General features: G+C 50.5%; 2 protein-coding genes across 2 annotated transcripts in view; both read left to right on the top strand.

The window, feature by feature from the left end:
* Window positions 1-12,710, top strand: part of LOC311203269 (cyclin-dependent kinase-like 2) — a gene marked incomplete at both ends in the record, with an annotated part of 15,397 nt that extends 2,687 nt beyond the window's left edge. The window contains 3 exon segments of the mRNA XM_084277923.1: window positions 11,656-12,100; window positions 12,104-12,322; window positions 12,438-12,710. Of these exon segments, the coding sequence (XP_084134049.1) occupies window positions 11,656-12,100; window positions 12,104-12,322; window positions 12,438-12,710 (937 nt within the window).
* Window positions 12,711-18,790: 6,080 nt separating this feature from the next.
* Window positions 18,791-58,894, top strand: RHOBTB3 (Rho related BTB domain containing 3; the record flags this gene model as incomplete). Its single annotated transcript, XM_084277922.1, has 14 exons — window positions 18,791-18,835; window positions 26,014-26,340; window positions 26,519-26,667; window positions 26,943-27,159; window positions 37,783-37,975; window positions 40,531-40,682; window positions 42,941-43,052; window positions 44,108-44,476; window positions 47,330-47,442; window positions 50,594-50,705; window positions 52,060-52,233; window positions 53,358-53,524; window positions 54,637-54,733; window positions 58,507-58,894. The coding sequence occupies 14 exons, from the start codon at window positions 18,791-18,793 to the stop codon at window positions 58,620-58,622; spliced, it is 2,343 nt and encodes a 780-aa protein (XP_084134048.1). The 3' UTR covers window positions 58,623-58,894.
* Window positions 58,895-70,739: the final 11,845 nt, after the last annotated feature.

The raw sequence follows: 70,739 nt of genomic DNA, 5'->3' as shown, positions 1-70,739 counted from the left end.
ATCTCCTGTTGTCCTGTTGCAAGTCATCTATCTGGATTTCTGCAGGGATTCTGACACAACATCCCCCTCTCTGCGCTGGAGAGAGATGGGTTTGGTGGGTGGGCTGTTCAGTCAATAAGGAAGTGGGTGGGTGGTGGTGGTCAATGAACTGTTTAGGGTCAGCTGCCCACCCTCTCATCAGAAATGGTGCAGCTATGCCTAAGTGAGCCTTTAATAGATGTTACAGGAGACTGTGATAGCCTCCAGTGATGCCCAGTGCTTTTTAAATCGGTGCTTTACAGCCTTCCCTTCTGCTCTGACTGCCTCAGGCAAGACAGAGAGACTGTGACAGCATGAAAGCACCCTCAAAGTTCCACACCCAGCGTGGTCTAACCACTCATTTCTAATCACAAACTCCTACCTAGCATTCTTTGCCAGTGAATAACAAAACACTTTACAGAAAGTGGCCATCAGGGTCAGCGCCTCTGTCTGGTGGGGAAACTGAGGAACGTTTCCTCTGGTAGGGCTGGAGATAAAGATGGTATCAGAAGTGCACACATGGAAAAGGCTGGATGACTCCATAGCCTAGGAGATGGCCCCTAGAAGGGGCTGGAACTCGACTGAGCTCCTCGGTATCAACTTCCATCCCAAGTGTCTCTGGCTCCCAAAGATGAGCTCAGTCTTAAGAGGCTGCAAAGGTCTCTCAGAGCCATTCTGAAAAACACAGTTGAGAATCCCAAGGGTGTCATCTAAGCTTTGTCACGTCCTAAAAACAGGCTGTGGCAGCACTGTATCTCCTGTTGCGTGCCAAGGGGGGTACTCAGCACAAACAGTCTGCCCATAGATTCCTTCATCAGCCCTTACTTTCCCTTTGCTCCTCTGTTTCTACAGCACATCTGTCATGTAACCTGTAGTTCCTCCTCCAGTAACCAGAGGCCAGTGTTTGACTAAGCACTAGGAAGATCTGTAACAGGTAACTCAGTAGCTTCTAAATCTTTGAACGAAACCCTGAACTACATCTGAACAAATGAACTATTACATCATCCTAAGCAAGAAGTGCTGTTAATTGCAGTAATTGCATTCTCCACACACAAACAGTGCTCCAGGCTGGCACCTTCAGTGGCTCCTACATTTCCAACAGAGATCTGAAGGCACTTCATGCAGACCAACGAAGCCAGAGCTGCCTGGAGAAAAGGGTTATGCTAAAGAATCTCATAGTCATAGGGGTTGGAAGGGACCTCAGGAGATCATGGTGTCCAAAACTGAAGATGCTGTTCCACTCCTGTCTGAACTATTCATATGACAGGTTATGCTGGGATGAAAGCATCCCTACCACACTGGTAGAGGTTGCACCTCATCTCAAAGTCAGTAAAGGAGGAAGCACTGAGTAAAGGATGTGGACAGTGTCTTAGAGAGAGATTATTGCCCTGGGACAATGCAAAGCAAAGGGATCACATTCATCACAGAAAAAAAAGGACTTGAAACTTGTTTCCTCACTAGTCAGCAGTAGAAAGAGATGATTCTTCATGTTTTCACATTCATCTTGATGCATGTGCCTTTTCTGACATCCAGATTGCAGAAAAGGGAAGAGGAGAAAGGAAAGGACTTGGAAACTCAAAGTTCTGGGAAGAAGAAGAAAACAGAGGAAGAGAACAAGAAGGAAGGATGCTGAACTACCCAACCATGGAGGTATTTGGGGAAAAGGCATAAAGGGAAAAAAAAAAAAGAGATCTTTAAGTGTGTACATATATAACAACTTACACAAAGACAACTTCTAACACAGATAACTACAGAATCACAGAATCACAGGGTTGGAAATGACCTCTGTATTTCAGCAAGTCCAACCATTCTCATCCTAAGATAAACCAGATCCCTAAGTACCTCATCTACCCTTTTCTTGAACACCCCCAGGGCTGGGGACTCAGCCCCTCCCTGGGCAGCCTGGGCCAGGCCCTGACAGCTCTGCCAGGGAAGAACTTTTCCCTCCCAGCTGAGCTGACCCTGCCCTGGGGCAGCTTGAGCCCATTGCCCTTGTCCCATCTCCTGTCCCCTGGCTGCAGAGACCATCGCCCACCTCTCTGCACCCTCCTGGCAGGGCAGGGCAGGTGGGGAGAAGGTCTCCCCTCAGCCTCCTCTTCTCCAGGCTCAACACCCCCAGCTCCCTCAGCCGCTCCTCAGAGGATTTGCCCTCCAGCCCCTTCCCCAGCCTGGTTGCCCTTCTCTGCACTCGCTCCAGGCCCTCCATGTCCTTCTGGCAGTGAGGGGCCCAGCACTGGGCCCAGCACTCCAGCTGCGGCCTCCCCAGTGCCCAGCCCAGGGGCACAATCCCCTCCCCAGACCTGCTGGCCACGCTGGGCCTGGCACAAGCCAGGATGCCCTTGGCCTTCCTGCCCCCCCGCCGGGCACACTGCTGGCTCGTGGTCAGTCACAGTCACCCAACACCCCCAGGCCCTTCTCTGCCTGACAGCTCTCCAGACAGTCTCCCCCAGCCTGGAGCGCTGCCTGGGCTTGTTCTGTCCCATGGGCAGGACTCTGCCCTTGGCCTTGTTAAACCTCATCCCCTGGCTCTCAGCCCATGGGCCCAGGCTGTTCAGGTCCCTTTGAAGAGCCTCCCCATCCTCAGGCAGATCAACGCTTCCTCCCAGCTCAGTGGCATCTGCAAACCCACTGAGGGAACATCCCATCCCTTCCACAAGGTCAGTGATAAAGATGTTGAACAGAACTGGAGCCAGGACTGAGCCCTGGGGGTGCCGCTCGTGACCGGCCTCCAGCTGCCTTTGGCTCCATTCAGCCTTTGGGCCCGGCCATCCAGCCAGTTGCCAACCCAGCTGAGGGTCCCCCTGTCCAGCCCAGTGGCAGCCAGTTTCTCAGTCAGAATGCTGGAGGACGCAGGGGTTGTGGAATGGAAACAGCACTGCTGGAGAGGTTCTGTGTATGAGGAGATTGCCCTTCATGGGGGTGGGAGAGCCAGTCCCACAGCGGATCCGATTGCTGGAGCTTCATCCCCAGCAGCTGCATGTTTGCTCTCTGGGGTTGGTGGTTTTGTGCTGGGGCAGATGTCCAGGCAGCTCCGCCGGGGCCTAAACCTGCACTGTGCAGAGGGCAGGGGAATGCAGGAGGAGTAGGTGAGGCCTCAGGCATGTGATGGGCCGGGTCAGCCACTCCTTGAACACCATCCCCAAAGTGTGGCTTTTCATGGGGTGTTTGCTCACAAAGACTGACTGATTTAAGTGGAAATTCCTTACTTGAATGGAGAGTCACGCAGAGTTTTCAACGCCTGACATCTATAAACCACTGCACTGAGCCCAAAGTGAGAGTGCCAGTTCTGCTTGTAGGTGCACAGACTGGGAAATGGGTGCAGACATCCCCATCAGCCTGTCAACGACTCTGCCTCCATGAGATGAAGGGAATACCCTGACAAGCATTGGTTGTGATGCTCAGACAGTGAGCTTCCTCTGCTGGCAGAGGTGTTTGAGAAGCACGGTTTGCTGCTGCAGGCCACAGTGGTAAGGAATCCAAGGCCTGTGAAGGAAAAGACTACTCCAGAAATAGTTATCTTATGTGAAAGCTGTGGCAAAATGTGTGCTATCTGGTTAAAAAAAAAATCCAATGAATCCCAAACCATTGTTTTGCTCACTGTAATCTGAGAAGTTAATTTGAAGTACAAATTACTTCCTTTGTGGCTTTCCATGTGCCTCTGGTATGTTGCTGGGGCTGAGACTGACTAAGGACCCAGACAACACTGAGATTACAGATGGATGTAGTAGAATCATAGAATCACAGAATCCCAGGCTGGGCTGGGTTGGAAGGGACCCCAAGGGTCCCAGAGCTCCAACCCCCTGCCACAGGCAGGGACACCAACCTCCAGGCCTGGAGCTACACAAGGTTGCCCAGGGCCCCAGCCAACCTGGCCTTGAACACCCCCAGGGACGGGGCACCCACCCCCTCTCTGGGCAGCCCCTTCCAGCCCCTCACCACTCTCTCTGCAAAGAACTTCACCCCAGTCTCTCCTCTCCCCCTTCCCTCCTCCAGCTTCACTCCAGCCCCCTTGTCCTGCCAGTCTCTGCCCTTTAACAAGCCCATTCCCCTCCTGTTCCTGGGGTCCCTTCAGGGACGGGGAGGCTGCAGTGAGGTCCCCCCACAGCCTTCTCTTCTCCAGGCTGACCCAGCCCAGCTCCCTCAGCCTCTCTGCGTAGGGGAGCTGCTCCAGCCCTCTGAGCATCTCCGTGGCCCCTCATAGTAAGTTTTTACTGAGCTAGCTGCTGTAGTTGGAAAATGTACTACAGGCATGCTAAGTAGGGCTGTAGTGCCCAAATGCTTTTCTGATTTATTTGTGTTTATATATGAGTGGTTTCATAGGAGATGCTAACTCTGATGGCAAAAGTCCTGCCTTTAATTTGATAAATGTCCAAGATACATCCTGTCTTCATTGCAGTGTCATATTTTTCATTGCATTCTATACTAAATATAGCTCTGGGGGAACTGACATGTTCTATAGCTGCAGTTTTGCCTGGGACAGCTTAGAAGAGCCATAGTTCCCTTCCCTGGGTAGGTGATGGGGCCTGGCAGTATTTCTGGCACTGAAATACTGAGCCATTTCTTGGCTCAGCACCCAAGAAATTAGCACCATCATATGAATCCAAAAGGTAATGGCTGCTGAGGATGAATAGCAGCTCCTGGGGCTGTGTCACCTTGCAGCACTCATGGGATTTTCCCGGAGAGTCAGCAGGGAAAAAAAATGCAGAGCTTGATATCAGTTTAGAGATGCAGCTGTTCAGGTGGATTTCCATCATCAGTTTGGGTGCTGTGGCACGTGCTAAGGAGAAAGGAGGCTTGATGGTAACTATATCCATGGGAAAGCCAAGTGAGGGTCCTGCATGGGGGTTGGGGCCACCTGGGTATCCACACAGGCTGGGGGATGGATGGATGGATGGATGGATGGATGGATGGATGGATGGATGGATGGATGGATGGATGGATGGAGAGCAGCCCTGAGGGGAAGGGTTTGGGGGTGTTGGAAGGCAAGAAGTTCCACATGAGCCATCACTGTGCACTGTCAGCTCAGCCAGCCCCCCATGTCCTGGGCTGCATCCCCAGCAGGGCTGGGAAAGGGGGATTCTGCCCCTGGGCTTGGCTCTGGGACACAGACCCCCCGGCAGCGCTGCCTCCAGCTCGGGGGTCCCCAGGACAAGGGGGACACAGAGCTGTAGGAGCCAGTCCCCAGGAGCCATGGAGATGATGGGAGGGGAGGAGAGGGGAGGGGAGGCTGCTTATGGGGAGAGCTCTGATCTCTTTCCATCAGGGGAGGGACACCCATGCCATTGGGATGGAACTAAATGGGCTTTGAGGTCCCCTCCAACCCAAACCAGTCTGGGGTTCTGTGACTCTAAGTAATATTTTCTCCAGATTCTCTCTTTGCATTGCTGTTTTAATAACTGATAACTGATTAATGTAAGGACACAGGCATCAGACATACATAGACAGTAGAGATGTAACATACACGTATTAAAAAGTGTGCTCCTTCTGTGTTGATCTCTCATCCCAGGGGGCTTTTCTTCCATAGCTGGGAGCATGCAAGCTTTAACAGCAATTATCTGCTCATTTCTGCTGTCTCCTCTGCTGTGCAGAGGGAGGAATACTTTCTGGGAACACTCACAGCAGTAGAGGGCAGTGAGTGGGTAACACTGCTCCATGCAGCCTGCACTGCAAAAGCTGTCAGTCAGCTCCTCGGTGAATAGTGACATCTTCCTGGCTGTGACACTGAGGCAGAAATTAACACCTGAAGCCTTCCCTGGTTTTGGGATAGATGAGCATAAACAACCCAAACGTGACACAAAGCACAGGTTGGGCATTCACCCACACGCCGTCCCTGCAGCTCCCCATTGCAAACCAAGGAATCCAAAAGTTCATTTAGGCCAAGCAAAATAAACTTGTTTTGTCATCTTTTTTAAGTCCAGAAGAGACACCCCCCACCGCCCCCTGAGCTGTTCTCCCTCCCCTTCCTGAGATTTCAGGCCAGTGACACAGCTTGTCATCACTGCTCCTTGCACAGGGCATCATAGAATCACAGAATCACAGGGGCTGGAAGGACCCACAGAGCCCATGGGGTCCCACCCCCTGCCCAAGCAGGGTCCCTAGGACAGGGGCTGGAATCTCTGCAGAGAAGGAGACTCCACCCCCCCTGGGCAGCCTGTCCCAGGGCTCCCTCACCGGCAAGAAGTTCTTCCCCACATTGGGGGGAACTCCCTGTGCTCCAGCTTGAGCCCATCGCCCCTTGTCCTGTCCCCACAGACACTGAGCAGAGGCTGCCCATGGCCCCTGGGTCCCACCCTTCAGCTATTGATCCCCATTGATCAGATCCCCTCTCAGGCTTCTCCTCTGCAGGCTGAACAGCCCCAGCTCCCTCAGCCTCTCCTCCCAGGGGAGATGCTCCAGGCCCTTCACCCCCTTCGCAGCCTCCTCTGGACTCTCTCCAGGAGATCCCTGGCTGTTTGATCCCAGGGAGCCCAGCACTGGACACAACACTCCAGGTGGGGCCTGAGCAGGGCAGAGCAGAGGGGGAGGATCACCTGTGCTCAGTGAAGGCAGTGACAAGCTTTTCCATTACTTAAGCAATGACAGATTTTCCCACTTCTTACTCACTCAAGGCTGCTTGCCAGACAGCCTGTGTGCCCTCCCTGCACCGGGCTCTGCAGAGCTCACCTGGAGCTGCATTCAGCTCCACACAGGACGGTGGATCCCTGTACAGGCTGCCGGCAGCATCCATATGTCATTGAGAAACACAGCTCCTGCTGTAGCTGCAGCAGGTGGGTGGCTGCTGGCAAAGGCTTGAGGTGCACAGAATCCCAGCATCACTGGGGTGAAACAGCCCTTTAAGCTCCTGGAGTCCAACCATCCCTGTCCTGTGCTAAACCAGACCCCTGAGCACCTCATCTCCCCTCTGTTAAACACACCCAGGGCTGGGGACTCAGCCCCTCCCTGGGCAGCCTGGGCCAGGCCCTGACAGCTCTGCCAGGGAAGAACTTTTCCCTCCCAGCTCAGCTGAGCCTGCCCTGGGGCAGCTTGAGGCCATTAAAGCACACGTGGGTGGGCTGTGCCCGTTCCTTGGGCAGTGTTGCTTGGGGTGTTCCACAGACAGCCACCAGCAAGGCTGGGGTCCTGTGGTGGGCTGATTCTGGACCTGCTGCAGGCTCACCAGGAATCGGTTGCTGGGTCGATTGCAGAGCTGGATGGGGTTGCCACAAGGCCCCCCAAGTCCCCCTGTGAAGGAGCTGTGGGTGGGAAGAGCGGTGGTGATGGTATCGGGCTGCTTGGCCACAGTTGCTCCGGGTGGGATACTGAGCGTAACTTCACCGTGACAAACTCCTGGTGTTGAGCACAAAACAGGTTTCTGCAACGTCATCCCTGCGCTTCAGGAGCAACAGATACACGAGCACCACCAGCAAAACTGCTGACATCAGTCACGTACCACCCTTCTCCCAGTTTCCCTGCTGCCAGGGACAGGGAACAATGGAGGGCAAGGTGCCCGGCGGCCAGTGAACTTGAGGTGCTCATTTCAAAGGCGAGGAACCAGAGTTTCCAAAACAAGCAGCCATTGCCCTTTGCAAGATCTTCTTCAACCCACGGGCACTTGACAGCACCTGTCTTGTATCTGTGTGCTGCTCTGTATGAACATGGGGCATGCCTGACGCTTGCTCTGCTGAGATGGGATCTTGGCACAAGGCTCCACAGTACCTGGGAATGGTTCCCAGGCACAGGGTCCCATGAATCTGGATTAAAAAGAGCTAAGGTACATGGCTACGTGTATATATGCCCATTATCCAAACTTTCTCCAAGGAAAGCTCTACCTGCGACGCTGTAGCACGTGGCCAATGGCAAACGAGGTGGCTGCAGGATCATTTCTTCATCCCTTTCAGACTTTGATAACCCAGGTCCCAGTATACAGACATTTCAAGGTATTGCAGGAGCTGAAAAATCAGTTCTTTGCTTTGTGAGGGCATGCCTTAGCAATGGAACAGCCCTTCATGTGGCTGTGGAGCACAGCCTGAGCTGTGTTGCACTCCCACTGTATGAACAGGCGTGGTTCATTCCATCCTGGTATTTCACACCTTGTATTTCAAACACTGAGCCACCACAGCTTTGAAGCTAGGGGCAAGGTAAGAAGGCAGGGAGGAACCTACAGCAAGTTCATACACTGAGATGATAGTGGAATCTCATGCTGATCCCTAATTAGCACTCACTGGTGCGAAGGCAAGCCGAGTGAGATTCGTTAGGTCAGTAAAGACGTGGGCACCTACACTGTTTAGCAGGATTAAGCACATCAAGTCCAGCAGTTCTCCTCTTTTACTCATGTGTTAAATATGCCCTGACCACTGAGCTGGTTTTCAGCCCCAGTTGCTCCGTGTTTGCCTCCAACTGCAGTTCTGCAATTTCCAAGTTCTCATTGAAAACCTTACAACTCTGTAGGGAGATCACAGGGCAACGACCCCCACTATTCCCAGAAAATGAGGCAAAAATTAACACAAGGGGTGCCTGTTAACTTTGGGCCCCGTCCCACCTCTCTGAACTGAGGCACTGGGTTTTTTTTACTGAGCACACAATAACAACCAGCTCTGTTATGCCAGGTAACAGCTTGCTTTGGTGGTGGTTTCAGGTAATCTCTCTGCACTTAAATCTATTGTAGCATAAAGCATCCAGGAAGTGACAACCATAGGGTTAGTCATTGCCCATTAAATTTTGTTTCAAGCCACTTCATGTATTGAAGAATTCTAGCCAGGAAAACAAAATTCTTTAGGAGTAACTAGAAGTTTTTCTTGTCTTCAATGAACTCCTTCAGTGAAGCAGTAATCCACAGCGAGGATTTGGGAATAGTCTTTCCAAGGGTCACAGTTGCTATCCCAACCCTGTGCTGTTACCTTGTTAGTAGATTTGAGACCCTACATCCTCCTTTCCTCTTAACCTGGACCTGCTGTCTCCTGGCTGGAGACCTGGCAGACCTTAATCAGGCGTATGATGAATGGTCAGCGTACAGTAAAAGACAAAGGAGCACACAGACTCTAAATAAAGAAATTAATTCCCTCAGAAAAATGCCCATAATAGGCTGAAGCTATTAAACTTTTAATTTATGAAGCTTACTTGAAAACGTGCTACTGTGGAGGTACAAGGGATGTGGGTGAAATTTAGAAGGTAGACAAGGACAATATGAGCAGACAAGTGAACATCAGTTCATTCCAGTGGAGCAGAAAGCCTGCAAAAAATCCAGGGAGACCTAAATTAGGATGGAAAAAAAGAAATGAACAAGTATTTAAGACATGGATAGCATTTTAATGTTGTTCTGCTGGTGTTTCCCTCTCTCCTAAGTAACTCCTCCACTTACACTTCCCAATCACAGTATAGTGTGATTACTGTATTCTTACCATTGTGCTTAGCAATCAGAAATTAATTGAAAATAAGAGTTTCACTACCATTTATAGTACTGTATAAGAGGCCCTCCTTCCAAAACATGAGTAACTTAAACTATATCCAAGGCATCCCAGAAAACCCCGTTGCTCCCCTACCTGCTTGTGTTGCATCCTATCCGGGTGTCTGACACGATGTCTGATTCCAAACCATCAGATACTACTGGCCCAAATCCACCAAGATTAGCAGCAGGGCTTTATAATTAAATGATAATTATGATCTATTTCTGTGGACAGTATCAAGAAAGAGATCAGGCACAGGCTCCTCCCTGGACAAAGCAAGACATTCTGGTGCTAGTAAACGGGATTCAAACCCGTTACCTAAAAACAAACAATGAGGAACCTGTTTGAATGCCTGAGAACTTTAATGTGCTGCATTAACTGTGATGCTCTATTGTTCAGAGATTTTTTTCTTTAAGCTTGTTAAAGAGGCTAAATTAGCTAGAGGTGGTACTTTAACAGCTTGTTACTTACTCAGGGTATACTGATTAATGAAGTGCCTTATTAATTTTGAGCATCTTTAGGATCTGACATGAGTCAGTTTACATTTGTGACCTTACTCCAAGCAGCGAGGCTTTTATCTGAAACCAATGGCAGGCACTTGTTTAACAACTGATATGTGTTGTTTGCTTAGCTGCCTAATTGATACATCCAGTTCCGAAAGTCCAGGTTACATCAGGACACCATAAATTTCTGGAATCCTGCCCCATGGCAGCTTTGCAGGCACGAGGTTTTTTTTGACCCCCTCCTCTGCTCCAAACACAGGTCACAAGTGAGAAAGAAGCTGATTTTTCAGGCCAGACTTCTGGACCAGTGTGCTGAGAGGTTCTCTGTGCCCAGAGACGTGCCCACAAGTATTTCACCCCTTCTGCCTGGAAGACAAGGCAGGGATATGCTTAGGGGAGCCAAATAAACTTCTCCTGTGGCCTCTCCTGCAGGGAGCTGCGGTGTTTAATAAGAACTATTTGTAAAACAACAGTGTTTTTCCCAAATAGATTGTTATCTTGGCATGATTCCACTCTAGACCATCACTTACCTGAGAGGCTGCTGAGGATCTCTGGGTACTGAACAGCCTGTGAGCACCTGCTGCAGCTGCTTTCATGATATGCTCATCAGCTCAAGGAAGATGAGAGAAGGGAAACCTCTGCTGACTGCAATCAGGAAGAAAAGCAACAAACCGGTCACTTATTTTGGCAAAATAAAGCTAGTTTTTAATTACTTTTAAAGCCACAGGATTAAAGATGGGTTGGTCTGTGCCCCCCCACCCCCCCTTAGTATTCTAATAGAAATAACTTTGTGAACTTGTTTTAACTTTCTCTTGTAACTCTGCTGGTGTCACGCATCTTAGTTCTGAAGTTTCTTACTACCTCATCATTCTTGACTCTGCCCCACTGGGTCCTTTGCCCCTGCATCACTCACTGCTGCTCTGCTGGGGCAGGCAGAGCATCATTTGGTGTGCACAAGCAGAGCTGACCTCAGTCCAAATCCTCACATCCAGCTGCGTTTGAAAAGGGTGATCCACACAGAAATGGATGCTGTTCCTCAGTTATTTTAAGTGCCTCAACTTGCTGATAAAATGGGTCTGGATTCTGCAGGGCTGGTGGGGAGAATTTCCCTTATTGACAACAAAAATCGAGTACCTTGGCAACTGAAATGAGGGAGAGGGCAAAGATTTGGAAGACTGGCAATCAGGAATGAGAGGAGTTTGCCTGGCACAGGCTGCTCAGGGAGGTGGTTGAGTCCCCATCCCTGGATGTGTTTAAAAAATGATAGATGAGGTGCTCAGGGATCTGGTTTAGCACAGGACAGGGACTCTAGGAGCTTAAAGGGCTTTTCCAACCCTGTGATTCTGTGTCTCTGTGATTCTGTGGATTCAGGGAAACTTTGAAGGTTCCCTGAATACCACGTTTTCAAAGTTTCCCTGATACCAGGTTAGAGATCAATGTAAACATCTTTGGATCTAAGTCCCTAGCTCCTTGCATTAATGTATGTGTTCTGTAGACATCCCCAGCTCCTGTTTTGGTATCTGTGAGGGATTCTGATGCTTCTCCAGTAAAACCCACCTCTGTAACAGCCTGTTTCACAACTTCCATACAGCCCATGACAGCAGCAGGGCATTGCCTGCACCCCCAGTTTTAAAACACCCCGTGCTGCAGCAAGGACCGAAGTCTGGCTATGCCCTTCCCCTTCCATTGTGCCCTTGGTGCATCAAACACAGAATCACAAGGTTGGAAAAACCCTTTAAAGATCAGTGCCTGGGTAACTTAATTCCAAGACACCAAGAGTTATTCTACAAAAATCCCCTCTTTGCTGGCATGAGGTTGCCTGAAGTGAAAGAGGCTGAATCTCTGGGCAAACACTATCCCAAGCTCCCTGCTGCAGTACTAGACGTAGCCAAGATGTGTTTGCAGATTGACCCAGACAAAAGACCGTCCTGTGCTGAACTCTTGCAGGGCCATTTCTTTAACAAGGATGGATTTGCTGAAATTTCTGCTCAGGAGCTGAAATTAAAGATTCAGAAAGATGCCAGCAAAAGGGGCAAAGATGATCTTTTAGAAGAAAGAAAAATGCTTGGTGTCCAGGATTTCAGCATTGACTCCAAGAGCAGAGATGCAAAGGCACTAAAGGCAAAGTGCTCCAAAGCTGATGCAGAGCAATCAGGCTGATCCTCCAATCTGAGCTCTTTCTACGACAGCGCGAACAGCCCATTTAAAATAAGCTCTCCAACCAGCCTAAAAGATTCCAGTAGCAGCTTGGACTATGCCAAGAACACCAGCATAGTTATCCCTCCCATCATCCAGAACTTTTCTCCCACTGCATTTGGGATGGGTCCTGTCCCCAGGAAACTTAATTACAGAGTTGATGAAAAAAGCAAAAAATACTTTTTATTTTTTGAAAAAAAGTGGCAAGAAAGTGAAAGACTTTTGAAGAGCCTGCTCTTGCTTCATCTGAGGCTTCTGTGGTTTGTATCTGGCTAGAACTAATTATTTAATTTCTTAGAACCCATTTCTACATCAACAGAAGCGTTCTCCAGCGGGCCGTTACAGTGTCAGCTGGACATCGGTTACTAATGAAAACCACATCCTTCAGGCAAATAGGAAAAAGTGGGACTTCTCCAAGGCAGATGTGCACTTGCCAGAACTCAGTCATCTCCCTGAACTGAGAGGGGTGGAAGCGTGGCACCCCAGATTTCTGAAAAAGGAAAATAAAACCATTTCGGAGTCCCGTGTCCCCTCCCTTGCTGCTATTGACCTCCGTAACCCAAGCCTGTGATCATCAAGTCCAACCATTCCCATCCTGAGCTAAACCAGATACCTAAGTACCTCATCTACCCTTTTTTTAAACACATCCAGGGAAGGTGACTCAACCACATCCCTGGGCAGCCTGTGCCAGGCCCCAAACACCAAGAAAATGAGGTGGCATTGACAAAATTTGGAAGTTTCATGGGCGAGGAGCTCACCTAAGGCACCTTCTGTCTGCAGAGGAAGAGCTGGGTGCCAGGTACTCTCTTCTGCAACCTTAATTTAAACAAGGGAGTGTTCGTAGATGACCTGTGCATGGCCATCAACCTGCAGTTACCCAGCTGGAAGGTTTGCCACCCTCAACGAGTGAAGCTCCTTTCATGGAGCTAATGACAAAGAACTCATCCTTATCCTTGCAAAAATCGCTATCCAATCGCACGTGGAATATTGCACTATCCATTTTCTTACAATTTTTCTTCAATACCTGCTTAAAAAGGGTTATTTTACACTTTCCAAGCCATTTCTGCCACCAGTAATCAAGTATGAAATTGAAAATTCATGTTGACAGTCCCCCTCTTGTGTAACATAGAGTGTGAGCCACAATTTCAGATGGATGCAGAACTCTTACCAGCAGATTTCAAAACACCAAAACCAGAAAATGCTCCATTTCTCCTGACAGGCACACATATGATCACTTGCTTGTGAAAAGTTAGCCCTTGTTTAGCTCAGAAATTCTAGATCTCCTTAAAAGATGTTTACTCCACGCTGCATCCATCTCATACACAGTCGTTTACCATGTCATAGAATCACAGAATCACCAGGTTGGAAAAGACCTTTAAGCTCATCAAGTCTAACTGTTCCCATCCTGAGCTAAAACAGATCCCTGAGCACCTCATCTCCCCTCTGTTAAACACCCCCAGGGCTGGGGACTCAGCCCCTCCCTGGGCAGCCTGGGCCAGGCCCTGACAGCTCTGCCAGGGAAGAACTTTTCCCTCCCAGCTGAGCTGACCCTGCCCTGGGGCAGCTTGAGCCCATTGCCCCTTGTCCCATCTCCTGTGCCCTGGCTGTAGAGACCATCGCCCACCTCTCTGCACCCTCCTGGCAGGGCAGGGGAGGTGGGGAGAAGGTCTCCCCTCAGCCTCCTCTTCTCCAGGCTCAACACCCCCAGCTCCCTCAGCCGCTCCTCAGAGGATTTGCCCTCCAGCCCCTTCCCCAGCCTGGTTGCCCTTCTCTGCACTCGCTCCAGGCCCTCCATGTCCTTCTGGCAGTGAGGGGCCCAGCACTGGGCCCAGAGCTCCAGCTGCGGCCTCCCCAGTGCCCAGCCCAGGGGCACAATCCCCTCCCCAGACCTGCTGGCCACGCTGGGCCTGGCACAAGCCAGGATGCCCTTGGCCTTCCTGGCCCCCCGGGCACACTGCTGGCTCGTGGTCAGTCACAGTCACCCAACACCCCCAGGGCCTTTCCTGCCTCACAATATAACCTACTTACCACAACACAGGGTTTGCAAGGAAGTGAAAGACTTTTGAAGAGCCTGCTCTCGCTTCATCTGAGGCTTCTGTGGTTTGTATCTGTCTAGAAATAATTGTTTCACTTCTCTTAAGTTCCAGAATTTGGTGGGTGATGTCATCAGTGTTGCTGTTTTTCACAAAGACTGTTTTTCGAGTTTCTCTTGGTTGGGAATCAAACTCATAGCAAGACTGGGTTTTAGAACAATGAATTCTCAAACAGAGAAGCACATATTAAGCGATGGATGTATCGAAAGAAGATTATTAATTCAATAAATGTATCCCATTAGCCATCTAGAAACGTGTCACATCAAATATTTCCGTACACTAGCTCATTGCTTCACTGATAGCTCAGTTCTAAATTAGTGGAAAATATCTCAACTCATAAAGAATATGAAACACTCTTAAAGACCAAAGCTTTTCCAATTAGTTTCATTTATGTTTTTTCTTTTAAATCACAATGTTTTCATTTAATGGACAGGAAACAAGGGGTTAATCCGGCCACTAAGTCACTCCACGCTTGGACTCTGTTTTTGTCAGGATGCTGTGCATTATTTACTTTTCAGCCTGCTTAAAATCACTTTAATTAATAAGCACAAGCTGCAAAAATCATTGCAAACAGATTTCACTGAGCATTGGCTTTCGGAGGGGGAAACTCCATAAAATCAGAATATTTTGTCCCAGCAGAAGCCCTTTTTTTCAGAAGTGAATGAAAGAAGAGAATAAAACTGTCTTGTAGGGATCACAGAATCACAGAATCCCAGCCTGGTCTGGGTTGGAAGGGACCCCAAGGGTCCCAGAGCTCCAACCCCCTGCCACAGGCAGGGACACCAACCTCCAGGCCTGGAGCTACACAAGGTTGCCCAAGGCCCCAGCCAACCTGGCCTTGAACACCCCCAGGGACGGGGCACCCACCCCCTCTCTGGGCAGCCCCTTCCAGCCCCTCACCACTCTCTCTGCAACGAACTTCCCCCTAATATCTCACCTAACCTTTCCCTCCTTCAGCTTCACTCCATCCAATTTTGCAGACATCATGTCCCTACTTTCATCAGACAAAACCCGAGCATTATCAGGCAATGCTGGCAAGACTTCTGGAGATACAAATCTGTCTGTGAAACTATAGCTTAGGCTGCTGCCAAACTCGTAACTGAAATCCACAGTGTAGCTTCTGACTCTTTGCTGTGAAAAAGTAACTCAACTGATGATTCAAATGTAAGGAAAAAAAAAAAAAAAAGAGGAAAAAAAAAAGCCAAAACCCAAACAAAAACAGCAAACTGAGAACTGCCAAGTGTTTTCTTGCAGGAAAAAAAAAACCCACAACTGATATTTCAGTAAAATTTTCCAGAGAAAAGCAAAAAGTTCAAATGTGTGCCTGAAGTGGGAGCTTTTAGCAGCTTCTACTGTTTATACTTCCACTGCAAGAATGTCAGAGCATCTTAGCTATTTGGAGACTCATCCCACGCCTCTGAAGTGACAGTAAGGCAAAAATAGGGCTTTTGCTGTAGTAAAATTGGTAACACTAATTCCTGCCTTCAGTTGTAATCTACAGAGTGAGATCTGATACCTAGCAGGCTACAAACAGGATTTCTGAAAACATTACCAACTTCATTCTCTCGTACAATTCAGTGGAGAAAAAGATAACTTTAAGAAAGGAGGAAAAACCACAAAATTCAGACCAAATTGCATTATTTTTCATCAATAAAGTCTGATGTTTTACTATGAGGCTGAGTAGATGGAAAGGTATAATGCTTATATGACTGTCAGGAAAGCAACACGTCTGCCACGAACCATAAAATACAAGGAGAGAAGAAGGGAGCTTGGGCAATTTAAATGTCTGCTGGACCTTCGTGGACACTCAGTGGAGAAGAAACCTGATGTGTGTGACTTGTTCTTTCCTGCTGGCCACCCTGGCCTTCTGGCTGCATTTTTCTTGCAACTAAAATGCTATTAATGAAGATAATTAGTGCCAAGTGTTAGAAAATGTCCAGTGCTAACCACTCTGCTTGCATCTGTGCAAACTCTACACCAGCAACAAGTAATTTGTGGTTATTTTCTTTTTAACCTGAACTTAGAGAAAGTGAAGCATAAAAGTAGAATACTGATTTATGGGTTGAATCAAGGTGGGTTTTGGGTTTGTTTGTTGTTTTTTTTTTATTTGGAGAGTTGAAATTCAGCAATGTCAGCTTTTTATTGAGAACTTTTTATGTGAAAACTTAGCAAAAATTGTCCTGGTCCTCCTCAGTGATTTCAAGGTGAGATATTTAGTGCAGATGTGCACTTCAAATGAAAAAAAAAATCAAAACCCAAAAACCCCAAAAACCAAAACAAAATAATACCCCAAACCTGAACAAAAATTCCAAGAAATTATTGTGAAAATGACAAATGATGCAATGCTGTGAATTCCCTTCTCCCTCCTCTTCTAATGGAGAGATGGCCAGCCTGATTTTGAGAGGAAGCAATTCTTACAGGGGTATGTTATCTATACCATCCATCAGGACTGAGTAGTAGACTTTGACTATAGTGGACTCGTGGTGGAAATAATAGAATTCCAGGATTGTAGGGGTTGGAAGGGACCTCGAGAGATCATCGGGTCCCACCCTGCCCAAGCAGGGTCCCTAGGACAGGTCAGGGCTGGAATCTCTCCAGAGAAGGAGACTCCACACCCCCTGGGCAGCCTGTCCCAGGGCTCCCTCACCCTCACCGCCAAGAAGTTCTTCCCCACATTGGGGGGAACTCCCTGGGCTCCAACTTGAGCCCATCGCCCCTTGTCCTGTCCCCACAGACACTGAGCAGAGGCTGCCCATGGCCCCTGGGTCCCACCCTTCAGCTCTTGATCCCCATTGATCAGATCCCCTCTCAGGCTTCTCCTCTGCAGGCTGAACAGCCCCAGGTCCCTCAGCCTTTCCTCCCAGGGGAGATGCTCCAGGCCCTTCATCCCCTTCGTAGCCTCCTCTGGACTCTCTCCAGGAGATCCCTGTCCTGTTAGTTTTGTAAAAATAGGCTGTTTGGTAGGGAGACCTCAGTGAAGAGTCTGATAGTCGTGACAGCCAAACCAGGAAGCCTTCTGTGATGAGGCACTACATACTCGGATTTTTGAGGGTATGCTTCCCCCATTGCCCCCATGTCTTCCTGTTTGTCCTGGTTACATGGATTGATTGATGACCATTGGTGCTGACTGTGATTTCTGCATCCCTCTCCCAGTTCAGGAAGACAGATAACAACACAACAGCCAAGGGTTACCTATGCTAATGTGCCCACCAGACCCCGGTCAGTGTCCACTGGCACATTCGGGTGGTACGTAGATGTGACTATGAGCCAATCATCTCACTCCATGAACACTGAGCAGCCCAGGAGCCCTTTGAGCTCCCTGAGACGACAGCGGCTGCACGTCAGGATCTCCCTGAAAGGGACGCCGCTCAAGGTTACTCCTCGAGGTGGAGAGAGCCCTTGCCACAACAGATCTGCAGCAGATCCTCGGTAAGTGAGCTGGGAGTAAGTGCACTGACATTTGGGATCCCTGCTAAGGAGTGTAAAGGGTTGATTGTGTATTTAATCCTTTAGACATAAACCACTGACCAAGTCTGGGACTGAGACTGGATCCAGCCCCACCTGGGCTCCTCTCTGAGCAGGAGTTTAGAAAGCCAGGGGGTCCTTTCTGAACCTCGTGCCTCAACGGGAGGGTGTCCCTGATAGATTCACCTGACCCTGTTCTCCATGCACTAACTAATCAAGATTACCTTACCATGGAATCTTAATCACTTGTGTTTATTACCAAACACCGTTACAGCCTTTGGTTTATATCAATAGACACATTATTGCCTCTCTCTTAGAGTGAAGTGCATCCCTCTATCCCATCTGCAACAGGGTCGGAGGTGGGACTGGTCATTCATTGGATTCTGCTTTTAAAAAGAATCCATTTATAAAGACACTTTACTCTTATGTTCTTTTATAATGTACCATTTCTCACATGACATATGTAGTTGTCCTGGCTCTGGCCAGGCCAGAGTAACCCCCACCCAGAAGCCAGCCCAGGTAAGTTGAGTTATCCCAGGTGAGCTGAGTTGACCCAGGGGAGCTGAATTAACCCAGGTAAAGTGAGTCAGCCTGGGCTGTTCCCACACCACCTGATATCACTGCCCCATGAAAGGGGCTGGCTAGGGAGGGGTAGGGCTTTTGGTGCCTCCAGAGCAGTCTGAGGGTGGCTGGAGTGTTGGGTTAGTTGGTCCATCCATCCATCCTTGTGTCAGGCAGCAGTCTGTAATCATTGGGTTGGTAAGGCACTCTGTATTATCACTGGGTCTGAGTGTAATTGGCCATTATTGTTCCCCTTTCACAGTGATTTTGTCATCAAACTGTCCTTGTCCCGCCCCATGGAGGCTCTTTCCCCTCTGGCAGGGAGCAGTTGGTGTGTGGTGCTCAGCCACTGCTCGGGGCTGAACCATCACATCAGTGTATCATCCCTCAGAGGTTCCTGAGGGAATACCTTTGGAGAGTGGGCTGTTCTGGAATATGGACTCTGGGAGTGCAAGAGAATGTGAGAGGCTGCAAGACTAAAGGTGAATGAGTTCCTGGTACAGTGAAGGCAGCCAGGACAACATTCAAATCCATGAACAACATCCAGTTCATCAAGGCCAAGGGCCAGGTCCTGCAAGTGGGTCAGGACTATCCCCAGCATGACAGGCTGGGAGGGGAATGGATGGAGAGCAGCCCTGAGGAGAAGGGTTTGGGGATCTTGGGGGACAAGACACAAGACAACCCATCACTGTCTGCATCAGCCCAGCCAGCCCCCCGTGTCCTGGGCTGCATCCCCGGCAGCGGGACCAGCAGGGCTGGGAAAGGGGGATTCTGCCCCTGGGCTCTGCTCTGGGACACAGACCCCCCAGCAGCGCTGCCTCCAGCTCGGGGGTCCCCAGGACAAGGGGGACACGGAGCTGTGGGAGCCAGTCCCCAGGAGCCATGGAGATGATGGGAGGGCTGGAGCCCCTCTGCTCTGGAGCCAGGCTGGGAGAGCTGGGCTGGCTCAGCCCAGAGAAGAGAAGGGAAGGGAAGGCTGCTTGTGGGGAGAGCTCTGAGCCCCTTCCTGTCCCTCCAGGGGCTCCAGGAGAGCTGGAGAGGGGCTGGTGCCCAGGGCAGGGAGGGCCAGGCCCAGGGGAAGGGTCTTCAGCTGCAGGAGGGGGATGGAGAGGGGCTGGGAGGCAGAAATCCTTCCTGTGGAGTGGGGAGGCCCTGGCCCAGGGTGCCCAGAGGAGCTGGGGCTGCCCCGGGATCTCTGTCAGGGTTCAAGGCCGGGTTGGATGGGGCTTGGGGCACCCTGGGCTGGGGGGTGTCCCTGACCATGGCAGGGGAGAAATAGGTGATCTCTGAGGACCCTTCCCACAGAAAGACTTTTTCTCCCTGACTTGACACAGGCTTCTGTAGTTTAATCTACACAGAGAGCCGAGGAGGCTGAGAACTAGAAGAGGCATTAAATAGCTCTGAAGTCATAACAGAGGGAAAGTAGAGAGCAGAAATAAGATAAACAAACAAATGCCCTGCCAGGAGGGTGCAGAGAGGTGGGCGATGGTCTCTGCAGCCAGGGGCCAGGAGATGGGACAAGGGGCAATGGGCTCAAGCTGCCCCAGGGCAGGGTCAGCTCAGCTGGGAGGGAAAAGTTCTTCCCTGGCAGAGCTGTCAGGGCCTGGCCCAGGCTGCCCAGGGAGGGGCTGGGTCTCCACCCATGGGTGTGTTTAACAGGAAGGGAGATGATGTGCTCAGGGATCTGGTTTATCTTAGGATGAGAATGGTTGGACTTGATGAGTTTAAAGGTCTTTTCCAACCTTGTGATTCTGTGGTTCTGTAATGAATGTGACGAATGGAGAACCTGCTCAGTGCCACTTCCTCAGCAGCATTCTGCATGTTATGTGGGCACTGCGAGGGAATGCAAAAAGGGTGGTTGAACCAAGGGAAAAGGACTACCAAAGACAACCCTAACCGCAACCCTAACCCCAACCCTAACCCTTACCCTAACCCTAATCCTGTACATCAATCCAGATGCTGAATACCCTGCCATCCGCATGCACCTCATCCAGCAGGCATCTGCCAGTGCTGCTGACACTCGACGACAATTCTGCAGAGAAGGAAGCCTTTGATGGGCCTCAGAAGATGATGAGATGTTTGGTCTTGTCCATTTTACACTGGAACAGTGTTATTTTGGTTCATTTTTTTATTTCTTTCAAGCTTCCCAGCAAGTAGCTCAGATAAGGTTACGTAAACAAGCACACAGCTCTTGCTGACATGGGGCGATGATCCTTTCCACAGCAGGGAGGTAACTACAGCCAAGTTGATGCGGAGGGTTTTTTCCTTGTGTAAGCTGTAAGCCTTACTTGCTCTGTTTCACAGATGACTAACTGTCCCATATTTTCAGGACAGTGAGGGGATTTGATGCACTGGGATTCAAAGCCCCCTCTCTGGCTGAGGTGCCCAGCTGCGCAGAGCTGCTGCCGGTGTTATGAGCAGCTTCAGGCCCACGGGGAAATCTGTTGGTCTAGGACAGGCAAATTTCCTTTTTTTTTTTTTTTTTGTGTTTTAGTTGTGGGGGTTTTGTGTTTTTTTTTTCAAATGAGGTGACTCCAGATGGCAGCTGTACAATTTGGTGAACAGAGGTGTTTCCTCCTAACACTGCAAAATGCAGCCCGTGATGGGTTTGGCTTTGGTGGAGCTTGCCTGCACTACAGAGGATGCTGATACAAGATCTGCCAGGCCAAGACCTCCTGCATGGACAAAGTGTGAGCAAACAAAAGGACTTGTTCTGTTGTTGTAGCCATCTGCTGCCTGTGAGAAGGCGAGGAGTAAATGACAGAGCAGCATTAAGGACCATGAGTATTTTTCAGTACAACAAAGCCAGGAAAATGGTGTCAAGTTGATTGGGCTGGGAACGGGAACACAGGTTTGAGTGTTTTTCACCCCCAGCTCCCTCAGCCGCTCCTCAGAGGATTTGCCCTCCAGCCCCTTCCCCAGCCTGGTTGCCCTTCTCTGCACTCGCTCCAGGCCCTCCATGTCCTTCTGGCAGTGAGGGGCCCAGCACTGGGCCCAGCACTCCAGCTGCGGCCTCCCCAGTGCCGAGTAGACAGGCAGAGCTAATAATAAATAATAAACACTTGAGCTAATTTCAGGGATGGCACCGGTGCTCCTGGGCAGAGATCACTGCCCCTCCAGCCCAATGGATTTCACTGCTGACTGCATTCCAGAGGTCACTGGGAAAAACAGAACATACCCCAAGAATTTTGTATGGAGTGGCAGAATCGCCGTACTTGGAGGCATTCAAAGTTTCATTGGAAAAGCCCTTGCACAACTGGAGCTCATTAGACTCTCTTGGAGTGGAGGCTGGTTTGGATGACCTCCAGAGGTCCCTTCCAAATGGAATTATTCCCTCATTCCACGAACACCCTCCCTCCTGAAGAGTGACTGCTAAGCCCTGTCCTTCACTTCCTCTTCTTACACCAGCTTTCAACCCCGAAAACCAACCTCTCCTCCAATCTTGTGGCAACTTAGTTTCTTTACAGAGTTTAATAAGCTTTGCAAAAAGCTCCTCAAAGGCTCTTTGAAAATGCAAGAGGATTATTATGCCCACACGACCCCCTTTATTGGCATACTTAACCACCCTTGCTCTAAATGCCAGCAATACTGGAATTTGCTGGAGCCCCTCCAACACCTTCCCAACAGATTATGTTCATCCACGTGTCCCTTGATCTCATTCTCTATCACAGGCTGTATCATGTCACCACGAATGGCAGCTGAGTCTGTTGCTTTTGCATTCCCCAGGCCCCGCCAAAGCAGCTTTTGAAGACACTGTCAGCCTCTGATGACACTTGACAGTGATACACAGAGCCCACACCCAGTTCTGTGGTTTCTAATTGAGTTCCTGAGGAGCATATTCATAAACGTTATCTACTCCTGGCTACTTACTAATACCTATTTTACTGCATCAGATCAAGTCATGAAATACCAGACCTGCGTTCAATCAAAGGTATGGAGTGAAAAATTGTTTCATGGGAGGAGGAGGAGAAAAAAGATGACACTTTTTAAATTTAAGCCACATCCAGTTTGCAGCAGAACAGATCTGTGAAAGCAGCCACTGAGTTGTGGAAAGCTGCTAATACAGTGAGGGTGAGGTGTGTATTGCCAGAAGCCAGCTCTGCTGCTGCAGAAATCCATTGGAAGGACAGCTCTCCAAGACTGCTGACTTTGGAGGTGAGGGAGTAAGTTCAAGAGTATCAAGTCCAACCATCCCTGTCCTGTGCTAAACCAGATCCCTGAGCACCTCATCTCCCCTCTGTTAAACACCCCCAGGGCTGGGGACTCAGCCCCTCCCTGGGCAGCCTGGGCCAGGCCCTGACAGCTCTGCCAGGGAAGAACTTTTCCCTCCCAGCTGAGCTGACCCTGCCCTGGGGCAGCTTGAGCCCATTGCCCCTTGTCCCATCTCCTGTCCCCTGGCTGCAGAGACCATCGCCCACCTCTCTGCACCCTCCTGGCAGGGCAGGGGAGGTGGGGAGAAGGTCTCCCCTCAGCCTCCTCTTCTCCAGGCTCAACACCCCCAGCTCCCTCAGCCGCTCCTCAGAGGATTTGCCCTCCAGCCCCTTCCCCAGCCTGGCTGCCCTTCTCTGCACTCGCTCCAGGCCCTCCATGTCCTTCTGGCAGTGAGGGGCCCAGCACTGGGCCCAGCACTCCAGCTGCGGCCTCCCCAGTGCCCAGCCCAGGGGCACAATCCCCTCCCCAGACCTGCTGGCCACGCTGGGCCTGGCACAAGCCAGGCTGCCCTTGGCCTTCCTGGCCCCCCGGGCACACTGCTGGCTCGTGGTCAGTCACAGTCACCCAACACCCTCAGGACCAGTTAGGTGAGCTAAACACACGTAGGCCAACACAGGAAGCTACTGTGGGTTCTCCAGGTGAACCTCAGCCTGTGAGGCATCACCCACCTCCTGGAGGTGTTCAAGGCCTGCTTTGCTTTGGGGCCTTTTTTCCTTAAGCTCTGAACAGATGTCAGGCGATGTCGGCCTAAAGCAGCGTTTTAGGTGTCGGGTGGTTCCAGGTTTTTCCTGGCTTGCTCTCAGGTTTTGAGTATATTTTGTGTTTCTCTGAGGAAGATATAAACCCATTTTATTCCCAGAGCTTTCCAGCGAGGCAGGCACAGGCCCTTCTCAGGACAGTGCTGTCTGTAACGGAGCTGTGTCTGTAGATCAAAGGCCGCACCTGGGCCTGTGCACCTCTCCTGGGCCGTTCTAGCACCAAACCCTGTGTCCAACGTGCCACTCGTTACTTTAATCCTCACTGGTAAAACTGCAATATGGCTTCAAAATGAGTGCGATACACGAATATTTCCTCTTTGTGCTCAGGGATGGAGTGGTGAGGGGCTGGAAGGGGCTGCCCAGAGAGGGGGTGGGTGCCCCGTCCCTGGGGGTGTTCAAGGCCAGGTTGGCTGGGGCCCTGGGCAACCTTGTGTAGCTCCAGGCCTGGAGGTTGGTGTCCCTGCCTGTGGCAGGGGGTTGGAGCTCTGGGACCCTTGGGGTCCCTTCCACCCTGGACAAGTCTGTGATTCTGTGATGATTCTATGATACACCACATCCAAATCCTCAGTAGTGTCCAAACACCAGCTATATGAAGTTCATTGGCTTCAAGCCAGAGACATCACCCTCTTCCATCCACATTTATCACTGTATTTTTAAAGGACAATGGCTATCCCTTGGAATCCTTAAATTTCAACTGGAAGTGGTCTAGATGTTGAGAACAAGGAAATCTTGGCAAGGAAGACTTTTTTACAGCCCTAGTGCACAAGACCTCAGGCAGCCGGATATGGAAGTATGTACACACATACAAATACACACACACATGTATACACGCATTTCCATATACCTACACACACACAAGAGGCATGCACATGCACACAGAGCTGTTACTCCAGGAAAACCTGTGTTGGTAAATCAGGCAGCCCTAATGAGAAGTGGCCCAATTAACCCAAACTTCAATTAGCATAACTTAGTTTTTGCTGCATACCCAGCCCTGCACAAAAGTGCAAAGTGATGGGGTACCAGCAGGGATGGAGGGTCACAGGAAACACCCCGTCATCCTCTCACTGCTTCCTGGAAACACCTGGGAAGCTAATTAGGACTGCAAGAAGAATTAATCCTGACAAACTATGCAGGTGGGGGAATGTGGGATTCATCTCACCTGGTGAACACAGAGTTGTAGGGATTGGAAGGGACCTCCGGAGCCCATGGGGTCCCACCCCCTGCCCAAGCAGGGTCCCTGGGACAGGGGCTGGAATCTCTCCAGAGAAGGAGACTCCACACCCCCTGGGCAGCCTGTCCCAGGGCTCCCTCACCCTCACCGGCAAGAAGTTCTTCCCCACATTGGGGGGAACTCCCTGGGCTCCAACTTGAGCCCATCGCCCCTTGTCCTGTCCCCACAGACACTGAGCAGAGGCTGCCCATGGCCCCTGGGTCCCACCCTTCAGCTCTTGATCCCCATTGATCAGATCCCCTCTCAGGCTTCTCCTCTGCAGGCTGAACAGCCCCAGCTCCCTCAGCCTTTCCTCCCAGGGGAGATGCTCCAGGCCCTTCATCCCCTTCGCAGCCTCCTCTGGACTCTCTCCAGGAGATCCCTGGCTGTTTGATCCCAGGGAGCCCAGGACTGGACACACCACTCCAGGTGGGGCCTGAGCAGGGCAGAGCAGATGGGGAGGATCCCCTCCTGTGCCCTGCTGCCCACAATCCTTTTAATGCCCCCCAGGATCCCACTGGCATCCTTGGCCTCTGGGGCACAATGCTGGCTCGTGGCCACCCTGCTACCCACCAGCACCCCGAAATCTTAGAGCACTAAAACACCAGACTCTTTAGTAACACTTTGGCAGGCCAGGGTCTGAAAACAATGTTTAAAAGGCAAGATGGATGGAAACACATTGTGTCCTTCCATGAAATCAGGCCCATAATCCCTTTCTTGCCCATGTCATGATACAAGATTGAGGTCCTCCAGTGACAGGGACAGTTGGACATGATGGTCTTAAAGGTCTTTTCCAACCTTGGGATTCTGGGATTCTAAGAAACAAAAGTTCAAGCCTTTTTTTTTTGGGGGGGGGGTGGGGGGGTGGGGGGGTGGGGGTGGGGTTGGGGGGGAAGGGCAGGGCAGGGGGATGTGACAACAAAACCAAACCACCAACTGTCATTTTCATTGTTTTCTAAACAAAACAAGATTAAAAATCAGAAGCAGCTTGAATGTGATACAACAAGGGGAAACCAAAACGATGGTAAGTTTTCTGTTGTGTGCTTGTTTGTTTATATTTGCTTTTGCTGAGTTTTTTTTCAGCAGGGCCTGCAGAATTTATAATGAAAATACAAAAGTAATACTCCATCAGCATGCAGCAGGCAAGAATGCTTATGAGCTTTTCTTTTTAAAGGTGGCCCAGACGATCAGTTCAAAACTGGTAGAAAACTTTGGCCGCGACATCAGCCGTCACCTCCCGCATCTGCCAGCAGCAGGGCTGTACTTTTCTGAGAGCATGGATTGTTGCAGGCAAAGGTCTGTTAATTATCCTGTGGGTAATCGTACCACGACCTGTGCTGAATGAGTCCTCACCCGCGGGATTAGCGGCAGCAATGGGTTTGCATAATAATAGAGGGTGTTTGTGTGTCACGAAACACGCCTGAAATATCTTCAATATTTTCAATATTTTCAATATTTCAACCCCAATCTGTGGGGTTTTTTTACTCTAAACGTGTGTAGGGGTATCTGGCAGGTAAGGTGTCAGTTTGATACGGGCTTGTTTCTGGGTGTTTGTGTTTGTTGTGTTGTCATCAGGGCTTGCCCCATTTTGACAGCAGTGCCTTAAACAGCGGAGGAGCGCTCAGAAACCTACGCAGGCTCTTTACAAATCACCTGCCCAACGCTGAAAAACAACAGATGCTCTTCGCCTTGAAAAGAAATCGAAAATCAAAACATTCAAGGGAGGTTTTGGTCCGTTACCTTCCTGTGGTGCCGGTGGGCTTGTGTGTCAGTGACCCGCTGCCCTGGTGCAGCGGCAGCGTGTCCTGCAGCCACCCCCACGCAGGGTCGAACCCTGCTCTTGCTCACACGCCGTCGCCGGCCTTCGCTGACCTGGCTGCACCGCGTCGGCTCGGCAGCAGCGTCAGCTGGCTCTGCCCATCGCCATCGCCCCTGCCGTGCTCCCAGCCACTGACGTCAGGATGCGATGGCTGTGGCCGACCCGCTGGACGCTGGCTCACGCCTCAAGTTCACCTCAAGACGCTGAGTAAGGCAGGGATTGCTGCTCCTTCTGCTGCCGCTGCTGCTGCTGGTGCTGCAGGTCTGCGTGCGGCTGCAGCTCCATCGCCCCAAGCAGCCGGCACCAAGGCTGCCGGTGCGGGAAGGCAGCCGGAGCCCCAGAGGTCACCGCAGCAAGGCTGAAGCCCGGACGGACACGGACGGACAGACAGCCAAGCCAGCTGGGGATCTGTAAGCGCAAGCGGCGTTCCCAGGTTTCTTTTCTGCTTTGCTCTCCTCCTGCTGTTGGATTTGAGATCATGTATGTGTTTTGCTGTTGGTTACGGGGAGGAGGGGGGGAGGAGGCGGGGAGGGGGGGAAGCGCTGGTAAAATCTAGGGAGGGGAAGAGAATTCGGTAGGATTAATACGTTGGTTTTGTGTAGGGATTTGGTTTTTTTTGTTTTGTTTTCCCCTCACCCCCCCCCCCTCCCTTTTTGTAAACACAGCTTTATTATTTTTATCCCAGGTCCGTTAACATCGTGGCCTTTGGGAACGAGAGAGATGGGTTTTCTGAGGACAGTCAGCAGCCCAGCCTGATCTGGAGCTATCTCGGGAGGAGCGCTCTCATTTCCCAGGTCGACAGCAGCCTGGCTGCCGGGCACGTCGGGAACCCGGTTTTCACTGAGTACCAAGCCTGTGTGTTTGGAAACGTCAGGCTGGTGGTGCACGACTGTCCTCTCTGGGTAAGGATATCGCTGTCAGTCTCTTCTTAACTGGGCATTAACAGCGCTGGCTATTGCAGCAGAGCGAAAAAAAAAACCACAAACAACATCCTAATTTTACATTGCAAAGTCGAAAGTGCAGCAGAAAAGTTTCTCATTAACAAGCTGCCACCCAGCTCCTCTGTGGGAAGGTGAACTTCCCAGCGGTGCTCTGGAGTGAGGACTTTATTGCAGATAATCGTGGGGTAAACAAGAGCCCCTTCTTTGGTAACGCCGCTTCGTTAAGCGTTGTCAACAGTGGAACAGAAACCGGGCGCTTTTCGGGGTAACAATGAAAAATGCAGTTTTCCAGCTTTGAGAAAAGAAAAAAATCGGAGGTGATTAAGGAGTCATTTTATTTTTGTTTCAATGATTAATCACACCTCAGCAGGTTTTGCATTATTTGAAGGTAAATAAAAGGGATTTTGGCGCTGTTCCAGGCTGTCAGCGCTTCTGTTAGTGAGAGAGATGACTGAGTTCTGAGCATGAGATCAATGGACTAAATTACACTGACCATCTAAATTAAAACATATTTAATGGCTACTTAGGGGCCTTAAAAAGATAAATATTAAAAAAAATCAAGGTTTGCAGGTTCTAGAAACTAAAGCAACAATCAGTTTCAGCTCTGTAATTCTATCCTTGCCCAGACTTTTACAGTCCCATAAGGGAAACTGTCCTGGGGACCTGCAAGAATCCCAACAGTTCCAGACACTCACAATCAGAAGTTGCAGTCTTAAGCCTGAATGGTCCAGTTTGGTGACCAATCTGTTCTCTGTTTCTCAGGCTTCTCTCTCAGGCACTTGCAGGCAGCAGTTCAGAGGGGCTTGGGGCGGGGGGGGGGGGGGGGGGGGGGGGGATGCTGTTTGTACCCGTGGAAGCCGCATGTGACCCAGGTGTGCAGTTTGCCAGGGTCACTGGAGCACAGCAAGGAGTAAGCACTCCTGCATGTAAATTAAGGCTGTAGGAATATAAAGCTCCTGAATATAAATTAAGGTGGTGTTTGAGAGGATGGAAGGTTGGGAAGGGAGGTGGGAAGGCAAGCAGGGATACCTGGAGAAGGGTGATGAGAAGGCTGGGATCAGAGATGCAGTTCATGTGTTTTTATGCTGTATAATTTGTGTTTTCTCCTCTATAAAACAAGATTCTCCAGCTATGGAGACCATATCCTTCTTTGCCCTTGAAAAATAGCTTTTTATTGCCTGGAGCATGTTCCTGAGCCTTCTTGCTTTTTCTCTTCTTAGCTTAAGGAGCAGGAGATTTATTATTGGAAATGGCAAGGAGCACTTAGTAGAAGACATCTCAAAGAAATACCTGGTCTGGACTCGGCAGGAGGTTGTTTGGCTGTCTGCTTGCTAGGATTAGGCAGAACAGGATTGTTTTCCATAGTCTGGATGCTTGAAGCTCACTACCACATGGTGGTCCTCTCAGGACTATTCCTCTGGCAGCCTGGGGAAATGGTAGAGGACAAATCAAAACATTGACGGTGCCTCAGTTCATATTCCCTGTGGAAAAGGATCCTTGTTGCATGCTACCAGAACACAGAGGCGGTAGTACAGTGGGCTGTGTGGTCTTTCCACCTCTGTTTGGCTAAAATATGAAGGGTGACTTGCATTTTACTTGAGATTTGTATCATCTCACCTAGCTCAAAGCCTTACAAGTAAGGCAACCCAGACTTAAACTTGGCAGATGATAGCTGTGAGTCTCCAAACTCGAGGGTGCCCAGCTACTGTTAGGCTGCCAGTCTGGAAGAGCAGCACATATGTAAGTTTATCAAGCAGAGCTCCAGGAGTGCATGGGGAGGGACCCTTTTGTGGGACAGTCTTCTGCATCTTCTTGCTCGATTTTTTGAGTCTGCAGGAGGGGTCAACTGCTCATCTGTCTCTGTTTGAACTCTTCTTCATGGTGATGTGGTATTTGGCATCAGACAATGGAAAAGGAGCTGCAGCAGTGTTTTTCAGCAGCTGTTGAAGTGGTGATGTGCTGATTGGTTGGAGCTACGTGAAAGGTTGGGACACTGCTTCAAACTAGGCTTGGTAGGGGGTTAGTATCAGGCTTGCCTGCAGCAAGCTGTGGGAGGCTGTGTCAGGCTTGGAGGGATGGGGTGCCAGTTAGGGCCCTCAGATGGTGCTCAGAGACATGCTGGACATCCCAAAGTGCACTTGAAGTCTTATGGAGGTGACCCAGGGGGTCCTGAGGTAACAGGAACCAACAGGGAAGCACCAGCAAAATAATCAGAGGGATTCCAGCCTCTGCAGCTGGTTTGTCATCTCTATTGGTGCCCAACTGAAACACCTCAGTGCAAACTTGAGGGGCAATGGGGAGCGAACAAGGGCAGTTGGAGATGTGCACATCCCTGCACATCCCACCACGTCTCTGTGCTGCTGATGGCTCCTGTGACAAGGGCTGGGATGGTGCAGGCTCTTTAGGAAGGATCAGCAGGGAGATGAGAAGGGGGTGTCCCCTCCCTGTCACTGACCAGCTGGAGTGGAGCTCTGTCTGGGCAGTGGTGAGGAGCCTCCAAGTGCTTGGGAACTGGCAGATGAAGTGTCTCAGCCACTTTCCATCCTGTCTGAGAAGCTGTGTCAGTCCAGTGAAGTTCCCACTGACTGTCAAAGGGGAAACATAACCCCCATTTTTAAAGAGGGAAACAAGAAGGACCCAGGGGCTGAGCTATCTACCTTGACCTTGACCCACAGGGCATCCTTGTCTGTTAAACTGCAGAGACATGCACATGAGGAATTGACCAGCTGGTGGGTAAGGAATTGGTTGGCTGTTTGCATGTGGAGAGCTCTGGTCAGTGGCTCCCTGTCCAAATCAAGAGCTGCAATGAGTGGAGTTCCTCAGGGGCTGGTGCTAGGACCAGCACTGGTTGACATCTTTGCTGGTGACATGGACAGTGAGATCAAATGCACTCAGCAAGTTTGGCCACGACACCCAGCTGTGTGGGGCAGTCAAGATGCTGGGGGGAAGGGATGGCACCCAGAGGGACCTGGACAGGCTGCAGAGGTGGGACTGTGTGAACTGCATGGAGTTCAACCAGGCCAGGAGCCAGGTCTGGAGAGGGGCTGGTGCCCAGGGCAGGGAGGGCCAGGCCCAGGGGAAGGGCCTTCAGCTGCAGGAGAGGGATGGAGAGGGGCTGGGAGGCAGAAATCCTTCCTGGATTTAAGTTCTGCTCTCCTAGAGGCTGCTGCATGTCCCACTGTTTAAAAATTTTCAGGGCTACACTTCAGTGTGGGAACTGACAGCTCTCAAGGAGTAATGTGCAAGGTGAATTTTAAGATTTGCTTGGGCAAAGGTTGCTCTGTTTACCTCTCTGTTTCATATTTGACAGTCTTGGGGGCTGAGTTGTCATCTAACTGGCTTTCAGGTAGCTTCATGCTGAATTTTGCTATGCTTCTGTGTATGTGTGAGTGAAAACTTGTAATACCTCATGGAAAGTGTATCTCCCTCACCTTCAGAATGAAGCATAATGCAGGAGCTGCAATTCATGTGATGACCCATTTAATTATGAGAACTTCACTGCTGATGTCCCTGCTGTTTTGGTCCTGGGACAGGGGTCTCACTGTCCCATTTCCTTTCCCTCCATGAGACAGCTGGGATTTTTGGTTGGTTTTTGTTTTGTTTGGTTTTCCCAGGAAACTGTGCCTCCAGAAGCTTTTTGTTTTCCCCTAGGTTATAAAAACACCCCAGTTTCTAGGTCATCACTGACATCCTCCAGCTGCTGGTAGCAGAATGCTACAAAAGGAGGAAAATGAAATGAGTTTGAAAATATTTTCTGTGGTTTTTTTTTTTTAAAAAAAAACTTTCCCTTTCACCAATCTCCTTCCATGAGTCTTTTCTCATTTTTCTGTCTGCTTTCCTGGCTGCACCACCAGCAGTAGCTCCTGCCCCTGGGAGCTTTCTTGTTTCCACAGTGCTGTTATCTGGCTTTTCCCCTGCAGCAACATCCTTGTGCCCCTCGTGCTGGCTGGGCTGGATGGCCCTTAACATGTCTGAAGGTAAAAGAATCCCATCTGCTTGCTAATTTTACTTCCTAATTTTTAAAAATCCCATCACATTGCTGCTTTAGTACAAAACCATAGCTTATAACTTCTAATTTTGTAGTATTTCATCCTTCCTCACTTCAAAGCTTGGCCATCCCGAGCTGGCAGTTTACAAGAAGGGATCACATCCTGGCAGATTGTTTTTCCTACTGTGTTCTTTGGTTTTGGTTTTTGAAAGCACCATTAAATTACTTCATGAGAGGGCAACACAGGACAATTCTAGCCTTCACCAATTTTTTTTTACTTTGGGTTTTTAAATTTTATTTTAATTGAATGTATTTTTATATATTAATTTATTTAATGTTAATTATTTTAACTTTAATTTTATTTAATTTTACTGTTATTTAATTTTACCCTTCCCTTCCCCTTATCCTCCTCTCCTCTCCTCTCCTCTCCTCTCCTCTCCTCTCCTCTCCTCTCCTCTCCTCTCCTCTCCTCTCCTCTCCTCTCCTCTCCTCTCCTCTCCTCTCCTCTCCTCTCCTCTCCTCTCCTCTCCTCTCCTCTCCTCTCCTCTCCTCTCCTCTCCTCTCCTCTCCTCTCCTCTCCTCTCCTCTCCTCTCCTCTCCTCTCCTCTCCTCTCCTCTCCTCTCCTCTCCTCTCCTCTCCTCTCCTCTCCTCTCCTCTCCCTCATCCAGTTAGAGCTGTTTTGGAAGCCTCAGCTGAAAAACAAAAGGCCATTCCTGGGGTGTGGTCTGCATTCCCTTGATTTACATTGAAGGTTCTTCCCTCTGTGCTGCATGCTGAGTAAGTTCAGGGGACTAGTAGCTTATGGGGTGTGCTCCTGCAAAATTTGCTCTGCCCTGGACCTGACTGATGAGGTGTTGCAGGCAAACCTTGAAAAAAGGGGTAAGGCCCTTGTGGAAAGAAGGGTCTGTCAATGGAGGATGGTTCCCTCTTTAGAGAGGGATGAACGGTCCAGTATTCCCAGTGCATCCCTCTTGAACCCAAAGGAAATCCCAGAGGAATGGTCTTTTGTGGGGGGTGGCCAAGGCTCCTTTGCCCCTTCAAAGAGCATTTTCTGCTCCTGCTGCTCTACATCAAGGGCTGGAGTAGGTGGACATGGGGACATGAACCAGCAGCTTTCAGAAGGAGCGTGGGCATTGCAGGGGCGCAGTGGCTCGCGCTGCCGTGCCCTCACGGCCTTCATACATTAATTTTTGACAAAGCAAGCATTGTCCTCCCCAGGGCTCATGTGACTGGTAGGAAAACTGGTTCTTCATCGCCCCTGAAGGCTTTATTTTCAACATGGATGCTTGAGAAGCATGATTTACTAATGGGGAGAATTTTATTAGGAGGAGGGTACAATGGAGGACGTGCAAGGCAAGAATGGAGCTTTCTTTCCTGATAAATCCTGAAAGGAATGGCAACAGGAGTATAATTATAATTAGTAAGGTCGTATTATAACGACCTTAGCTGTGCTGTTGCTTTTTCCTTTTGTCAAGCACTGTCTGGGGAAGTGACAAGGGCAGGCAGCACGATGAGCAGCAGCACAGATTTCACAGGTAGAGCCTGGAATTAATGTTATTCCTGAATCTGAACTGTGGTCCATCACCTGAGGAAATGCCCTCTGTCGTTTTTCCATGAAAGCTTCCCTAGAAGTGATAACCCAGGAGGCTCCGGACCCTCTGTCTCAGTGATGCCTTGGGCAAAAAAACACCCCCTTCCTTGTCATTTTTGTAGGGTTTTCCCAGCCCAGAGCAGCAGTCTGAGCTGCTGGGTCTATGCTACACTTGATGCAAAATGAAAATAATTGCAGTAAGACCTCTGGAAACATGCCTGTCTCCTCTGTGTGTTTGTAAATGGAACATCCAGGTCCAAGAATGGCCTTTCTGGGGTGTTAAATTAAATTAAACATGCGATGCTGCATGGAAAATGCATTTTTCACTTCTTGATGGACCCATGGCTGGCCCTTATCCCAGGAAAGTGAGGTCTGTCCCCACCAGAACTTCTTAAACCTTCTTGGTAGGATTGAGAGAGACACAGTGGTGGCACAGGGCAGTGGTGGAAAGCAGAGACCTCCACAAACCCGATGCAACCTGCAGCCACACACACCCAGGAAGCCTGCACTAGGTTCCCACATGAGCCAGCACTGTGCCTGAGGGGCCAAGAATGCCAATGGGATCCTGGGGGGCATCAGGAGGAGTGTGGGCAGCAGGTGACAGGAGGGGATCCTCCCCGTCTGCTCTGCCCTGCTCAGGCCCCACCTGGAGTGTTGTGTCCAGTGCTGGGCTCCCTGGGATCCAACAGCCAGGGATCTCCTGGAGAGAGTCCAGAGGAGGCTGCGAAGGGGATGAAGGGCCTGGAGCATCTCCCCTGGGAGGAAAGGCTGAGGGAGCTGGGGCTGTTCAGCCTGGAGAGGAGAAGCCTGAGAGGGGATCTGATCAATGGGGATCAATAGCTGAAGGGTGGGACCCAGGGGCCATGGGCAGCCTCTGCTCAGTGTCTGTGGGGACAGGACAAGGGGCAATGGGCTCAAGTTGGAGCCCAGGGAGTTCCCCCCCAATGTGGGGAAGAACTTCTTGCCGGGGAAGGTGAGGGAGCCCTGGGACAGGCTGCCCAGGGGGTGTGGAGTCTCCTTCTCTGGAGAGATTCCAGCCCTGACCTGTCCTAGGGACCCTGCTTGGGCAGGGGCTGGGACCCCATGGGCTCTGGGGGGCCCTTCCAGCCCCTACAGCTCTGTGAGTCTGTGATTTCTTTCTCATGAGAGTTAAACCAAGAGCTGTATTCATCCACCCATACTGCTGTTTACTGAAAGGATTTCCCCAGACCTGTGGGGATGGAGAAATGACAAGTTAGGCTAAGGACAAAAAGGGTAAGACAATTGTATGAGGCAACAGCCATATTATCTTTTCATGTTTTATTGCTTTCCAAAACACGACTACATTCCTCATTAGCATTACTCTCCTTAGAAAAAAAAAAATCTTATCTATGTTCTTGAGGTTTTTTTCTGAATTATATTGACTTCTTGAGATGCTGTTGTGTTGTATGAATGGCCACGAGCATGTAGACAGAGGCAAGTCTACTTTAACATACTCTGTTGAGAGTCCCATCTGTGAGAAGTTCTACCACTGGTTGGGGTTAGGGCATAGAGGGTATTCCAGGTCCATATGACTGGATAATGCTCTCCTTGAAGAGCCAGAATGAGGGCTGGGATCGGAGCAGAGCACGTATCTAGGCACATATCACATACCTGGTGTCCTGTCCTCTGCTGCTGGTGGGGTTGGTGTCAGGACAAGCCACAGCTCAGGTGCACAGAGTCCCAGCATCACTGGGATGGAAAAGCCCTTTAAGCTCCTGGAGTCCAACCGTCCCTGTCCTGTGCTAAACCAGATCCCTGAGCACCTCATCTCCCCTCTGTTAAACACCCCCAGGGCTGGGGACTCAGCCCCTCCCTGGGCAGCCTGGGCCAGGCCCTGACAGCTCTGCCAGGGAAGAACTTTTCCCTCCCAGCTGAGCTGACCCTGCCCTGGGGCAGCTTGAGCCCATTGCCCCTTGTCCCATCTCCTGTCCCCTGGCTGCAGAGACCATCGCCCACCTCTCTGCACCCTCCTGGCAGGGCAGGGGAGGTGGGGAGAAGGTCTCCCCTCAGCCTCCTCTTCTCCAGGCTAAACAACTACATACCCTACCTTATTTTGGGGGTTGTGTTGTATTTTCCCCTCAAACTTCTGTCATGTTAAACCTATACATTTCACATAAATATACTAGAAATTCCATGCTGAGGTCATTACCAACTAAAATGCATTAAAGCTGACTCTTGAAATCTCAATTTTTTCCTGGCTACAGGACCCAGTTCTGCTGTCCCTGGCTGTCTCAAAGCACTCTAGCTGGTAACCTTAGGCTGGAGGTGCTCAATGTGTGTTTACATATTAACTTCATGTTCTTAGCACAGTCTAAATGTTTCTATTAAAAGCTGGCAGAGATTTTCCTTAGCCTGTAACAGTCTCTAACTGAGTTGACTGAAAGAAACCAGATACCAGCAGTGGTGCTCTTAAAGCTCTTGTCAGCATGGTGAATCACAAATTACCTATTCTTGATAATTTCTTAATTGCCTGTGGTTTCCTTATTACAAAGCAAGAACTTAAATTAAATAAAGGGGAATGCCTATTATACTTTAAGGTTTTTTTTCTAGAATTCTTTCTTTGTAAGGACAAGACCTGAGTTGGATATGGTGTGTGCTGACAGCCTAGGAGGATGCTTGCTGACTGATAAGCTTCTGTCCATTTCAGACTGCCTCTTGTACCTAAAAGCATTGAGCTACCTCACCACAGATTTCAAACAATCTCTCTTTGGAAGCCATCAGGAATAACTATATTGATAATGAGAGTCACTTCACCTGTTGATATCAGTAATCTTTTTTATATTTCTCAAGTTCCCATCCATAATGCTTTTCTATCATGACCTGTTCTTCAAAATCCACACTGCTCTCCCTCAACCCAAGCTTGCAGTCCTGCCCTTTTTTCACCTCCTCTATGCACCTTCACTTCTCTTTTCCACATCTTCTTTATTTAATCATTGCTAATTTCTTTCCCTTTCCCCACCCAAATATCTCAAGCTCCTCTAGCTTCGCCTCATGCTGTACAGAACTGTTGGAGAAGCACAGAACCCCAGGCAGGTTTGGGTGGGCAGGGCCCTCAGCCTCCCACTCTGTACCCCTCTGCCATGCATCACTTCCCAGCCCAGGGTGCCCCAAGCCCCATCCAACCTGGTCTTGAGCCCTGACAGGGATCCAAGGGCAGCCCCAGCTTCTCTGGGCACCCTGTGCCAGGGCCTCCCCCCTCCCCAGGAAGGATTCCTGCCTCCCAGTCCCTCTCCATCCCCCTCCTGCAGCTGAAGGCCCTTCCCCTGGGCCTGGCCCTCCCTGCCCTGGGCACCAGCCCCTCTCCAGCTAAAGTCCATCCCCCTGGGCCTGTCATGTCTCACCCTGGTAAAAATAGTCTCTCTGTCTTTTTTACAACCTCTCTTTAAGTACTGAAAGGCCAAAATAATGTCTTTCTATTCCAAGGGGTCATAGTATTTTAGGGGTTTTTTTAGTTGACTTTCAGATTTCTGGGCCAGTCACAGGTTCCTGTCTGGAGTTTTTAATCGGTTCTATGTACAGAGCCGTGGATTTCATTGGTATTTATGAGCTACCTTTAGGTAAAGCAGTAGCTCTGAGATTATAGTTCTGATGACAAATGTGGTGGTAGCACTTGTGCATGATGTGGATACATCTCAGTTGTAAATTAATGGGATAGGAAATCATTTTAGAGTGTAAGCTACACAGAACAATGGCGATTTGGATGGGATGGTGAAAAAGAAAGTTTGGGTTTGTGATTAAAGGGCTTATTCTGAAGATTTCAGCAGTTGTTAAAGGTACATTACAACTCCACGCAGGTCTACAGGCTGGGGGAGACTGTCTGGAGAGCTGTCAGGCAGAGAAGGCCCTGGGGGTGTTGGGTGACTGTGACTGACCACGAGCCAGCAGTGTGCCCGGGGGGCCAGGAAGGCCAAGGGCATCCTGGCTTGTGCCAGGCCCAGCGTGGCCAGCAGGTCTGGGGAGGGGATTGTGCCCCTGGGCTGGGCACTGGGGAGGCCGCAGCTGGAGCGCTGGGCCCAGTGCTGGGCCCTTCACTGCCAGAAGGACATGGAGGGCCTGGAGCGAGTGCAGAGAAGGGCAGCCAGGCTGGGGAAGGGGCTGGAGGGCAAATCCTCTGAGGAGCGGCTGAGGGAGCTGGGGGTGTTGAGCCTGGAGAAGAGGAGGCTGAGGGGAGACCTTCTCCCCACCTCCCCTGCCCTGCCAGGAGGGTGCAGAGAGGTGGGCGATGGTCTCTGCAGCCAGGGGCCAGGAGATGGGACAAGGGGCAATGGGCTCAAGCTGCCCCAGGGCAGGGTCAGCTCAGCTGGGAGGGAAAAGTTCTTCCCTGGCAGAGCTGTCAGGGCCTGGCCCAGGCTGCCCAGGGAGGGGCTGAGTCCCCAGCCCTGGGGGTGTTTAACAGGCAAAGAGATGAGGTACTTAGAGATGTGGTTTAGCACGTTAGAACAGTCAGACTTGATGTTGTTGAAGGTCTTTTCCAACCTGGTGATTCTGTGATTCTGTAACACATGGGAGCTGTAGTGAAGGAGATAAAAATCACACCAACCTGATGAAACCGGGATTTAAAAGTTCTCTGTAGGCTTTTCCCTAAAATGGAGTGGTAAATAGTGGATTCACTTGAGTTACTGCAAACCTCTACCACTGAAGCTGCCTTTTATTTCCTTAATGAAAACGTTAAAAAGTTATTAAACCAGTAAAGTTTCTTCCTGCGAAGTATATTCCTGGATAAACCCTATTTGTTTGTTCTTCCTGAAGAATCACTGAACGTGGAAAAGAGATTTATTGTGTGTTATAATGAGGGACTTGTTCTCCAAACAAGGAAATTACAAAGCATGAATTCCCCTCTGTGTTGCACGCCTTCAAACAATGGATTAAGTTATCAGCTGAAAATACGTCTGTAAGGTTTTGCATTGAATGCCTTGCCTTTCCCTTCGTGGATGGGAAATTACTGACCAGTGGGGTGGTGGTTTTTTTTTTTTTTCTGTTTAGGACATATTTGATAGTGACTTGTACACCTCCCGCAGCCTCATCGGAGGAGCCGATATTATTGTGATTAAGTACTCTGTCAATGACAAGGCTTCGTTTCAAGATCTAAAGGACAGCTATGTCCCGATGATTAAGAAAGCATTGAACCACTGCTCAGTCCCAGTAATAATTTCTGCCATTGGTGCAAGGAAGAACGGTATGTAACTGGTACATCTAACTGCAATTCCAGCTTGCTTTTCCAAGTCGCTGACAGAAGCAATTAGTCTGTCAGGATGACAGTAATATGTGCATGTGTTATGGTTCTCTACACTGCTGCCTTGGCAGGAACATTATGCTTAATTAACCCCATCGATGAAAGGCACCCTATCCTCTGCTGACCTCTGCAACGACTCTTCTTGTGGAGCCATCCCACACGGGGATTAAATCTGGTGCTTTAGATTAAGCAGCATATGTTTCAGTATATGAGATGAGCCCCGTGGTTATGAGTTATCTCTGGTTTTGTCTGACCTATAGATTTATCTTTCGTCTATGAGATTAAAGCTAAACCCATCAGCTTGCAAATGTGGGAGAGGGGGTGGGGAAAGCCTCCACGTTCTCTGGGATGTGATCAGATGAACTGAGACATCAGCCCTTCAGGTACCACGAAGAGATGACTTGTCACAGCCAACTAGCTATGGTATAGCAGTGGTATAGGTGTGGTATATGGCTTATGTTTTTGCACAATGCCTTGTCCAGGCTGGTCAGTGGCCTGCTATGAGCACAATGCAGCTTGATTTTATGGTGAATATTTAAAGCCATTCCTTTGCTGCTGTTCAATCACGATGAAAATCACAGTCACACAACTGTGTCAGCCAACGAGAGCAACGATGCTGAGAACATGTTCACAGTTTGGGCAGACATCAGCAACTCCTCTCTGTGTACATCAGGGAAATAAAGTTCAGAACAGACATACAACCTTTATTCTGTATTTCCAAATATTTTGTAATGTGCTTTTCTTGATCTTCATGAGGTCTATTTCATCACAGAGCCTGATTTTTAAAACTTTTTAGAACTTTTTTTTCCCCAAAGCAATGACTGTAAAACCCAAGCCTGTCAGTGCTCTTTTACTTCACAGATTTGACTTCCACATGTGTTTCTCAGCACCGCTCCTCCTGTGAGTAAGGGACAGGATGGATGTGTGCATAGACATTTGTTCTATAGCATAGGAGGAAATGTTAAGCAACATGAAGTCTGTCTTCTGTGGGTGTAATGTTTGGTTTTGCCAGGGTCTGCTCCTGTATCTTCTTGCCTAATGATTGAGAAAGGACCGTTAAAGACCACTACAGCAATTAAATCTTTATTTTCTTGCCTTTAGTAACTCACTGATAATGATCAAATGCTTTCATGCTGGGATTTATACGGAGGCAATAAAACTGCCGTCTTAACAGCAAGGTCTCGCTAAACGAGCTCCTGGCTTCCCAGCACTGTTCCTCTCACGTGTTACTGAAGCACAGGCTGTCACTGCCTGAGTGGTGATACCCACCACTGGCATTTATCCTCCCCACTTTATTCTCTTCCCTAAGTAATGTGGCTGTGGGAGAAGTTGGGCTCTCCGGCCGCGGTTTCACTTTGGGACCTGCCAGAGCCGACTGCTGTGCGCACACAGAGCCCCTTTGTTTCTAGGAGGTATGTGTGAGCACAGCACTTTGCTCATACAAATTACTGAGATCTTAATCCTCTGTAGTAGCAAACGGTGCTGCCAAAAAGGCACAGAAACCCCCTCTCCCCCCCTCCCCCCAAACCACTACGTTATTAGCTGTTACCCATAGGTGTGAGCAGAGGAAGTTAACCTGGAGCATGCATGGCACATGTGAAAGCACATCCATGGTGGCAAGTGCCATTAAGCAAAGTTGATAACAGATTTTCATGAGTGTAACTGGCGTAATCTTCAAAAAAATACTGATTTTGGTGAAAAAAAATCGTGTAGGGCATGTATAATGTAACCACATAACAGCTGGAACTGCAGAGGAAATTTTCCCCTTCTGTTGCTGTGCTCAACTTTTTAAAAGGGCAGGGACTGGCAGGACAAGGGGGATGGATTAAAGCTAAAGGAAGGAAGGTTTAAATTAGATATTAGGAAGAAGTTCTTTGCAGAGAGAGTGGTGAGGGGCTGGAAGGGGCTGCCCAGAGAGGGGGTGGGTGCCCCGTCCCTGGGGGTGTTCCAGGCCAGGTTGGCTGGGGCCCTGGGCAGCCTTGTGTAGCTCCAGGCCTGGAGGTTGGTGTCCCTGCCTGTGGCAGGGGGTTGGAGCTCTGGGACCCTTGGAGTCCTTTCCAACCCTGACCAGGCTGGGATTCTGTGATTCCTGCATGGATGAGCTACAGTAATTAAACAAGTGCAAGGGTGATATTAACGAATGGAAGTGCCTGTAGGCTTGTACAGCATTGGGGTGTTTAGGGGTGCTGAGGCCATAAGACCAACCCAAATTCCTGGAAGCCCTGTTTGACACTTAGCAAAAAGGAGTGCAGACTAGTGCTAATGAGATGTAAGCTGAATTCTGTGTGGCAGCTCATGTTTTGAACTGATTAATAAGAAGCTGGGTTTTTTTCTTGCAGTAATAATAGATGTTTTACTACAAAAAGACTGAATTTCTATTTCCACTTTTGTTCTTTTCTAAGTAACATGTTATAATTATTTAGGAAGATAAATATTCTGGATTATCTGACAAAAATGGCTTTTGTGAGGGGTTTTTTTTGTGTCACTTTTTACCCCAGGTGTGCCTTGCACCTGCCCCCTGTGCACTTCAGACAGGAGGAGCTGTGTCACCACCTCGGAGGGAGTTCAGCTCGCCAAGGAGCTAGGAGCCACGTACCTTGAACTGCACACTCTCAATGAGTTCTACGTACAGAAGTACTTTGGAGGAGTGGTGAGTGAGAAACTGCTGGGCTGAAAACATGGGGAGGGCATGACTCATGTCAGGGCTTCGGAGAGTGAGCCCTCACACCAAGGGCAAGTTCCCATCCACACTAAATTTAGGTTAGATGCTTGGGATAAATCCTTCCTGGGGAGGGGGGAGACCCTGGCACAGGGTGCCCAGAGAAGCTGGGGCTGCCCTGGGATCCCTGGCAGAGCTCAAGGCCAGGTTGGATGGAGCTTTGGGCTTGGGGGGGGGGTATCCCTGCCCCTGTCAGGGGGTACTGAAGGAACTCTAGAGTCCCTTCCCACCCAAACCCTCCTGTAAGTCTGTGATGCTATGGTTAATTCTAGGATTCTATGATTCGAGCTGAATTGGCAGTGCTAAGGTTGCTTTACTTTTAACCACCTTCCAGGCAGGTTTAGGAAAGTCACTGTACATACTGCAGGAATTTCTGCCCATCACCCCCCTCCCCGAATTCCTCTCCTTGTCTCCTGCTGGGATGGGATAACCAACTCCAGCTCAACAGCCCAATCCCTCTTTGAAGATGAGACTTGTTTTGAGCAGGTGTGGAGTTGGTGATGTCCACAGGTCCCTTCCAAGCTGAATTATTCCACAAGATTCCAGTATTTTAAATTTGAATTGCTCAAGCTCTCACAACAGTTCTACTCATAAAGTGAGATGGGTAAGATTATTGAATTGCCTGGCTTTTTAGCATATTCTTGTGGGTGCTCAGGTCACAGTCCTGAGCAGAGCCTGGGGTCAGGGAACAAGGCAGAAGGTGAGAAGCTTGTTAAAACACCCCACATTTAATGAGCTGATTCTTTTTCTGTGCCCCTGAAGACAGGGGAGCCCACTGCCCAGTTTCTAGACACAGTCTTTCAGACTTGTGTTCTCCCCAAAATTATTCAACACTGGTATTTCACATTCAGTTTTATGAGCTGTTTTAAGCTGAGCCTTTTTTTGAACCTCTCTGGTTACTTTCCCAATGATATTTCAGCTCCAACCAAAAAAAAAAAAAAAAGCAGCTCTTTCAGCAGTGTAATTTCCCATGATCTGCCCTGTTGCTGTTCCTGGTGTGTAAATACAGTGCATTTCCATGGGATTTGACAGTAACTTGGAACACCTGGCACAACAGTCGGCCAGTTTTTATTGGACCCCTTCATTCCCAATTAAAAGCAAGGAATCCCCTCAACTTCTGGTCCAGCCAGAGTATTCTCCTGGTGTTTAGAAAGCACTACGAGCCCCACAGTGGGTGGTGAAAGCATTGAAGACACGCATGAACACAAACTGAACCACCCTTTGTGCCTCTCTGTTCCTGTAAGACAGATCGTTTCCCCCTCAGGTACATTTTCCTTACAGCAGTGATGCTTGTATTCTCTTCCAGAAACCTTGCCCAGAAAGATCACGATGTGTTGGGACTTTTTCAGAGGACACAGCAGCATTGTGTGGTGAGGGTGGCTAACTGCACCCTCAAGAGCGCATACTAGTCTCTGTTACAGCCCTCACTTGTCCCTGATCCTTACCCATCCAGTCTTACTCTTCTCTCTAATTCTGTAATTAACATCTACAGAAGCTGGTAAATTGAATACCTTTGTGCCTGACATTTATGGGAAGATTAAAGGCAAGAGAATTAACCACAGATAAATAGACTTTTAAATCGTGGTAATTCCAACTGCAGGTGGCAACTACTGAGGATAAAGGAGAGCTGGGACTTGGTGACCTGGATGACTGTTTGCAGCAGGAGCCTCCATCCTGTGTACTGCACCCACCTGTTCTCCTGAGCTTGATCATAGAATCATAGACTCATAGATTGGGCTGGGTTGGAAGGGACCCCAAGGGTCACAGAGCTCCAACCCCCTGCCACAGGCAGGGACACCAACCTCCAGGCCTGGAGCTACACAAGGTTGCCCAGGGCCCCAGCCAACCTGGCCTTGAACACCCCCAGGGATGGGGCACCCACCCCCTCTCTGGGCAGCCCCTTCCAGCCCCTCACCACTCTCTCTGCAAAGAACTTCCCCCCAGTCTCTCCTCTCCCCCTTCCCTCCTCCAGCTTCACTCCAGCCCCCTTGTCCTGCCAGTCTCTGCCCTTTAACAAGCCCATTCCCCTCCTGTTCCTGGGGTCCCTTCAGGGACGGGGAGGCTGCAGTGAGGTCCCCCCACAGCCTTCTCTTCTCCAGGCTGACCCAGCCCAGCTCCCCCAGGTTGTCTAGGCTGGTCTTAAATAACTAGGATTTTTATTTTTTTAAAAATTACATTTTGTGTTTTAGCTGGAGTATTTTATGATCCAAAGTTTGAATCAGAAGTCATCTGAGAAAATGAAGAAAAGGAAAAAGACACAGAAGTGCCACCGAGTTCAACCACCTCAGCTGGAACAGCCAGGTGCTTGTCTGGTCTCTAGTACCACTCATTATGTCTGTCAAGTTCTTCATGCAATTAACATTTTGTAATTATCACTGTGAGCCATGCTGCCTGTCATCAGCTGTCCTGGCTGTGTGGCTGGGGCTGCATCATCTCTTGGTGATGGTTTAAACAAAGCAGGGAGAACTGTGAAGCGACATGTAGCCTTGCAGTGGGCTTCTGATTGATTTTAGACAGACAGGGTTGTTTTCTGATGCACTTGATGAAATGATGCAAAGGTGAATTAATAAAAGCTTTACATGAAAGCTTTACAGACAAATTATAAAAGAGAGTTATTACATCGTTCTTCATTATTTTACAATACCACCCAGTAATATCTCTATTTGCTGAGAATGAAGCAAGAGAGAGGGTGTATGCCCCAGCACATGATGTCCTGAGTGTGATTTCTGGGCATCTGATGCACTTATTTGGTGAAATAATTACTGAGAAGTCCTCACCTCTAAATATGCAGCTGTCCTTTCTCACGTGGTCTAGAAATTTGCTCAGAACCTTTTGGTTTGGGGTTTTATGTGTGAGGATTTTAAGTGCCTTGAGAGGTTTCTTGAAAGGATGGATGCTTTTTACTAGCCTAAATGTTTATTATATTTCTTATTTTACCATAGCATTTCCATTTTCACTGTATTTTGCTAAACGTGTTCAAACAGCATGTAAGTTTCAGGTTCAGATGAGATATTAGAAAAAAATTCTTTGCTAAAAGAGTTGTCAGGGCCTGGCACAGGCTGCCCAGGGAGGGGGCTGAGCCCCCAGCCCTGGGTGTGTTTAACAGGAGGGGAGATGAGGTGCTCAGGGATCTGGTTTAGCACAGGACAGGGATGGTTGGAGTCCAGGAGCTTAAAGAGCTTTTCCAGCCTTGGGATTCTGTAATTTTCTTACCACTTCAGTATTTTGAGTGGGTTTCTTTCATGGGGAGGGCTTTTAGGTTTGTTTCCAAAAATTGTCCTTTATTTGATCAGGTCCCTGGGAATACAGTTGTTCTGCCACTAATACTTAACCCCAATTTCCCCTTTTTTTTACAGAAAAAATGCCCATCTTAAAGGGCGAAGCCTCACACTACGACGCCGACCTGCACAACCTCCTCTGCTGCTGCCAGTGCGCCGACGTGGCCTTCTACCCCGAGGACCTCAGCACGGTGGTGGAGGCCCACAAGGTCATCCTCTGCTCCGTCAGCCACCTCTTCATGCTGCTTTTCCAGGTGAAGAGCCCGGCCGACCCCCAGGACGCCTCCGTGGTGCGGGCGGCGCAGAGCCTCTTCGTCGTGGAGCCGGGGGATGCCACCCCCCCAGCCCCCCGCGGCCGCCCGCCCTGCGTCCCGCCGCTGAGAGTGGTGGTGAAGGACTCTGTCTTCTGCTCCTGCCTGCCAGATGTCCTCCACTTCATTTATTCAGGTACCTCCCAGGCTGGGTCTGGTGACTCGTTTCTCACCCAGCCTTTGCTGTTGGGGGATGATGTTCTGCTGCCTGGCTACACCTATATCACCCTCAGCAAGTGCCCGATGGTACAGAGCTGAGAGGGGTGGCTGACAGGCAGGAACACTGTGCTGCCATCCAGAGAGACCTGGACAGGCTGGAGAGCTGGGCAGGGAGAAACCAGATGAGGGTCAACAAAAGCAAGTGGAGAGTCTGGCACCTGGGAAGGAATAACTGCTGGGATCAGGACAGGCTGGGTGTGACCTGCTGGAGAGGAGCTCTGTGGAGAAGGACCTGGGGGTGCTGGTGGGTGACAGGGTGGCCATGAGCCAGCAGTGTGCCCTGGGGCTGAGAGAGACAATGGGATCCTGGGGGCAGCAGGAGGAGTGTGGGCAGCAGGTGACAGGAGGGGATCCTCCCCCTCTGCTCTGCCCTGCTCAGGCCCCGCCTGGAGTGTTGTGTCCAGGTCTGGGCTCCCTGGGATCAAACAGCCAGGGATCTCCTGGAGAGAGTCCAGAGGAGGCTACGAAGGGGATGAAGGGCCTGGAGCATCTCCCCTGGGAGGAAAGGCTGAGGGAGCTGGGGCTGTTCAGCCTGGAGAGGAGAAGCCTGAGAAGAGATCTGATCAATGGGGATCAATAGCTGAAGGGTGGGACCCAGAGGCCATGGGCAGCCTCTGCTCAGTGTCTGTGGGGACAGGACAAGGGGCGATGGGCTCAAGTTGGAGCCCAGGGAGTTCCCCCCAATGTGGGGAAGAACTTCTTGGCGGTGAGGGTGAGGGAGCCCTGGGACAGGCTGCCCAGGGGGTGTGGAGTCTCCTTCTCTGGAGAGATTCCAGCCCTGACCTGTCCTAGGGACCCTACTTGGGCAGGGGGTGGGACCCCATGGGCTCTGGAGGCCCCTTCCAACTCCTCTGATTCTGTGATTCTATGATTCAGGCTACAAAGATGATGCAGGGAGTGGAACATCTTCCATATTAAGAGATGCTGAGGGAGATGGATCTCTGTAGCCAGGAGGAGACTGAGGGGTGACCTCATCAATGTCTATAAATATGTAAGGGGTGAGTGTTGGGACAGACCTGGGCTCTTCTCAGGGATGGCAGCGACAGGACAAGGGGCAGTGGGTGCAAGATGGAGCAGAGGAAGCTCCATGAAAATATCAGGAGGAACTTGGTCACTGTGAGGGTGGCAGAGCCCTGGGACAGGCTGCCCAGCGTGGCTGTGGAGTCTCCTTCTCTGGAGACATTCAAACCCACCTGGACACATTCCTGTGTGATTTAGTCTGGGTGATCCTACTCTGGCAGGGGAGTTTGGAGTAGATGAGCTTTCAAGGTCCCTTCCAACCCTCATTATTCTGTGGTTATGATGAACATTGTCTATAGAAAAGGATCCTTTTGCCTAGATTCAATAGAAACCAAACTAATTGTCATTCCAGACCTAATGAAATGAAATTAAGCACAATACTTTTCTGCACAAAATCCATAAGCCAACATCAGTAACATTCAAAAACTTAGCCAAAAAATCTAGAGTTTGAGATAGTTTCAGTTATTGGGCTCTTAACATATTTTAAGTGAATGCATGCTCTAAACATGGTGACTGGCATGCAGGGTTGCATAAGAAAACTCAAGTCATTTCTCTTTGGATATGGTGGTCCAGAAGACCAGAAGTGGTTGGAGTGTGGGGCACTCTGGAATGTTGAATTTGCTGCAAATTCAGTCTGTTAAAATGGCACTGATTTTCTTCTGTCTTTTTAAGTGTTGCTTAGGAATCCTCAGGTGAAAGAGAATTATGTTTTCTCTGCAAATACCTGGTACTTGTTTACTTTTTATGAAATACTTTGCAAAATGTCACTACATAAGAATATATATTTTATATTTGTCAGAAGAATTAGCAGGGGTTTAATGATGCATTCTGATTTTCACTGCAAGAAAAAGAAGCCCCAAGTAATTACATATTTAGAGCCATATCCATGAAGAATCATAGCCAATCTCTGTAGAGTGCTACCTACCTGACATGTGAAAAGGATTTCTGTCTGAGACATGCACCCTGGCTTGTGAAGGCACAAGGGAGACTTGTTCAGCTTGCAGATGGAGTTTGAACATTGAGAACACCCCTTTCAGCTCCTTCCAAACCGGTGTCACACATGAGGGACAGGTGCAGAAGGTTTTTGGTGTGAATGGATTGGTTCTTTTATTTCTTGCTGATGTGAATTGAGGGTGAAACCTGAAATTCTAGGGGGTGGTAAGATTTAACACAGAGGAGGCACCTCTGGTGCCTCATGTGGGTTAATTTTACTCTCTCCCCAAGGAGTTGGGGAACTTTGCACAGTTTTAGGTGACACTGGTGTAAGTCACAGCTCCCAGTCTGAAGGGCATTGCTGAAAGTCACCAGAGCTGAAGATGCTGTATGCTGTCTGTGCTGCCCCTACCTGTCTGCAGCCCTTTCTTCAGGGCTGTGCTGACTTGTGCTTTACCCTCAGGTCTATCTGCCTCTGCCTCTTCCTTGCTGCACAGACCTGGGGGGCAGAGCTGAAAGTTCCCCAAAATCCCCACAGTGTCTTTGAGACTTACTCCAGCAATGTGCATAGGGATAAACTATGTTTCAGGCTGGTCAGCACTTCTCAGTTTTCCCCAGAAAGCCATTGAGAGGCCTGGGAGAGTATCTGGCCAAACACCAGGGAAGTTTTATTGCCCTTCCTAAGTGCAGAGATCTGGCTGATTTACACACAGAGCATGTAGTTCCTGCAGGATCTGTTTGGCACTGCTGTCACCTTTTCTCTGCCAGCTAAGGCCTGTGCCTGGATGGTTTGTAATCCAAGTGTGTCTTGTGACAGGCGCTTTCCAGTGGGAACGACTGGAAGAGGACATCAGGAAGAAGCTGAAGGATCCAGAGAAGACTGAACATGTGCTTGAGAAAGTTAAATGTATCCTGAAAACTCCTGGGAAGGTACATCTAACTGTCTCAGGGTAACTCACGGGGTCAGTCTTAGCTACTTCAGCTCTTGGGACACTGTTTTGTAGGCAGTTTCCTGTCCTAAGCTCACTTGGCCTCACTGCTCTCACTGCTTTGTCAGTGGGCTGTTCACAAAATAGAAACACTGAGGTGCTGGGGTAGCCCACAGTATTTCCAGTGAAAGAGCACAGGAGGAGGTACCCTAAAAGGATTACTCACCTTCACAGCTTTGCACATCATCTAACGAGGTGATGATGTGCTCCTCCTGTGAAGGAGGCTGCTCAGGGAAAGCTTTCCTGCTCTGATCACCTGCCAACAGCTACCTTTCTGCAGGGCATGGTGAGAGCTGGGTTCTCTCCTGAGCCTTGTGGTATAGGAAACCTGTCTGCAGCTCGATAACTCAGCAGATGACTTCAGAGTGAAACAGAATTTGTGTCACATCATTGTGCTAATGAAAAGTTACAATATGTAATTTCTTCCAACAGCCCTTTGCTGATAGAATTTAACACAATCCCTGGTGCCATAGAACTTGCACAAGGCATTTCTGTCAATATAAGTGGGAAACTATCTTATTCTGCCCTGAGATAACATAATATAAACATTTCTTAGCTGTTTCAAGCTTCTGATTGCTCAGCTGCAGGCTTGCCAGGCCTAAGTGTCCACAGCTAAAACATTCATAGGGTTGGATTTATAAAGTCCTAAAGATTTTTCAGATAATAAGCCTGAGTTGTTGCTACTTTTGGAGTTTTGCTCTGCCCTCAGGATACTTCTGTTTCATGTTGAAAAGTTTTCCTTGGTTTTTTATTGATAAAAATTATTTTTTAAATTTATATTAATTGTTGTTATTTATTGATATTGTTGTTTATTGATACTAATTTTATTGATTTGACTTTTTAAATTGTGAAAATTTAAAACCAATTCAGAAATCAGGCAAGATTTTAACTGTCAGTTCAACCTCACCTAGATTTCCTTCATCACAATCAACAACATGATTTTGATGGTGTTCCTTTTGGAAGCTTTAGATTCCATTTTTAAAGAAAAGCGAAACTGGAAAACCAACTGGAAGTGCAGGGGTTTAGGAGGGGTTTGTATACTTAGATTATTGTACAAGAAGTCTGTCCTTCAGCCTGCGAGCTCCCCCTGCTTCTCTGGAGGTGAAATCAGGGCAACAGAAACGAAAGGAACGAAAACGTTTGGCTGCCTTTCCACAGCATTCCATCAGGAGACGGATGAGTGTCCCAGCACTGCTCCCCCCAGAGCCCCCAGACCTCGTGTTTCTGCAGCCCTGGGTGTGAACCAGGCAGACATGAAGATGCCTGTGGGATGCAGCCACACCTGCCCAGAGGTGCTGGATGGGGGAGTTCTGTCACAGGTCAGACGGTACCAAGGCACGAGCAGGGACACATTGTAGGAAACATTGATGATAACACCCTTCTCTATGTGACAGAGCAACTGAGGGGGACAAGTGCCTGTCTGGACCTTGTTCTCACCACCAAGGAGTGGCTGGTAGGGGCAGCCTTGGCTGCAGTGGCCATGAAACGGTGGAGTTCAAGATCCTCAGGGCAGTGAGGAGGGTGCACAGCAAGCTCACTGCCCTGGATTTTGACCTCTTTAGGGACCTGCTGTGTAGATTACCATGGGACAAAGCCTTGGAGGGAAGAGGGGCCTGGCACAGCTGGTTCAAGGATCACCCTCCTCCAAGCTCAGGAGACATGCATCCCAATAAAAGGAGTCAGGGAAGAATGCCCAGAGGCCTGCAGAGATGAACAATGAGCTCCTGGGCAAACACACACCCAGAAGGGGAGACCACCTGGAAGCCAGGACAGGTAGCCTGGGAGGAATACAGAGAAGCTGACGGAGTAGCCAGGGATCAGGTGAGGAAAGCTAAAGCCCTGGCAGGAATAAATCTGTTCAGGGACATCAGTGGTGACATGAAAAGCTTTTACAGGTGCATCAGCCATCATAGGAAGGTGAAGGAAATGTGGGGCCCCTCTGGAATGAAGCAGGAAACCTGGTTACCTGGGGTATGGAAAAGGCTGAGGTGCCTCAGTTTTCACCAGGAAGGACTCCAGCTACACCACCCAAGTGACCAAGTGACAGAAAGCAAAGGCAGGGCTGGGGAGAATGCAGAACCACCCACTGCAGGAGATGGAGTTTGAAACCACCCAAGGAAGCTGAAGGGGCACAAGTCCGTGGGACCTGATGAGATGCATCCACAGCTCATGAGGGAACTGGCAGATGAAGTGACTCAGCCACTCATCATCCTGTCTGAGAAGTCATGGCAGCCTGGTGAAGGCCCCACTGACTGGCAGAGGGGAAACATAACCCAGAATTATCAAAGTTGGAAAAGACCTAAAAGATCATCCATCCCCATTTTTGAAAGGGAAACAAGAAAGACCCCCCGGCAGTGCTGCCTCCAGCTTGGAGATCCCCAGGACAAGGGGGATATGGAGCTGTGGGAGCCAGTCCCCAGGAGCCACGGAGATGATGGGAGGGCTGAATCCCCTCTGTTCTGGAGCCAGGCTGGGAGAGCTGGGCTGGCTCAGCCCGCACAAGAGAAGAGAAGGGAAGGGAAGGCTGCTTGTGGGGAGAGCTCTGAGTCCCTTCCCATCCCTCGAGGGTCTCCAGGAGAGCTGGAGAGGGGCTGGTGCCCAGGGCAGGGAGGGCCAGGCCCAGGGGAAGGGTCTTCAGCTGCAGGAGGGGGATGGAGAGGGGCTGGGAGGCAGAAATCCTTCCTGGGGAGGGGGGAGGCCCTGGCCCAGGGTGCCCAGAGAAGCTGGGGCTGCCCCGGGACCCCTGTCAGTGCTCAAGGCCGGGTTGGATGGAGCTTGGGGCACCCTGGGTTGGGGGGTGGGTATCCCTGCCCGTGGCAGGGGGGTGCTGGGGACCCTGCCCACCCAAACCAGTCTGGGCTTCCATGATATGGGCCGTGAAACAGATGCCTTGGAGGAAGTAGGAAAATAAATGATGAAGATGCTTGCAGAGAACTGCATGTGTCAGAGTCTGGACCTGTGTAGCATTAGGAACAAAGCACAACGCAGAGAAGAAAAGGCTGTTGCTTAGTTTCCCCATAATAATCATGTCTTGGAATCTTCTATTCTGTGTCCAGCTATACCTGACAATGTGTTATTAATTTATTTTCCAGCTAAACACTGTAAAGGACTGTAGGCCCCACCAGATAAAACGGCTGTACAATACCTCCCTCAGGCTGTTCTTTAATACGCCTGTCCTGGCTGATGTCATCTTCAAAATACAAGGTATGGCACCCCTGCTCCTTCTGCACCTCCAGCCTTCCTCCTCCCTGCACAAGAGGGGGAAATGGAGCTGACTCTATTTGCTGCTAAGCCAAAGCTATAGAACACTTCCATGCTTTTCTGTCACTGTGGAAAGCAGCTCCTGCTTAGAAGGGAGGCTTGTCCCCAGGGATGCAGTACAGCAGAGCCCATTTCACATGGTTTGCGGGGCTGAGCCGGTACCAGTGCCCTCTGCCTGTCACCGCAGGCTTTGTGCCTTTCTGGTTCACGTGCTCCCCTCAGAGGCTTAGCAGCATGAGGGGTGTGCTGCAGGAAAAGCTCCTGCAGTGGCATAGGACACAGGTAGCAAGGCTGAGCCAGGGGTTGCATGGCAGGGGACTCTGATTTTATTAAAATCTCACTTCTCCCACTCACCTTCCCACCTGCACAAGCTGTGGGATGTGTCTGAGGGCTGTGCCCAGTGTCACACCTCGGAGAGGCATGGCCTCCCATGGCCACATCTATACTCCCTGAATCACAGAGTTGTCTGGGTTGGAAAAGACCTTTCAGACCATCGAGCCCAACCATTGACCCAGCACTGCCAAGCCCATCACTGACCCCTGTCCCTGAGCACCACATCCACACATCTTTTAAAAATCCCCAGGGATGGGGACCCTGCCAGAGCCCTGGGCAGCCTGTGCAGTGACTGATGACCCTTTTGGTGAAGACATTTGTCCTCACATCCAGTCTAAACCTCCCCTGGACTCCTGAGCACCTGCCCTCCCCCTGCCCCCCCCCTTTCTCAGGCCAGTGCTGGCTGTGGCTGTGCCTTTCTCTTCCTTCCAGAAGCTTAGCAGGACTTAGCCCCACTCCTGTGCCTCCTCAGGCTTTACTCACTGCCCTTCTTCCCCCAGTGTGGGCATCCCTAGAAGTGCTGGGGTTTTGATGACCTGCTAATCCAGATGCCATCAGCAGCATCTGTGTTTTACTGACCTTCTAGATGCTTCCATTCTGATTTTTCACATTTCCACCACAGCTTCTGCATGGTAGGTGACTCCTTATGACAGAAACCTTCAGCCTTGCAGGCACCTGGGTTAGACCTGCCTGTTGCTTAACCCTGTGAGTGAGAAAAGTAACATCTCAATCATCTGGGATTGAAAAAACACGGGGATTATCTAGACTCCATGGCCAGGATTGAAAAGATGTGGGGAAGCAGAGGCTGTCTTTGTGTAACAGGCTGTTACAGACAGGTCAGGCTCCTCACAGAGGTGCCAAGTGGTCCTTGAAGAAGTGGAAGTGTATTTTGCTCTGTTTTTTCCAGCAAAGGGTGTGCTTGTGTGCTCAGTGCTACCACAGACTTTTGCCTTGTGTCCTGCAGGTGCAACTGTACCAGCCCACAGAGCAGTTCTGGTAGCTCGCTGTGAGGTAATGGCAGCTATGTTTAATGGTAATTATCTAGAAGCAAATAGTGTTCTGGTTCCAGTGTATGGGGTTTCCAAAGACACTTTCCTCTCCTTTCTAGAGTATCTTTATACCGACTCCTGCTGCCCAGGTAAGAAGTTTTAAAAATACACATATATCTGTTACTCATTTTGCCACGATGGGGCATTGATAGAGAGCAATGTAGAAGCATTTATTTCACTGAAAAATGACAATATTTTAATGCATGATATCTCAAGAAGGATAATTTGCTTATATGGTGTGATAAAGAAAAAAAAAATCATTCATAGTCAAGTAAAATCAACTGCAGACAGAATAAATATCACTAATAAAATGTTGTGTTTGTTTTGTGCTTACTCAGAAACCTGTGAAATTTCATTTCTGGTCCATTACAGCATTTGCAATTCCTTTCTACATCACAACAATACTGCTTTCTTATTTTATTTCTGGCTTTTACTTCAAATTTTTAATTTTGTTTAACACATATTTTGATAATCTTAATATTAAACAAGGTTAAGTTGCAAGAATACCTTATTTGTATGTAAATCCAGACAAAAAGTATGCTAACTGGAGCACTTGGCAAAAAAACCTGAGCCAGAGTGTCTTAACCTTTGTCTATTTTTAATGAGAAGAAAATCTACACACTGAGTAAAATAAATTAGTCAAATACAGAATGGTATTGTGATATGTATTTTCACTTTTGCTTCTTTCCAGGTAATTTCACCACATTCATAGGTTTTTCATGTTTCTCTCTTCAGTCTGTCTAATATTTCCTTGTCCTCCAGTTTTAACTGGCACCATATTTTTTTAAAAAAAAATACAGTCACTCCATTATCTCTTTTACCTTTTTACTATGTTTTCTTGTGTACATGTATCACAGACTTTTATTTTTTAAGAGAGAGAATGAGAAAGCTGAGTATTCTCATTAATCACCACTTCGTTTAAATGCAGCAGCCACCCTGGACTCAGAAGCTTCAAGATCCAGGATACTGATAGCAATTTGTTACACTTGCTTTCTAAAAAGTGCTAACTGCACTTTTCTGTTAATTAAATTACCTGGCAAAAATAAAAGAGTGATATGGCCAACTTATAATGATAACAGTGAGAAATGAAAGAATGTGATCGGGGTGGTTTGATTTTTCTGTTTGTTCTGAGGTGTTGAACTGATGACTTAGAGAAAAGAGCCTTTTGCCTAAAAGGTAAAATACATGTAAGTGGTGTTTTCTTGTTTTTCAGCCAGTATCCTCCAAGCCATGTCTCTCTTGATCTGTGCAGAGATGTACCAAGTCATGAGGCTGCAGCACATCTGCGAGCTTTACATTATCACACAGCTTCAAAGCATGCCGAGCAGGGAGCTGGCGTCCACAAGCCTCAGCATCGTCAGCTTGCTCAGAAAAGCTAAGGTATGTGCTCCCTGCACCAAATCATCCCACGCAGGCTGGCTCTGGCTGTTGAAATGTCTCAGATATTAATAATTACCCCCTCCCAAAGACAAACATCGATACCCCATCTGTTGATAGCGGACATCTGCTGGCACGGGATACTTGCCTGTCTATATTTGGCAAAAACAGGACTGAGTCTGTTGTCCTTGGGTTTGGAAAACCACCTTCAGATCTTCATCGTTCTGCCTTTGTCATTAGGCTACAGGGACTTGGTTGCTTTATTTGTTTAGGCTGGTTTTGTTATTCATTTAGGCTACGTTAACTGACAATCAGGTTTCAGGCGTGGGTAGTCTACTCTTTGAAGTGGAACTGAACAGAAGACTGAAATAGTTGGAATAATTGAAATGAAGCTGTTGATGAAATTGCAGCTGGGTGCCCTCCAGCCTCCCCCTGCAGAGCGTGGTCATCCTGTAATCTGCGTGGTTTCCTCCCTCAAGGACACTTTGCAGTCATTCAGCTCAGTTACAGCCTTTGCCAGAACAAAATAAAGTATCTTGGAGAAACGAAGACACAATTCTGCTTCTTTTAGTGAAAAAGCGTTTGATATGCAAGTGATAAAGAGGATCAAACCCGACAGATACCCAGTGAAATAGCTAAGAAGCATGAATAGATCAGAGGCTGGAAAAGGAGACGTGGCAAAACAGATTTGGAAAAACAGAAAAGGAAAAAAGAAACTGAATTATTCCCAAGTGTCAGGCAAGGAATTGTCTTAAACTGACAGGATTTTGAGGAGGAAGAGGAGACAGCAAAGCCAACTTTTCACACTGCTTACTTCTCCTTTTTCCAAATCTCTGCTCCTCTGCAGAGGACAAAGCTTTCAAAGATTCATAATGAAATGAGCCCTAGGGATTAGGTCCCCTTCTGGGGGGAGGGGGGGTTTATGGTCCATTCTTGGTTTTCCATCTGTTAACATATTTCCATCAATAGCTTTTACTTGCCTACCTCCTAGAGTCAAAGTTTTATTAAGCAAACTGCTGTGCTGATGGTTGAAATCTGAACTATTTTGAGCTGTGAGGCACGGTGGTGTTTTAGAGATCACAGCACTAAGTGTTGTTTCTGTTTCCTTCCCTCAGTTTCACAATTCTGATTGCCTTTCAACCTGGCTTCTTCATTTTATTGCCACCAACTACCTCATCTTCAGCCAAAAGCCTGAATTCCAAGATCTGTCAGGTAATTTATCAATTACTTTTGTAATGAGAAATGGTTTTCAGTTCTGCTTAGTTCAGAAACATTGAATCATAGAAACATAGAATCATAGAATCATAGAATCACAGGCTGGTCTGGGTTGGAAGGGACCCCAAGGGTCCCAGAGCTCCAACCCCCTGCCACAGGCAGGGACACCAACCTCCAGGCCTGGAGCTACACAAGGTTGCCCAGGGCCCCAGCCAACCTGGCCTTGGACACCCCCAGGGACGGGGCACCCACCCCCTCTCTGGGCAGCCCCTTCCAGCCCCTCACCACTCTCTCTGCAAAGAACTTCCCCCCAGTCTCTCCTCTCCCCCTTCCCTCCTCCAGCTTCACTCCAGCCCCTTGTCCTGCCAGTCTCTGCCCTTTAACAAGCCCATTCCCCTCCTGTTCCTGGGGTCCCTTCAGGGACGGGGAGGCTGCAGTGAGGTCCCCCCACAGCCTTCTCTTCTCCAGGCTGACCCAGCCCAGCTCCCTCAGCCTCTCTGCGTAGGGGAGCTGCTCCAGCCCTCTGAGCATCTCCGTGGCCCTAAGCTGCATCTCAGCACATATGTGTATTTTCCCCAGCTCTTCCCATCTCCTCTCACCCTGAGGCTGCATTTTTTACTGCAGCATTTTCCAAACCACTTTCCAGACACCTGACTCCCAAGGGTGTCAGCCCAGCAGCACCCCCACCCCCTGCACGCAGCCGATGCCACCAGGCAGCTCCTGCAGGGCCAGAGTGCCCTGCCCAGCGACTGGCACACAGGATCAGGCTGGTTCTGGAACCTGTGGCACTTTGCCCCCAGATTTTGAGAAGTCTGCTCCACCACTGCCCCTGTGAAGGTGTGTCCCAGGTCACAGTGGTGACACCCTCCCTAGAGCCAGCACCTCCACTGCACAGGAAGGAGAAGCTGCCCCAACGTGCTGCTGCCCTTGGTGTGTGGGGAAACCCTGGTTTATTGGTGTGGTGTCCTAAGCCAAGCCAGGGCAGAGACTGCAGAGCCCACAGCTGCCTTGCATCCTCTGTCCCTGTCCCTGCCCTCTCCTCACCAGCCCAGCTCTCCCAGCCTGGCTCCAGAGCAGAGAGCCTCCAGCTGCCTGTGTGGGCTCTGTAGGCTTTGACCTGGCTTGGCTCCCTGAGCTGCTGGGGAGAGCAGCAGTGCCACAGCAAGGTGGAAGCACCGTTCCCTGTGGCTGCCTGTACCATTTGAGGGGCATTTCCTTGGGTCATCGTGCCCAGGAAGCCTTGCTCCCTTCTCTCCAGTTTGGCAGCCACCTGCAGTGCACCCTGGTCTGTGAAATGTCCTGCTGTCACAGCAGCACTGCTGCTGTTTTACCAACCATGTGCCCAGCAGGATGGTGCCACCACAGCAGTGAGGAAAAGTGGGACATGGTCACAGAAACAGACAATCACAGACTGGTTTGGGTGGGAAGGGTCCTCAGAGATCATCTATTTCTCCCCTGCCACCGGCAGGGACACACCCCCCCCCCCAGCCCAGGGTGCCCCAAGCTCCATCCAACCCAGTCCTGAGCCCTGCCAGAGATCCCAGGGCAGCCCCAGCTTCTCTGGGCACCCTGTGCCAGGGCCTCCCCCCTCCCCAGGAAGGATTTCTGCCTCCCAGCACCTCTCCATCCCCCTCCTGCAGCTGAAGGCCCTTCCCCTGGGCCTGGCCCTCCCTGCCCTGGGCACCAGGCCCTCTCCAGACCTGGCCCTTGGCCTGGTTGAACTCCATGCAGTTCACACAGTCCCACCTCTGCAGCCTGTCCAGGTCCCTCTGGGTGCCATCTCTTCCCCCCAGCATCTTGACTGCACCACACAGCTGGGTGTCGTTGCCAAACTTGCTGAGTGCATTTGATCTCACTGTCCATGTCACCAGCAAAGATGTCAACCAGTGCTGGTCCCAGCACCAGCCCCTCTGAGCATCCCCGTGGCTCCTCTGACCCCTCTCCACCAGCCCCACATCTCTCTTGTCCTGGGGCCCCAGCTCTGGACACAGGACTCCAGCTGGGGAGAGCAGAGCAGAGAGGGACAATCCCCTCCCTGTCCCTGCTGCCACCCCTCTGCTGATGGAGCCCAGGATCCCATTGGCCCTACGAGCTGCAAGAGCCACTGCTGGCTCCTGTCAAGCTTCTCATCCACCACAATCCCCAAGTCCTTCTCCTCAGGGCTGCTCTCCAGCAGCTCTTCTCCCAGGCTGTGTCTGTGTCTGGGATTCCTCTGGCCCAAGTGCAACACCTGACACTTGGCAGTGTTGAACCTCATTGGGTCCTCAGCAGTGAGGTACTGCACAATGCTGCTCCTGCATGAGAAGGTGATTAGGACTTCTTTAGGCTACAGAGACTAGTCCAGGCCAGAGTCTGAGCTGGGTGGTTCACCAACACCCGAAGGGCAGCACAGCCAGCACCCACAGCCCCTTCTCTTTGGCTGCTGCAGTGATTGCTCACTCCTAACTGAACTGACTGGGGCAGTTTAATCTTTGCACATCAACGTCCCCACCTTATGCAGGTAACTGTTTAGTTTGCACGTTTGAGTCAAGGGAATGAGTCACTTCCAACACCTGCTTTCTAAGGGCTGAGCTTTCCTTTGAGGAAAACAGGATCCTTGCAGTACCCTCAGGCACCTCTTAGGAAGTACAGCAACTAATTTCCATTCCAGTAAATAAACCCAGATTCTTCCAGGAACAGATAGTTATTTTCCAACAACAGTGTGGGTTTTTTTTTACTGGTCTGTATCTCTAGAACCTTTTTGCTCAGTGCCTACAGGGAGTTTTCATCACCCTGGTGGATGTTATCTGGACAGGTGCAAACCTTTGACCCATGTTTATATTCAGAACAAAGCTGTTTTGGTCTAAAGTACATTAGAGGTCCTCTTGCCTCACTGTAATAATCTTGAGGCAAACTAGTGGCACCAAGGATGAAAACCCCTCCTTTAGAGTGTTTCAACATTAAAAAATGCCCTCAGGGGTTTACCATGTCTGGCTAACTTCTCAGGAAAGAGAGTATCAGTCTTTTATAGAATCAGAGAATCGTAGATAATCATAGGATCTTTAATTGGGAAAGACCTCTGATATCACCTAGTTCAACTGTCAGTACAACACTACCATGTCTACTAATTCCACTGCTTTCAGAAAATCTCTCAGCTCCCTCTAATGACTTTTGCATTTATTTTGCCAAGTCCTGCAAAGACAGGCTGAGAGAGTTTAAATTGTTCAGCCTGGAGAAGAGAAGGCTCAGGGGAGATCTTATAGCAGCTTTTCAGTCCCTGAAGTGACCTACACTGGGAATGGCTGTTTGTAAGGACATGGAGTGATAGGAAAAGGGGTGATGGGGTTTAAACCAGAGCAGGGCAGGTTTGGATGAGACATGAGGAAGAAGTTCTTCAGTCTGAAGGTGGTGGGTCACTGGACCAGGTTTCCCAGAGAGGTGGTGGAGGCCCCATCCCTGGGGACATCCAAGGTCAGGCTGGATGAAGCTCTGAGCAACCTGATCTAGTTCAAGGGTTGGACTAGCTGACCTTTAAAGCAGTCTGGTATTCTGTGATTTGATGAAGCCACTTACTCATTGGTGACTTCCTGGCAAGGCAGCACCACGTGGCAACCCTTAGCCCTGTGCTATAGCACGACCTGTGCAGAATGGACAGCACTCACCTCTGGTTTCTAGCTGTATTTGTGCCCTAAATGGTTTCAAACCTCTGTTGAAAGCAGCTTTTTGTGCAGCCTGTGCCCTTGTGACGTGGGCTTGGAGGTTACAGTGCTTTCCTTTGTTGCTCTGCGCAGCGGAGGAGCGCAGCTTCGTGGAGACACACAGGTGGCCTTCAGACCTGTACCTGAAGCAGCTCGCTGACTACAGGAACTACGTCCACTCTCAGAAGTGCCACTGCACAGTGATGTGAGGAGACTGAGCGCCTGACACGTGCAGCTCGACTGGGAAACCTCTGGAGCAGAGTTACACCGAGCACAGGAGTCGTGTCCAGAGCATGACGTGCCCTGAACACCATGTGCCACGCTGTACTGTCCTTCCTCACACCCTTGGCTTTGGTAATAAACCACCCTGCGTGTTTCCTGAAGGCACTGAGCAACGGGTCATGAAGATTCCTTCTGAGCACAAGGATCTCTGGCCCATGGGGATTAAACATGGCCCGAGACAGGGTCATAACTGTCTCTCCTCTCCTCGCTTCAAACCACGTCTTTGTTGACTGTTGGATTGCTTTGCATGGTTACTGTCTGCTGCTAGACCAGCTCCTCTCGAAACAGGTTGCTTGCTAAGTGTGAGTAGAGGAGGAAGCAGCACAGCAGCAGTGCTGGGAAGCTGAGAAGCCAGCTCCTTGGGTCTTTCAGTGCTTCAGGATGCCAGAATTTGCTGCGTCGCCCATTGGTTTGCTGAACTGTGGGCAGGCTTAATGAGCATCTCAGCAACTGCTGATTTTCTACCCCTGTTAAGCCTGGGCTCCTCTCCTGGAGATGCTGGCAGTCGCATGAGTAGCTGTGTGAATTCCAGGGGAAAGCCTGCACATCCCCTAGTGCCTCCCCCAAATCTCGAGCCCGGAGCCGCTCTCCCTCCCAGGCAACAGGAGAAGAGGGTCAAGAGGGTCAGCTTTAATGATCTGCAGCACCCCCCTGCCAGTGGGGTCCTGTTGGGGTTGTCTCCAGCAGGAAGCAGTCTGGGAGAACTGAGAATCCATCTGGTACTGGGAGGGACTGGGAGGAAAGGGAAAGGGGTGTTCAGCCTTTTCCAGGTTTTCTGGGAGAAAACTCGCAGCACTGGTGACTTTTTTGGGGACAGGGATCTGGGAATCCTGGGTGTCCCCTGGTGTAATGGGACCTTGAGCTCGGCTCTCCGCCATCGGGCTCCAGTTGGGTGGATTCACCCTGTGCCCACAGGCTGCACAGCCTGAGGCAAACCCAGCTGTCTTCTCAGCCTGCCTGCATTCTTTCTCACATACATCAAGCAAAGCTGAATATTATGACCCAGACAACACTTGCAGGAGTTGTAGAGAGTTTTCTTGGCCCAAACCACTCATTTTTCGTGTATGTACACCTGGTACTACTGATGGCAAAAGGAACTCAACCTCTACGTAAGGGTATCTACCTGCACATAGGTACTTTGCTGTGAGGTACAAACTAAACTAAATGCTTCAATATTAATTCTTCTCCTTTTAATTCTGCTTTGCCAGCTGCCTTTTATCTTGGCATGTAGCCTGAACCTGGAAAGACAAAGAAATGATGAGAAAAGGTGGTGGGTGTTTCACAGCAGAGCAGCTCAGGTGTATCCAGACACTGCTGCTGTGACATGAAGATGGAGCAGCAAATTGCTGGGGCTGAATCCTTTTGTTTGCATCTAAGAATTGTTTTTATATTTCAATACGGGTTTATAGGTAAATTGGTCTTTTGAAATGCCATCCATAGGGATTTTAATTTTGGAAAGGTTGAGAGGGTGTATTCCCCTCCTATTTTTGGAAAGAAGAAGAAAAAAGAAAGAGCTCGTGACTCAGAGCCAGACTGCTGCTGGCTCAAAATGCTCTGGAATTGTTATTTTTGACTTTTTTGTCTGGGGATCCTGAAGTTCTCTAAAAGATTAGATATATTTCTCTACGTCTCTCATTAGAAGGACTCTGAAACACAGAGCATTACTTTGCTTTTTCATGAACCCTGTAGAAAACTGAAAGTGTTTAAGAAAACAGTGAGTGGGGAATAATATGTATTGAAAGTCTATTTAAAAAATAAGAATTTCCTGTCATTATAGTAGAAGTTAAAATATTTTAAGCATAAATTAACTGGATAGATATGAATAAAACAGTTTTAGGAAGCATAAAGTCATGAAGAGAAATGAGTGTGCAGTTGACTTACAGCACCCCTGGACACCTGACAGCACCCTGGGTCACAGCACGTGCTTCTACTGGTACCCAGCTCCACTGTTGAAAGTAACAACTAAATCACAGAACCCTGGACTCTCCTGAGCTGGGAGGGACCCATAAGGCCCATGGAGCCCAACTCCCAGCTCCACACAGGCCCAGCCCAGTCAGAACTGGCACTGAGGGCATCATCCAGACACTTCTTGCCCTCAGCCCAGCTCGGGGCTGTGACCCCTTCCCTGGGGAGCCTGTGCCAGCGCCCGACCCCCCTCTCAGCACAGAACCTCTTCCTGACACCCAGCCTGACCGTCCCCTGGCCCAGCTTCACGCCATTCCCTGGGGTTCTGACCCAGCTCCCCAAAGAGAGAAGAGAGATCAGTGCTGCCCCTTTGCTTCCCTCAGCAGGAAGCCACAGACCCCATGAGGTCTCCCCTCAGCCTCCTCTTCTCCAGGCTGAACCATCCCAGGGCCTCCAGCCTCTCCTGGGGAGTCTTCCCCTCCAGACCCTTCCCCATCCTCGCTGCCTCCTCTGGACACTCTCTGATAGTTTTGTGTCCCTCTTGTCCTGTGGCACCCAAACTGCCCCCAGGACAGGAGGTGAGGCCGCCCCAGCTCAGGGCAGAGGGGGACAATCCCTCCCTGGACGGGCTGTGCCGTGCTGGATGCACCCCAGGATGAGGTTGGCCTCCTGGCTGCCTGGGCACGCTGCTGGCTCATGGGTACTCCCCAAATCCCTCTCACACAGCCGGTCTCCAGCATCTGACCCCCAGGCTGGGTGTGCAGCCGGGGTCGCCCCTTCCCAGGGGCAGGATCCGGCACTCGCCCTTGTTGAACTTCACACTGTCGGTGCTCACCCAGCTCCCTGACCTGTCCAGGTCTCTCTGTGAGGCTTCTCCACCCCCAACGGAGCCAACAGCTCCTCCCAGTTTGGTGCCATCTCAAACTTACCTAAGACACCCTCTAGTCCTGTGTCCAGCCCCTTTATGGAGCTGGGCCTAAACTGGAGCCCTGGGAACCCCACTAGTGCCTGGCTGCCAGCCAGATGGAGCCCCACTCACCATCTCCCATCTGGGCCCGGCCTTCAGCCCGTGGCCACCCAGCACATCAAGGCTTTGTCTGGTTGGACACTGGACATTTTGCCCAGCAAGGTGTGGTGAGACCCGGTATGGAAAGCCTCACCGAAATCCCCCAGAATAACATCACCTGGTGTCCCTTGGGCAGCCAGCTGGGTGGCCTTGTGAAAGGAAATCAGACTGGAGAGACGGGACCTTCCTCTCCTGAGCTCGTGTTGGCCATGACCAGTGACTGTGCTGTGCTTTTGGTGTTCTTCAGTAACTCCCCACTATCTCCTCCATGATTTCACCAGGCCCTGAGGTGAGACTGACAGGCCGGTAGTTACCAGGGTCCTTCTTAACCTGCTTGGAAACTGGGACAGTGTTTGCCAGCTTCCAGTCAACTGGGGCCTCTCCTGATTCCCAAGACCATTGAACAGTAATTGAGAGAGGTCTGGCAATGACACCAGCCAGCTCCATGAGTACCCTGGCCTGAATCCCATGGGGTCCATGGACGTACATGGATCCAGGAGGAGCAGCAAATCACCCACAAGTTCGGGGCTCTCTAGGAGTTTATCACTTACCACCGTCCTGGTGCTCCAGCTCGGGACATGTGGAGTCCCAGAGCCCATGGACTGTGCTGAAGAGAATTGCAAAGAAGGGGTTAAATGCCTCTGCTTTGTCCCTGTCAGTAAGGTCTCTGTTCTCCCCCAGTAACTGACCAGGGTTCCCTCTGGTTCTCCTCTTGTTACTGATGTATTTGAATCCCCCCTTTTTTGTTGCCTGACACAGTACTGGGCAGCCTCAGCTCTAACTGAGCTTCAGCCACATGAATTTTCTCCCTGCAAAGGCCACCAGCGTCCCCACAATCCTCCTGCGTTGCCCAACCTCACTTCCATTGGCCATGCTCTTTCTTTTTCTACCTGAGCTCTAGAAGAAGGTCCCTGTCCAGCCAACCCAGCCTCCTGCCCCCCGCCCCCCCTTGACTTCCAACCTTTTGGAATTGCCTGTCCCTGTGCTTCTAGAAGGTGGCACTGCAAAGGTGGCCAGCACTGAGGGACCCCACTGCGTTCACACAGCTTCCCTGTGGACCTTACCGACTAGTCCCCTGAGCAGCCCAAAGTCTGCTCTCCCCATGCCTAGTGCTGAACCTTTGGAGGCAGTTCTCCTCCTCTAACCAGGGATTTTAAATCCCACCACTTCATGGTTGCTATGGCCAGGATGGTCACCTACCACTGCTTCCCCCATGAGACCTCCTCTGTGCACAAGCAGCAGAGCTAGCAAGGACACCTTTCCTCCTTGGCTTCCTTACTACCTGCACGAGGAAGTTGTCCAGTGGCTTTAGGTGTCTCCTGGACCTGTTTCTGTTAGCAGTGTGGTGTTCCCAGTTAGCATCTGGCAACCTGAAGTCCCCCACAATGACAAGAGCAGACAATCCAGAGGCATCTCTCAGTTCCTTGAAGAATAATTCGTTGATGCCATCGTTCTGGCTGGATGCCCTCTCGTAGACACCCACAGTGACACCCTCTCCATTTGTTTGTCCCTCAATCCTTACTGGAGGCTCTCACGGGTGTCATCACCAACTGACCCCTCTGTGCAGCCCAGCCCCTCTGTTACATACAGACCCACCTCTCCTGCCCTGCCCATCTCTTCTGAAGAGCCTGTGACCATCCATCCCCTCACCCCGGTCTCAGGGCTCTTCCCACAGGGTTTTCCTCAAGCCAGTGATGTCAGACCTCTGGGATGGAGCCAGGGCTTGAGGCTCTTCTCGCTTGTTCCTCCTCCTGCTACGTGTCTTGGTGGGGAAGCTCTTCAGATGTGCGTCACTGTACCCCACACCTCTTGGAGTGGACTTCAGGGACTCCCCAACACACAGCACCTCTGACTGTAGCACACCACCCCATGTTCTATCACCAGCCACGTGGATGTACTTCACCTGGACTTGTGATCCTACCCCTGACCCTGACAGGCTTCCTCTCAGCTCACTTCTAGCTGGCCAGGTTTTTACCCCCTTCCCCCTTCAGATCAAGCTTAAATCCCTGACAAAACCTGGGATAGGATCCTTGTCCCCCTTTGGGGCAGGTGAACCCCGTCTGCTGCCAGCAATCCCAGCACCAAATAGACTATCCCACGTTCAAAAGGACCCCAAACTCCACTGACACTGACAGTTCCAACATGCCTCACGCTGGCTTCCTGCGCAGAACCGACACAGGAGCTGTGTGAACGTCGGTCTGCATCACATGTAGCCACAAATCCTTATGACTTTGAAAACTTCCCCAGGTTTTTGGCTAGAATTTAGCACTCTGCCCATAATTTAAGTATCAGTAACATGTACCACAACACTGCCTTTAATGTTCTGCATGTGTCTGATAGGCATTGAAAAGCCTGAGTGGAAACACAGACACTTCATACCCAACCAAGAGAAATTTGTTGCTATTATACATTTCAGTCAGTGGTAACCACGGGGTTGGTTTTTTTTCACAGATTAAACCAGGCAGTGTGAAATTATTTACTATTTATTCACAGATTAATGCATACTGTTACTCAGCCATCAAGCCAGCTTTCCATTTTACTGAGTAGCCCACAATGCTACCTGCACCAGGTGTGGTCGGGAAGTCCTGCAGACACAGGCTGTCCGATAACTTTTAATTCTTAGAATTCTTACCATAAATTGTCTTTGTTCTGTGTGGTGGTGTCCTGCAGCAGCCTGTTTATCTCAAGGCTGATTTTAAAATGACACTTCAGCCTTCAGAAACCCGGCTGAAACTAGATCATGATGCTTGCTGAGTTGCTGTTGCCCCCCCTTGTTTTTAGTAGAGACTTCAGCATTGTATCCATCATGGACAGGCAGGAATTAGGGAAGTGCTGAGTCTGGTGTTTGTGAATAACTTTGTGTGGTATGAAACAAGAAAGGCTGTGGGATATTAGAAAAGGAAAACCAGCTTTATCCTGTGGTATGAAGTACAACTCAGGAACCAGGTGACAATGAAGTTATTTAAGCAAATGAGAAATGGGGGGGAAAGGTAAATGTCTGTGGAGGAAGGTTCCACTGGTGCTGGGATCCCCTGGAGTCACAGGACATTGGCAGTGCTGGGGTCAAAGAAGGATGCTGGTGACAAATCTGCGTGCCCTTTAGGCAAGTCTTGGAGGGTTTGGGATGACAGCTTCAGATTTAGGCTTAAGGAGTGGTTAGACTCCCAAGTCCTTCATCAGAACTAACCCCAAAACCCCCACTTTTGAGAAGAGAATTTCTTGGATGATGGATCTCGCTGTGTAATTCTGGATGTACCAAGACTTGTGTCTGCTGGCCCCAAGCTAGCACTCAGCTTTACAGAGACTAACAAAGAAAGCTTTCTGCACTGATAATGTTTATCACATGATAGTTAAAAAAAATCTCCACTCTCAGCCTTTAGGTCTTGGTGTATTTGCTTTGAGAGAAGAACAAACCCAGATTGGAAGAAAAGCTATTTTATAAGGAATGTGCTGGAAGTCCTGTGTATTTTAACATACCCTGAGTAAGTGTACATGTTTCTAGGTTCAATATGTAAAAGTTTGTTACAAAATAAAACCATTTTCTGCAGTCTCAGGTGATCATTTACCAGTGTCCATTAAGCAACGTGAGTGTTAAGCTGGAAATGTGGGGTTTTTTTGGGTTATTAAAATCACAAAATCATCAAATCACAAAGTGGTTTGTGTTGGAAGGTACCTGAAAGTTCATCTGGTTCCAACTCCCCCCACCTGCCCCCACCATCAGCAGGGACATCTTCAAGTAGATGAGGTTACTCAGAGTCCCATCCAACCTGACCTTGAACACATCCACTTTTCCCTGGATGTGTTAAAAAAAAGGGGGCAGATGAGGTGCTCAGGGATCTGGTTTAGCTCAGGATGGGATTGGTTGGACTCGATGATCTTCAAAGGTCTTTTCCAACCTGGTGATTCTGTGTCCAGCGATGGGGCATCCACCCCCTCTCTGGGTGACCTGTGCCAGTGTTCTGCCACCCACAGCAGTGGGGTGGCATTCTTTCTTTATATATATAAGACATTCATTCTTTATATCTAGTCTGAATCTCCCCTCTTACACTTTAAACCCATCACCCCTTGTGGTACCACAACAGGCCAAAAACTCTGTCCCCATCTTTCTGATAAGCTGCCTGTAAGTGTTGAAGGGCTGCAATACCAGATCTAGCCCTCCCATCATCTCCATGACTCCTGGGGACTGGCTCCCACAGCTCCGTGTCCCCCTTGTCCTGGGGACCCCCGAGCTGGAGGCAGCGCTGCCGGGGGGTCTGTGTCCCAGAGCGGAGCCCAGGGGCAGAATCCCCCTTTCCCAGCCCTGCCAGTCCCATGCTGGGGGTGCAGCCCAGGACACAGCAGGGTTTGGGGGCTGATGGCACACAGCGATGGGTCACATGGAGCTTCTCACCCCCAGCACCCCAAGTCTTTCTCCTCAGGGCTGCTCTCCATCCATCCCCCCAGCCTGTCACTGTGCTGGGGATTGCCCCCACCCATGGGCAGGACCTGGCCCTTGGCCTTGTTGAATTTCATGTGGTTTTAATGGTCCCACCTCTCCAGCCTGCCCAGGTCCCTCTTGATGGCATCCCTCATCCCTTCCCTCCGGGGTGTCAATCACACCACACAGTTCAGTGTCACCAGCAACTCTCTGTGGGTGCACTCAATCCCACTGTCCATGTCACTGTCTAGTACTGGTCCAGATGTGGGCCCCTGAGGGACACCATTAATCACTGGGCTCCATATGGATATTGAGCCATTGACCACAACCCTCTGGATGTGACCAGCCAGCCCATTCCTCATCCACCAAACAGGTCATACATCAGATTCCCACCCTTCCAAAGATTTGCCCTTTGTGAAGCTGGAAAGCCTCCCTGTCCACCATGTGCCCCAGCAGAACTTCTAAGAGGATCTGTACCATGATCTTGTCAGGCACAAAGGTGGGGCTGACAGGTTGGTAGTTCCCAGGGACCTCCTTTCCTCCAGTTTCGGTGCAACAGAACAGTGGATGTTGTCTACCTCACCTTCAAAGGGCTTTTGACACCATCTCCCATGGCATCCTCATAGACAAGCACAGGAAATGTGGTCAGATGAGTATACAGTGGGGTGGATCGAAAACTGGCTGAAAGACAGAGCTCAGAGGGTTGTGATGAGTGGCAGAGCCTAGCTGGGGGCCTGTCACAAGTGGTGTTCCTCAGGGGTCAGCCCTGGGTCCAGCCCTGTCCAGTGCACTAATCAAGGGCTTGGATGAAGGGACCGAGTGTGTTCTCGACCAGTTTGCTGCTGATCCCAAACTGGGAGGAGTGGGCGACGTGCCTGCAGGCTGTGCTGCCATCCAGGGAGAGCTGGGCAGGCTGGAGAGCTGGGCAGAGAGGCACCTTGTGACACCCAGCAAGGACAAGGGTAGGGTCCTGCTCCTGGGGAGGAACAGCCCAGGCACCAGCACCGGTGAGGGGGACCTGCTGGGAAGGGACCTGGGAGTCCCTGTGGGCAACAGGGTGACCAAGAGCCAGCGACGTGCCCTGGGGCCAAGAAAGCCAAGGGCATCACCCTGGGGTGTGACCAGCAGCTCAGGGGGGTTCTGCTGCCCCTCTGCTCTGCCTGGGGAGGCCTCGTTGGGAACTGTGTGTGTGGTGCTGGGGTCCCTGGGTCAGGAGGGACAGGGAGCTGCTGGAGAGGGGACAGCAAAGGGCCGTGGCGATGCTGAGGGCACCAGAACATTTCTCTGGCACACAGACACTGAGGGACTTGGGGCTGTTCAGCCCAGAGAAGACTGAGGGGATCTTCTAAGTACTGATCAACCCTGTGGGCACAAACTGGAGCAGAGGAAGTTCCCCCTGACCCTGAGGAGGAACTTCTGTGCTGGGAGGGCAGCAGAGCCCTAGGCCAGGCCGCCCAGAGAGGATGGGGAGTCTCCCTCCAAACCCCATGATCCTGGGTGCTGCCCTGTGCAGCCTGATCAAGGGGACCCTGCTCTGGGGGGTGGGACTGGGGCATCTCCAGAGGTCCCTGACAATCCCTACCTGAGGCTCTGTGGTTCTGTAAGTGCCTTTCTATATCTGTTTAAGTACCGGAGGGTGGTGGTGCACCCTCTGTTTTGAGTGTGCTACGGTGGAGATGGTGGTGACAGGGGCTGTGAGTGCTGCGCCTTATCCCCCAGTGGGTATTTGCCACAGGCACCTCAGACATTCAAACTGTCATCCTGCCCCTGCTGCCAGCACTCTGCCCTTCCTTCTCACCCCTCAGTTTGCCCGGCAGGTCTCAGCTCCTCCACGCTGCCTCTGGCCTCCCCTCCTCACCCCTTACACCCGGGGATGCAGAGCTGGCACTCTCTGGGTCCTTACAGACCCCCAGCTCTGCTCTGCTCCCCCCTCCCTCAGAACAGCTTCCCAGGGGATCCTGTCAACTCACCTTTTAGCATCAGGAAGCGCCTTTCCTGAGGCTCAGAGGCCCGACTGGGCTCTTGGCCTCCCCACACCCCTGGGCACTGCGGCTCCACCGGGGCATGACCCCAGCCCAGGTTCCAGCCCCACAGCCCGGCCTGCCAGGGCCTGAGCCAGGAGCCCCCTCTGCCCTGGGACCCCCGCCAGCCCGGGCTGCGCCGGCCGTCCCGGAACCCACACCCGGGCCTGCGGGGTGACACCAGCCACAGAGCCCCGGGCGGACGGGCTGAGCCGGCCCGGGCCCTGCAGCGTCACCGCCGCCCCTGAAGAGGACAGGAGAAGCACAACCTCCGCACCAGACCCCGTCCCCAGCCGCCCCGGGTCTCTCGGTGGCTCTGGCTCTGCACCTGCGGCTGCGTCGGGGCAGCAGCAGCGGGGAGCAGCCCGGGGGCCCTACGAGCTGGGGACTTTCCTGGCCACCCCAGCCCACCCGGAGCAGCCTCGTCACGCCTGGCTGTCCCGCTCTGAGGCCTGACTTCTCGTAGCACCTGAGCAGGGGTGCTCCCTCAGACCAAAAGAAGGCCTGCTGGGGGACACTCGCTGTTTGGTGGCAGCAAATAAGTTTTAATTCAGGTCAATGGCTTGGGAATAGAGCTGGCTGTGAGCTGTGCTGTGTGCTTTGCTCAGCAGGAGCAGGGCGAGCTGCTGGAGGCTTTCTGCCAGGCGGGAGTTGTTTGTCTTAGCAGTTTCCTTATCAGCTGGTACGGGTCTTCCAGCAAGGAGCAGTATTTTGGTACCACACTGATGTTTTGGCTGCACCTCCCCCAAATGTGGGACTCTTTAGCTCTCCGTGTTCTTCCAGCAAGGACCTGAGGTTTACCTGAGGACGGTAAACCAGGAGAGAAAGAGGCTCCAACCTCCTGCAGAAACTACAAGTTAACTGTGTGAGACCCTGTCTGCTGCTGGCACCCCCCAAAAGAATCCGACTACATAGTAGGAGACTAAAAATTGCCATGGGCCTTGGAGAGTGAGCCCCACATCCCCCCTTCCCTTCTCCCTTGTGTCAGGGGTGTCTTTTAACTTTGGTTCCCCCCAAAGGAACAGAACCCCTTCCCATTTTTGTGGGGGCTGCCCTGTACCCAGCAATTCTCTCCAAGTAACATCATTCTCCCAGGAGGGTTTTGGGGAAGGTCTGATCCTTCACAGCAATAACAGCTGGGCAAAGTAACTGGTATAGATGCCACTGTCAGTGGAGAGCGAGGGGTGACCCCGCTATGGCCCGGCAGAGGTTGGCACCGCGCATTCGGCCTCTCAACCAGCACTGCTGCAGGGAGAAACCTTCTGCACCCCGAGCTCTGGCCCGTCCTCAGGCTCCACATGGGATGCCCCAACCCTCCCTCCCTTGCACATTTCGGTTCCTGTTTCTTGCTGACTGAGGGCCCAGCTGGATTCACTACTTCCCCCTGGCTGGCACTGTCCGGGGGTCATCCCAGCAGGCAGATGTCTGAGCTGTGTTTGCTGTTCGGGGCTGTTTTAACCCTGACGATGCCGGTCCCGACGCTGACCTGTCCTACAAGCCCGAGGTTCTCTCCAGAGCACAAGCTGCCAGCGGCTGGAAGGTGTGTGGGCAGCACGTGTCAGGAAGAAAGAGCCTTTAACCTTAATTCCTTTGCAACGGAGCGGCAGCGTCCGTGAGCTTGCACAGGGAGGGTGGGAGCTCTGGGTACCTCCGCACCGCGAGCTGACGCTTCAGACCACGGCGTTTCGCCTGCTGGGTTTTAGTATCTCGGGTCCAGGGGCCTTTACCGTGTGTGAACGTGAAGCAGGCGGCACAGCCGGGGTGAAGCCGGCACTGAACCCCCACAAGAGCCAACCGGCAGAGGTAAGTGGGGTGCCCATCACCTCCCACCCCCCTGCTCGGTTGCCCCGCCCCAAGAAGAGGTTTTGGAAGTCGTCAGCTTTGTTACCGCGCTTGCCCCAAACCAGTCCCCTCTCAGACCTGCTCACCGGGGGCCTGTGGGCTTTGCAGGCGCTTCCATAGTGCCGGGCCTTGGTGCTTTGGTAGTGCTGGGCCTTGGTGTTATGGTAGTGCCAGGCCTTGGTGCTTCGGTAGTGCCGGGCCTTGGTGTTATGGTAGTGCCGGGCCTTGGTGCTTTGGTAGTGCCAGGCCTTGGTGCTTTGGTAGTGCCGGGCCTTGGCGCTCCATTGGGGATGGGGGATAGGGTGCTTCAACCAGACGACCCCGGTTCCGGAGGCCGATGATCATAGAATCATAGAATCATGGAATTGTAGGGGTTGGAAGGGACCTCGAGAGCTCATCGGGTCCAACCCCCCTGCCAAAGCAGCTCCCCAGCTCATATCACTCAGACAGGCGTCCAGACGGGTCTTGAATCTCTCCAGAGAAGGAGACTCCACCCCCCCTGGGCAGCCTGTCCCAGGGCTCCCTCAACCTCACTGGGGAAAAGTTCTTCCCCATGTTGGTGCGGAACTTCCTGTGCTCCAACTTGCAGCCATTTCCCCTTGTCCTGTCCCCACAGACACTGAAAAGGGGCTGGCTGATTTCCCCTGCATCCCCTGCTTCAGATAATTATAAACTTTAATTAGGTCCCCCCTTAGTCTTCTCTTCTCGAGGCTGAAGAGTCTCAGCTCGCTCAGCCTGTCCTCATAGGGGAGATGTTCCAGGCCCCTAATCATCTTCGTGGCCCTTCTTTGGA

Source organism: Gallinula chloropus, assembly GCF_964237585.1.
Source record: "Gallinula chloropus genome assembly, chromosome: Z".
NCBI classification, from domain to species: domain Eukaryota; kingdom Metazoa; phylum Chordata; class Aves; order Gruiformes; family Rallidae; genus Gallinula; species Gallinula chloropus.
This window is presented reverse-complemented; position numbering and strand designations above follow the sequence as displayed.